Below are 64,379 nucleotides of genomic sequence, written 5' to 3' on the forward strand. Positions count from 1 at the left end.
CATGAAGACTGAGGCCAAAAAGTGATTGAGTACTTCAGCTTTCTCCATATCGTGGGCAAGCAGGTCTCCCATTTCCTTCTGGAGGGGGCCCACAATTTCCCTAATCTCCCTTTTATCACTGATGTACCTCTAGAAGCTTTTCTCACTGCCCCATGATGTAAATATTAATGTTTTCCTTCATTGGTGAAGTGATTGATGGTTTATGAAGAAAAGATAAAAATTCATGTTTATTTAATTAAATACGTAGTAACTATTATTTAATAAATACAGTAACTTAATATATATCATGGCAATGGAATGAAGCCTCCAAATGGATGAAAGCTACGTATACATAGGGTTCTTGGCAATGAGAATATGAGGCAACTCTTCATGTCCTTACAGAAAGTGAAGAAAACAGGAATGATATAGCTCCCATGGGAATGCAAAAACATTAGTTTCATTGTCAGGGCCTTGCATTCCTTTCTCCTCAGGCAAAACATCCGTGACATTCTTCTGACATGTTTTCTTTATGAATGGGCAATTATACTAGATTCTGTCTTAATTTCTCTTGAACATGCTCCAGAGTTGACCATATGATGTAGCTATTCATTTGATAAGGTACACAAATCACTGATGTAATCTTCCAGGCTGTAATTTAGTTTGGGGTAAACAAGGGTTGTACAATGATAAGACAGAAAGCCAAGGCAGTTAAGCTGTTTAGAAGAAAGACTGCGAAGGTTCACTGCTGTCGGAAGTGTTACGGTCCCTGAAGGTGCATGATCTCTACCATGCAATACATATCAGTTGTTCTTAATAGCAAAGAAGAATATTTAGTGTTCAAAGAGCTAAATAAGCATGTAATTGTTTAAACAATTAAGATTATTAAGAAAAATATTTTTATTTCATTCTTATTATTCTAATAATGTTTTCTAAATAGCCATGGGACACTATATTTTAACCTCAGTGAATTTCACTTCTCAATTTGCCATGGGATAGATATAATTCTATTCCCAGTCTATTCAGAGAAATTCCATTCTTCTCAGTTTCTTCCTACGGTATTCATAAGTCTGTGTTTGCAATACTGACTTGCTGTAATGGACTAGGCAGATGTAGGGAATTGCATTTTGAATATAACCGTATTTTGATTTTCAAAAGAAGGAAGTTACGAAATATCAAAGCCTTCATTTGGAGACAATATCTTGCTTAAATAGTATCTGCATGTGTAGTACCTACATGGGAGTATTACAATGTGTAGCTTTCAAAGTGTCTAACACAGGTAATCAGACAATACACCGCTCTAGAAATTTTAGAGGTTTTTTTTATATATATATATTATATTTTATTGTTTGCCTTTTTTTTTTTTTTTCAGTTTGCTAAAACAACAATAGTTAACCCCAAATTTAATGTTTCAACATTATTGCTTGGTAGTTTCTTTGAATCATCTAAACAGAGCTGTCTGGGGAGGGAGAGACAAGTATTAGTGTCCCACTGTGAAACATTTTGAATGAGGTGACTGTGTGGCAGGCTGGACTAGAACAATAGTAGATGCAACTCCAAAGATATGATTTCAGATGCTTTACACTATCTATCTTCTGTAGATGTGCTTTACATTCTCTTTATTTACCTCTTTAAATCCGGGGACATCCCCTTTACAGCTATTTCGTCAAAAATGACCATAGATTTATGCTGCTAGCAAACTGTATTTACTGTTTATAAGGCAAGAGAAAGTGTTCTTAAAGTGCAGTTGTGGCAGGAATACTCCCTAGTAATAACCCTGTCATGCTTTCTCAGAATTGCAACAAAGGGCAGAATTTGCCAGAATGTACATTATCCTCATAATACTCTTGATAATGTGACACCCAATCTGTAATGTGATCTGTACATTTTGGAACCTGACCCACTACTGTAGCACCTGGTCTGAGCCCTATGTTGAGTTTATTTGTGTGTGTCTTGCTTTGTACTTTGTGTGTGTCTAGCCCTAGGCAACAAATAGCAGAAGTTGTTTTGAAGATTCTTTTTGTTATTCTTCCCTCATTCCAAAGATAGCAGATTCACAAGTGTTTTTGAGATGAACCCCAAAGGTGGGGAAGTTCAAATGTCTCATATTTAGTAACTTATAGTCTCATATTTAGTGACTTAGAGGTCACCGTCCTCTGAGCTTCATTTCACAGAATCATAGGATGGGTTGGGTTGGAATGGACCTTAAAGATCATCTAATTCCAAGACCCCTGCCATGGGCAGGGATGCATTTCACTAGACCAGGTTGCTTTAAAGTCCTTTCCAAGCTGTCCCTAAACATTTCCAGGGATGGGACATACGCAGCTTCTCTGGGCAACCTGTCCTGGTGCCTCACCAACCTCATAATAAAGAATTTCTTCCTTATATATAATCTAAATCTACCAGTTTTAGTTTTAAACCATTACTCCTTGTCCTATCACTGCACTCCCTGACAAAGAGTCCCTCCCTATCTTTCCTGTAGGTCCCCTTTTAGTAATGGAAGTCTACTGAGAAGGTCTTCCCGGAACCTTCTCCTCTCCAGGCTGAAAAACCCCAGCTCGCTCAGCCTGTCTTCATAGGAGAGTTGCTCCAGCCCTGTGATCATTTTTGTTGCCCTCCTCTGGGCTCATTCTAATACATCCACGTCTTTCTTGTACTGGGGGCTCCAGAGCTGAATGCGGTACACCAAGTGGCATGTCACTCAGGTGGGATACGCAGAGCCAAGTAGAGGGGGAGAATCACTTCCCTCAACCTGCTGACCGTGTTTCTTTCAATGCAGTCCAGAATACAATTGGCTTTCTGGGCTGTAAGCACACATTCCTGGTTCACATTGGGCTTCTTCTCCATCAACCCCCACAGGTCCTTCTCCTCAGGGCTGCTTTCAATCTATTCTCCACCCAGCCTGTATTTGTCCTTGAGATTGCCCCAACCAAGATGCAGGACCTTGTACGTGGCCTTGTTGAACTTCATGAGGTTCACACAGGCCCACCTCTCAAGCCTGTCCAGGTCCCTCCAAATGTTATCCAGTCCCTCCAACATGTCAACCACACCACACAGCTTGGTGTCACTGTCAAACTTGCTGAGATTGCACTCAGTCTCACTGTCCATGTCACTGAAAAGATGTTAAACAGTGCTGTTCACAGTGTACTCCAGCTTCTCACTGACATAGGGCATGATGTCCCTTCTCATCTCCCCTGCCTGTCCTTCCTAAAGAGCTGGTATCCTTCCATTTCTGCGCTCTAGTCATGGAAGCCATCCCACCACATCTCCATAATGCCAAGGAGGCCACAGCTCTGCAGGCATGTGTACATCTCTAATTTCTCTTGTTTATTCCCCATGTTACATGTGTTAGCATAGAGACATTTAAATTGTGCCCCTGATGGAGCCGGCTTACAGGCTGGAGTGCCTGGAATTCCTTTGTGCTGGTCTTTTCATGTTAAACTACATAGTTAAGAGGTATATTCTTATGGTTCTCTCTCCATGACCTCCTCCTAGTCATGATGTGGAAAGTTTGTTGTTTCTACACAATACAATCAATATGCTATTAATATTAAGATATTTCATATAGTTTTATAGGAAAGACTAAAACTACATAGAGCATAGGCAATAGTAAAGAACTGATGCAAAAAATGAAAGCTGATTTTAAGACGGTAGAAATTATATTTTCTTAATGGTAGTGAGAAATATTCTTAAAACTGCAAAATGATTTATCTTCCCTTAGCCCTACAATAAGGGTTTTTTTAAAGTTATTTGTTCATTTGGGTAAGTTTTCGAAGTATATCTTTCCCCTAACATAGATAGTTGGGGAAAATTGTCTGGACATTTAGATTTTTTTGGATTTAAATTATAATTTATTATTTCTCTGTTTATAATAAGGAAATACTTCTCATGGAGGTAATGCTAAAAAGCAACAGTAGCTGAATAACTGTCCCTGCTTCTTACTTCATACAATCAACACCACAGAATCTTTATGTAATACTCGCTGTTTGGCAGCATGTGAACTAAAATACAGCTAAAAGTTTGTGTTCATTATACCATGGCACAGAAGTCAGTATAGATAGTTGGAGACATAGTTGCAGTAGTTGAAGGAAACTACCACTTCAGATAAATTTAGTGATACAGTTTAAATTTGTACTGTTAGAATCATTGCTTCTGGTTATATATATATATATATATATATATATATATATATATAATATTATATATATATATATATATATATATATATATATATCATAGAATCATAGAATCATAGAATCATAGAATATCCTGAGTTGGAAGGGACCCTTAAGGATCATCAAGTCCAACTCTTGACACCGCACAGGTCTACCCAAAAGTTCAGACCATGTGACTAAGTGCACAGTCCAATCTCTTCTTAAATTCAGTCAGGCTCGGTGCAGTGACCACTTCCCTGGGGAGCCTGTTCCAGTGTGCAACCACTCTCTCTGTGAAGAACCCCCTCCTGATGTCAAGCCTAAACTTCCCCTGCCTCAGCTTAACCCCGTTCCCGCGGGTCCTGTCGCTGGTGTTAATGGAGAAAAGGTCTCCTGCCTCTCGACACCCCCTTACGAGGAAGTTGTAGACTGCGATGAGGTCTCCCCTCAGCCTCCTCTTCTCCAGGCTGAACAGGCCCAGTGGCCTTAGCCGTTCCTCGTACGTCTTCCCCTCCAATATATATATATATATATATATATATATAAAATGAGAAAGTATCAATTCTAAACTTCTGCTTGATCATGATGTACTCCTTCAACACAACTTTAACTGGAAATGGTATGGAGCTAGAAATGTCCATGAAATAGCTGTAGAGCTGCACAGAGCTCATGGATTTGCAAATCAGCAGTTTTGTGAGCTGTGGGAATGATCTGGCAAAGTGATGCCTACAGGTTTTATAAGAATTAGTGTGGTGAGTATATATGCATGCTTCCCACACTCCAAGTTCTGTTTACATTACTTCTGAGAAAGAAGCAGGCATCAGATTTCCATTACATGATGGTGGAAATGAAAATTTTTCAAACTGATATAAAAAAGAAATCTCCAAATGGAAAAGGATTAAAAACACTACATTGCCTAAGGAAGAAAAGAGCAAGAGATGACAGTATACTTTGTACAGACTGGAACCAAAACACTAAACCAATGAGTGGGTCTGTGATAGAAATAATCAGTTTTCAGATTAAGTTTGCATGTGGCATCAGGTGAGAATAGATCGGGAGTCGATATTTATAGTTGTCTTCAGAAGGGATTTAAGAGGCAGAGAAACTTGGATATTTAACATTTTCCCTGGCATTCCTACCTACAGGAGGAACTAAGTGAAATAGGTTTGTTCAGACAGTATTTCTTTTTCAGTAAACTTCATGACTCCAAATGGCAAATTATGGAAAAATGCCTTGGGTGCACAGAGGATGTTCACATGGAAAAATACTTTGTGGTCTTTTCCTCAGGGTTTGGATGAAGGTCAACCAGATACAGTGTTCTTAAAGTGGTTCTAGAGAAGTGACCTCTCATCTCATCACAGGCTTAAAATCAGAAGATGGGCAAAGCTGTGAGTGCTAATACTCATTACTCTGCTGTGGTAATGCAAAATCAGTTATCTAAGAGCTTTAGCTGATCTGATCCGGAATTTGTGAATATCCTCCTCTAATAGGGAGGTTTGACTGGATAGCACCAGAGGTCTCTTCCCAAAACTGTGATAAAGCTACATTTTATTTTCAGGAAAATTATGATCTTGAGCTTCCAGCAACTTGACTCTGAAATCATGAGAAGTAGGGGGTAAGTTGCTTCTTCCTAGTGAAAACTGCAGAGATCTCACACATTTCAAGAGACATCAGATTGAGAAATAGAATGGATCATAGGGAACTCTTGTGTACAGAGGAAGCTAAAAGGGTCTTTTTTGCAGTACGTTTACACTTCAGTCTGTAGTGCTGAGATACATGAACTATCACAAATCTTTTAGCTAATACACAGAGATACTGTGACTACAGTGTTGTTGCACCTTTGGTGTTTATATATTCCAAATAGACCAAGATTAAGATTATTTGGTAGCGGAACTGAGGTTGGATACCTCACTATCCTGTAGAATATATAGTAATATACAAGTAGAACTGTAGTTTTCCAGGTGCTATGGAAGTCAAACTCTTCCTTTTGCAACTCAATACCTTGCCAGCTTATTTTAGCAAAATTCAAACCTCCCAAACTTCATATATTTCTTTGAAGAAAATAATTAAATAAACAAATGCTACAAATTGATATTTTTCTTGTTTCAGAAGGCCATTTTTTAAAAATTATTTTTCAGCAAAAACAGGAGATGCAGCTTTTGTCGTTTGTTACTCATAAATACAATCTGTTGATTTAGATATAACTTCACTCATGACTATATCACAAAATGAGTTAGTATTCAGGTCTTAAATGTTGAAAATACTAGCACAAATAAAGCTGGTTCGCAAACACGAAAAACTGAAGGACAAGAGAGTCACATTTCTTGGATGTTTATTCACTTCCAATAGCTACTTTGATTAATGTTTGAAAAAGATGCTAGGGATGTAATTTTCATGGCTCTACAGCTCTAGCATGCATTAACGTCAGTGAACAGGTAATGGTCAGATGCAGAAATTTCACATATTAATTAGCAAAAGATAATTTTTAAAGAGTAGTCAAACTTTTGGTCCTTAAAAACACTTCAGTAGAATCATAGCCTCTAAAAGGCTGTACTCCTTGTTCAAAACAGCACTAACAGCAAAATTAGATCAGGCTTATTTGCAGTTTGTTTAACTGAGTTTTGAAAATCTCTAAGAATGAAGATTTTACATCCTCTCTTTGGCAATCCATACAAGAACCACCTTCACTGCAGTGTTTAAACATTTTACTTCTTGTCCTTTGTACTTCTGACAAGAGTCCATCTCTGTCCTTTCTATATACTCATTTAAGGTAGTTAGAGATTGTGATTAGACCTGTGTTCCCCTCCCCCAACTCCCTTAGCTAGCTCCATTGTAAATTAACTCAGCTCCTTCAGCTGAGAAGGAGCACACACAGTGTTGTCTGTCTTAGTGGATCTGTGCTTGACATGCTCCAGATGACTATCCTCTCTTCTGTACTGGGAGCCCCAGCACTGGACATATGATGTGGTATGAAACCTAACCCTATTGAAATGGATGGGAATAATAATTCTATTGATAGACTGGCTAAGGTCTTGCTAATGCAGCCTAGTATGTGGTTGACCTTCACTGTTGCAAGGGCACACTGCTGGCTTATGTTCAACTTTCTTCCCACATGAACTCTCAGGTTCTTTTCTGCAGAGATACTCTCCAAACAATCTTTCCTGTAGCCTGTACCAACAAGTAGAGCTTTTTTTTTTTTTTTCCACCAGGTGTTAGTTGAACTCCATGAGTATCCTGTTGGCTTGTAACTTCATCTTACCAAGGACCCTCTGAGTGTCAGCCCTGTTATTCAGCATTTCAACTACTCTCTGTAATTTTGTAATCTGTAAAATTACTGAAGGTACCCTTTGTACTTTGAATGCATTCATAAGAAAACCATTAAATATTTGAGCAAACTTTCATCAATCCAGTAGAGAGAAGTCAGTCTCTGCTTTTAACACATGCGGGACAGAGGAATGTCAAAGCATACATACCACCTCTATGTCAACTCTCATTATGTTGCAAAGATAAGTATTTTAAATACTAGTGCACCCACTACAGGGACTGTTGGGAATACCTAAAGTAAAACATGCACTTATGTTTGTTATTCAGTTGTTGGATATTATGTTGAGCCTTGAGCTTGTGTTTAATGATAGTTGATGTACAGTAAACATAGCTCTGTATTGGGACAGATGGACTGAACAGGGAGAAATGAGGTGCCTACTGAGTCATCTCCTAATGCCATTTTATGGTATCAAATTTGTACTGCTTTGTTAAATTACAATGTTTGTGTCATATCACCTATACTCTTCTCAGAGCAGGAGAGACATTTTTGATGATCATTCAAGAAAAAATGTTATTTTGGATCATCTAAACAAAAAGTAAATCCTTAGTTAAGAGGAGTTTAAGGAAAATGTAACAGAAAATGTTCACAGAAACCTTCAGAAAAACAGAATATTTGCTCCAAAAGTTTTTTTTTTTTTTTTTTTTTTTTTTTTCCCCTAAAATTCTGTCCTATTCAGAGTTATATAAGTGAATGGAACTTCTTTCCTCTTAAGAGCTCAGTTACTGGTCACTACCAAGATATATTTCACAGTGCTTCAGGACAATCTTCATAATAGAAAAATTCAACTGTTCCTGGTGGAAAAACAAACAAATAAACAAAAAAACAAAAAATCCAGAGACAACAGTTCAGCCCAGGCAGTGCCTAGAGTATGTGCATGTACCTGAAGATTTAACTTTTAAGAATAACTTCTGTTCTGTACTCATTTTTTAATCAGTGCAGACCTATTTCAGGGAACAGCTTTCTCATATTCTTCATTTTCTGGGGAGGAGAGCATAATGTTAAATTGTGGTGATTCATCTTGGTCTTAATTATGTGTCTGTAGTGACTATTTTTCTGTTATAGAGTAAAATTTTCAACTACATAGGAAAAGAAAAACAAACAAACAACAAAAACAACAACAAAAACAATGCAAATACAAGACTTTACAATACAATACAATACAAATACAAGTTTTTTTGATGTAACGGTATATCAAGTTCAAAACTTGTTAGCTAATGAAGTCTAATTGGATATCATGAACATGAAGAAAACCTCAATATATTACAAAAAGTGCTAAAGAATGACAATGAAATAAAACCTTCTGATCCAGCACAGTGCTAAAGAAGTTAAAAGATCTCAAGCTTTTCCTTGTGACAAGGCACACAGAGAAACTGCAGCTAAAGACTCTGAAAGTTCTTGCTGTTATCATGCACTTATAGACTGTTTTCTTCATAAGACAAATTCTGCATTATTAAATAGGGTAAAACTGAGAGAATCCATGGAAAAACAAAATTAGAAACAAACAAACAAAAAATCTCAACCAGCAACTTTTTCAGCGGAAGGGGAAAATAACTAGTTGATAGCTAATTTTAAAAATATGTTATCTTAGTTTTAGGAGCTACTTGAATGTATTAAATAGAAAATAACTAGTTCTGTTCTACAGGAGGTCTGTCACTTTTTTTCTCAGTGTTGTCAAAAATTCATTAAAAATTTATCTCATTGCCTTCTTGAATCAATTCTACTTTGTGTACAGCAGCCGTCATTATCTTTTTTATTTTTATTTTTATTTTTTCTACTCTGACTGCTTGGAATCAAGCTCTGATATATTCACTTAATCAAAGGCCTTCCAATGATTAATGCAATAAACCACTGCTCCTTTGTCATTTCTCTACTATGCAAATTCTATATTTGCTTAAATTCTATAAGCAGCCCTTCAGGTACTGTAAGAGGATGCTACAATTTTTCAATTTCTTTTTTACTCTGTTGTTGAAAGCAACAAGTTCACATAGGCAGAAATATTTATTTCTACTATAAGAATCCTTCTGGAATAGTGAGTTGACCAAGTTAATTTTGCAGAACAACCAGTCAGATCTGGCCTCTTCCAGTGGTCTCTTACTACTGCCAAAGTTTTCAGGAGAAGTCAAGACTTCACTGGGACAATGTTCAATACTACAATTTCAATACTAATAAGTGCAGTGGTTTTTTTATAGGACCTCTCAAATTGTGAAGGAAATCTAAGGGAGCAGCAAGGGCTGGTCACACAGTAAGGTGCAGGGAGCTAAGCATTATCACACACCAAGAAGTACAGGGGTCTCATGACTCGGGGTCCAGCCCCACAGTACCTTTGTGAAGTGAGCAGACCTGATGATAGTATCCAGGTTCAAGTCCAGATCATCAAGTAATTTTGTGGTGATGATGCACTTCTTAGATAAAGCTATAAAGTTAGTCCATTGATCAGAATGATGTCTAGTGATGGTAACCAAGGTCCACTTATCATTTGGAAGGCCCATGGTGACAAAGCAAGTTTGAGGTCAAGTTGGAAATCTGACTAATTGGTCCAGATCATTGAAACCCATGGCCAAACATTAACATAACTGTGATGGTGGGAATGATAAACTCCCAACCAACCCTGAATGTGTGCGGGATTTGCTGTGCCACGTGGACCCATACAAGTCCATCGGTCTGGATGGAATTCATCCCAGGGTGCTCAGAGATCTGTCTGACTTCACTGCAGGGCCTCTCTCAATTTTTTTTCAAAGGTCTTGGAAATCTGGAGATTCCAGATGACTGGAAGCTGGAAAATGTTGCACCGATTTTCAAGTAGGGCAAGAAAGAAGACCCTGGCAATTACAAGCCTGTCAGTCTCATGTCAGTGCCAGGTAAAATTATGGAGAAGATTATCCTTGAAGTTATTGAAGCACACCTGGGGGACAATGCAGTCATTGGTCCCAGCCAACATGAGTTCACGAGCGGTAGGTCTTGTTTGACTAACCTGATTTCCTTTTATGATAAGATCACCCATCTAGTCAATCAAGGGAAGCCAGCTGATGTTATCTTTTGGGATTTCAGTAAAGCTTTTGACACCATTTCCCATAGGATCCCCCATAGGATCCTACTGGACAAAATGTCCAGCATACAGCTAAACAAAAACTTAACATGATGGGTGAACAATTGTCTGAGGGGAAGAGCTCAAAGTGTTGTGGTAAATGCGTCAGCATCAGGCTGGTGGCCAGTCACCAGTGGAGTACCCCAAGGCTCCGTTTTAGGGCCAGTTATCTTCAATGTTTTTATAAATGATTTGGATGTAGGGCTAGATGGTGTTTTGAGCAAATTTGCTGATGATATTAAACTTGGAGGAGTTGTTGACTCTGTTGAGGGTGGAAAGGCCTCTCAGAGAGATCTGGGCAGATTGGAGAGCTGGGCAATCACCAACCATATGAAGTTTAACAAGAGGAAGTGCTGGGTCCTGCACATGGGACAGGGCAACCCTGGCTATATGTACAGACAGGGTGAAAAGATGTTGGAGAGCAGCCCTGCAGAGAGATATCTAGGGGCTGTGGTTGATAGCAACCTGAATATGAGCCAGCAGTGTGACCTGGCAACCAGGAGGGCCAACGGTATCCTGGGGTGCATCAAGCACAGCATTGTTAGTCGGTTGAGGGAAGTGATTGTCCCACTCTACTCTGAGCTGGTGCAGCCTCACTTTGAGTACTGTATGCAGTTCTGGGCACCACAGTACAAAAAGGATGTGAAACTGTTGGAGAGTGTCCAGAAATTGGCTACAAAGATGGTGAAGAGGGGAAGACGTATGAGGAGCGGCTGAGGTCACTCGATCTGTTCAGCCTGGAAAAGAGAAGGCTGAGGGGAGACCTCATTGTGGTCTACAGTTTCCTCACTAGGGAGAGTGGAGGAGCAGGCACTGATCTATTCTCTTTAATGACCAGCAATAGGACCTGAGGGAAAGGTGTCAAGCTGCGATAGGGGAGGTTCAGGCTGGATATCAGGAAGAGGTTCTTCACTGAGAAGGTTGTCACACACTGGAACAGGCTCCCCAGGGATGTAGTCACTGCACCAAGCCTGTTGGAGTTTAAGAAGCTTTTGCTCTTAAGCATATAGTCTGAATTTTTTGTGCTCTTAAGTCATATAGTCTGAATTTTTGGGTAGACCTGTATGGTGTCAGGAGTTGGACTTGACGATCCTTATGGGCCCCTTCCAACTCGGGATTTTCTATGATTCTGTGATAACTGTAGATAAACTAAAAGTGTATACTTCTGTAGCATAGCTCAGGCAGAAACTGAAGGCCTGAGACAGAGCTTAAATACAGCTCTTCTGCCCATGGGCAGGGCATGTGTGTTCATCTGTGAAGTACCTGGGTAAGACTGGTTAAAGCCATCAAAGCCTATTAGAGCACTCAGGGACCTGACAACAGCCTTCCATCCTAGCAATGTGTGTACTTGCATCTTATGGGGATCTGAAGTTAGAAAGAAAATTCTGTAGAGTGAAAGTGGAATAAAAATAAGCAAAATATTTTGACTCTGCCCTCAGATTTCACAAATCACAGGATGTTTGTACCATACAGTGTGACCTGTGATGTATAGATGAATGGGTCTACTAAGCCATCAGCAGGCATTGTTTCTTACTGACAAAATTTTAATAGGGCCCAGATTTCCCATGTTAGCTAGGACCAGTGCTGAACCCATGCCATCAAGAGCTACCTTTAAAATTTTCATTTCTCTATCAAAAACTCATACTAGGGAGATTGCTAATGATGCTTCGGACAACAGAGTAACTCAGAGGTGTGTGTGCTCCAAGTATTGTGTCCTCTGCTGTCACCCAAATAAAACACTCACTATCTCAGTTTAATTCTTTGTCTGGTATCCTGACAGAGTAGCAAAACTATTACAGGCTAATACACAAAATGTGCAGGATGTATTAATGTAGTGGGTTTACATGACAAGGTTTTGGTAACGGGAACCATAGGGGTGTCTTCTGAGAGAAAAATACAGAAGCTGCCCCTTGTTAAATAGGGGCCATATCTGCTGGCCAGTGCTGTATCAATAAGTGAAGTTCTTTGTGTCTCTCTGAGAGCATATTTAAGAAAGAAAAAAAAAAATGCTGTGAAAGAGCAGCTGGCAGAGAAAGGAGTGAGAAGCAGCCTTGCAGATGCGAAGACCAGTGAAGAAGGAGGGGGAGGAGGTGCTTCAGGCACTGGAGCCAAAGTTCCCCTGTGGCCTGTGGAGAGGACCATGGTGAAGCGGGTTGTCCCCCTGCAGCCCATAGTGTACCATGGTGGAGCATGTTTCCATGCTGCTGCCCGTGAAGGAGCCCATGTTGGAGCAGGTGGACCTGCACTGATGGAGGTTGCAGTCTGTGGAGGACCCCTGCTGGAGCAGATTCTGGGCTGGAGCTGCAGCCTGTTGAGAGGAGCCCACACATGAGCAGGTGACCTGGCAGGAGCTGCTGCCCGTGGGGAACCCATGTTGGAGCAGTTTGCCCCTGATGGATGGACCCCATGGCATGAACCCAGTTCTTGAAGAGTTGTTTCCTGTGGGAAGCCCATGCAGGATCTGTTCAGGAAGGACTGCATCCTGTGGGAGGGACCCCATGTTGGAGCAGGGGAAGAGAGTGACTGAGAAGGAGCAGTGGAAATAAAGTGCTATTGACTGACCGCAGCCCCCATTACCCATTCCCTTGCACCACTTGGGGGGAGGAGGTGGAAAAGAGTGTAAGGGGGGGAAGGTGTTTTTTGCTTTCTTTCATTTGTTTCTCACTTCTCTAGCTTGCTAGTAATAAGCAATCAATTTTACTGTCTCCCTACTCTGAGTCTATTTTGCCTGTCACCATAATTGTTGAGCAATCTCCCCAGTCTCCCCATCCTTATCTCAATTCTTGAGCTCTTTGTATCATATTTTCTCCCCCTTTCACTTTAAGGAGGGGGAGTGAGAGAGCAGCTGTGGTGGAGCTCAGCTGCCCACCCAAGTAAAACCACCATAATTCATTTATCAGACATCTCTGAGATTTTTCCAAGGCTGATATGAGCAATGAAATAAGGAGTCAGAGTATTTAGGCCATCTTAATTCAACATTGTAGAATTTGAACAGCAAACAGCTGTCACGCTAGCTTCTTAGAATCATAGGAAGCCCAATGTTGAAAGGTGTCTTGAAAAATAGTCTTGTCCAAGCTTTTGTAGAAAAAGGGAGCCTAGTTGAGATAATCACATTCTGTACAACAGCATCTTGAAGACCTCCACTGACAGGGATTCTAACACATCCCTGGGGAGGCTGTTCTAGTGATTCATTGTTCTCACTGTAAAAAAATTTCTTTCTTATAACAAGATGAAGCCTATGCTACTGCAGCTTGTACACCTTGCCCCTTGTCTTCTCATGTTGTGCCTTGTGAGGAGAGAACCTCTTTAAGTACTGGAATATTATAGCCAGGACCCCCGTGAGCCTTCTCCAGGGTGAAAAGACCTTCAGGCTATTCTCATAAAACAAGTTCTCCAGCCATTTTTTTTGTCTTTGAGGCCTTCTCTTGTACCTTTTTGAGTTTCTATGTGTCTTTTTTGAATTGTGGAGACTAGAACTGGAAACAGTACTTCATGTGTGGCCTCACAAGCCCTCAGTAGAGTGGGATGATCACATTTTTATTTCTACTAGTAATGCCACTGTGGATGCAGCCCAGGATCTGATCTGCCTCGTTGCTGCAGTAGTGCACTGCTGACTCACATTCAGCTTGCTGTCCACCAGGACATCCAGGTCTCTTTCAGCAAGGCTGCTCCCCATTCACACAGATCCTAACATGTATTGGGCTGTATGGCTGAATCTTCCTGTGTGCATGACCTTGCACTTGTCTTTGTTAAACGTCTTACAGTTTTTGATTGCTTACTCCTCCAGCCTATATAGGTCTCTCCGTAAGATGGCTCTCCTTTCTGATGTAACCACCTCACTATTTGGTATTACCAGCAGACTTGCTGAGAGTGTCTTCAATCTCATCATCTAGATCATTCATGAAGATGTTAAACATCATAGGGACCGGTATGATCCCTGGGTAAGCACACTTGTGAAAGGTTGCCAGCCTGAGTAAAAACCATAGATCACCACCCTTTGAGTGCAGCCTGTCAGCTAATTTCCCACCCATTTCACAGACCACCTATCTAATCTGTATCTTTTCAATTTTTCCAGGAAAAGGTTGCGGGAAACAGTGTTGAATGTTTTGCTATCTGCTGCTCCCTCTGTGTCAATAGAAAATACTGTATTGTCATAGAAGGTGATCAGGTTAGTCAGGTATGATATGACTTCGGTAGATCTGTGTTGGCTTTTTCTAATCTCCTGCTTCATTTGGCTTTTAATACTTTCTAGGAGGACTTGTTCCATTACTTTCCCACCGACTGAAGACCAATGTGCCTGTAGTTTTCTGGGTCTTTTTTTGGGGGGCCCTTCTTGTAAATGTGTATGACCTTTGCCCTCCTCCAGTCATCAGAGATATCTGGGCCAATAGATTTATGTGTGTTAAGACCTTGCAAAAGGCTTCAGACCAGCCTTCCCTCTGCAACTGGTAGGTCAAAACATGTGTTGTCATTGACACTAGATCATGATCTGGCATCCAGCTACTCTGGTAAAGACAGAGGTAAAGAAGGTAGTGAGACTTCTGCCTTGTCAACATTATTAGTAACAAGTTTCCCTGCCTTGTTCATCAATGGGCCTATATCTTCCCCGTTCTCCTGCTTACTGCTCACATACACGAAGAACCCTTTTGTTCTTGATGTTTTTGATCAATTTCAGTGCTAGCTGAGCTTTAGCCTTCCTGACTACATCTCTGCATGCCCTAAGAAGTTTCTTATTTCTTCCACACTGCAAAAATATTGCTAGCCACAGAGCTGGGGTTAACATTCCTTTGGATACATCCCAGATACATGCTTTGAAGCTCCTGTGTATCTTTAGGAACAACAAGATCTTCTATTAAAAAAACAGGGTCTACCAATTCCAAAGTTTGCACAGAGAACTTCATAGTTACTGAATTAAAGACAAGTATTCCTGTGGTATGCGTGACCACAAGGTAAAACTAATTAGTGAGGTCTTCTTTTAAGATAATGCTTTCTCCCACTCAGTTATGGGCTCCTACTGGCTGCTAATAAATGGTTTAGAGAATCCTAGCAACACCTTTGAGCTGTCTTAAAATCTTTGAGGAAATCCAGGTGAGAATGCTTTCATGGCCTGATTTCCATATCTTATAACTTTAAAATCCTACTGTTTCAATTTTTGTTAATATACAGTCGAGGCCAGATTCCATGTTCTTTCCTACCTTTTCTACATATATATTTTTTTTTAATGTTAGAACCCACTCTCCCAGTTTCCTACTTGTAGGACTAGGTTGTCTGCTTCATATTCACTAATTTCATATTTTCCTAAAGAACATACTTCTGCTTTTATTGAGTGCCTGACTCTCTGAGGCCTTCCCCTCCTACAAGAGCCATGGGGATTTTTCTCTTACCTAAACTGACAGTAAGCTTCCCAACTCTCCAACAAGAAGTTTTTTATCTTGTTCAAAGCACAACAGTTAGAAAAACTTCCTGACCACTTACCAGAGCTTCCCCAGTGAGGTGGAATCCTACTTACCCACTCATTCAAGGTTACTTTTATCTCAGGTAGGAACTGAAGGCCCAAGACAGAAGTTAAATGGGACTCCTATGTCCATGGGCAGTGTGTGTGTGCTTGATTGTGAAGCAAGTTTCTTTGGTGACCCTATTTCAGCAAAAGTTCTCCTATAACTGCCAATATAGCTGCACCAGAGGTGTTCAGTTCTTACTTTTTTCTCTTGTCTTTTTTCTGGAAATCACAGAATCATAGAACAGTTTGGGTTGGAAAGGACCTTTAAAGATTATCTAGTCCAACCCTCAAGTACTATGAAGTGTTCTGTAAATGTTGGTGTGGTCAGTCTTACAGAATCTAGTGCCATTTTTGTGGCTGCACCAGGAGTTTCTATAACAGTAGAGAGAACTATTGATGATACTTTGTCCAACTCACCAAGACTTTTGGAATGCATCCTTCAAAGTAGTTTGTACCTCTGCTGCCATTCTTCACCACAAGTAGTTGGCCTTGCTTCCACTACCCCAAGTCAAGAAGTGCAATTTAAGTCTCTTCTTAACCAGGCTTACTACCCACACATCTACACAAAACACACACGCACTATTCATTAAGATAATTCAGCTTACTGTTGAATTAAAAGCAAGCTTGCCTCCAGGCTTTTTCAGTCTTTCAGGCCAGGAGAAAGATTCCCAGAATTATACATCAAGGCTGGTTGTGTGATATATAGTAGATCCTTAAAGGACACCAATGCCTTGATATGGTTTATAATGCATTGTTAATTATTTCTATTTCTAACTTATCTGCAATTTGATGATGGTAAAGTAATTCATATTTACATAGTAGTTTAGATCTTGTGAAGTTAAGAGTTTCTCAAGAATTGAGATAACAGTACTATTATGTTTCTCCTGCAATATATAGTCATTTTCCTCTGTTGTTTAGCTTTGATTTACATAGATATGGATCACCATTCAGTTGCGTGATATGAAACTGTACATAATACTGTACATTTGCATACACTCCTCTAAAACTTTGTTTTGCTTTGCTACTCAAGTAAGATGCTGTAACTTGAATGACTGGAAATATCACAGTCCATCAGGATTCCCTAACATATCTGTAATACGTTAAGCAGTTGCTGGCTAGTTGTTATTACAGCTTTTTCAGATAGAAGATTATCCATGGTATACATGGAATACCTGCACTACTACTTACTGATGGCCTCATGAGTTGCAGGATCACAGAATCACAGAATTGCAGCGGTTGGAAGTGACCTCGGGAGATCATTGGGTCCAACCCCCCTGCCAAAGCAGGTTCCCCAGAGCAGGTAGGCATCCAGTCGGGTCTTGAGTATCTCGAGAGAAGGAGACTCCATAGCCTCCCTGGACCACCTGTTCCAGTGTTCTCTGCTCCTCACTGCGAAGAAGTTCTTTTGCGTGTTGGTGCAGAACATCCTGTGCTCCATCTTGTGGTCGTTGCCCCTTGTCCTGTCCCCACAAACTACTGAAAAGAGTTTGGCCAAACCCCTCTGTCTCTCACACCTCAGGTATTTATAAACATTGATAAGATCCTCTCTCAGTCTTCTTTTCTCCAGGATGAACAGACCCAGGTCTCTCAGCCTTTCCTCATAGGGGAGATGCTCCAAGCCCTGTATCATCTTCGTGGCCCTCTGCTGGACTCTTTCCAGGAGATCCCTGCCTTTTTTGTACTGGGGAGCCCAAAACTGGACATAGAACTCCAGGTGAGGCCTGACCAGGGCAGAGTAGAGGGGGAGGATCTCATTCCTTGACCTGCTGGCCATGTTCCTTTTAATGCACGCCAGGATCCCATTGTCCTTTTTGGCCAGCAGGGCACACTGCTGGCTCATGGCCAACCTGTCGTCCACCAGGACCCCCAGGTCCTTCTCTGCAGAGCTCCTTTTCAGCAGGTCATCCCCCAGCCTGTACTGATACATGTGGTTTTCCTTCCCAGGTGCAAGACTGTACACTTGCTTTTGTTAAACCTTATCTAGTTTCCTCCTGCCCAGCTCTTCAGCCTGTCCAGGTCTCACTGAATGGCAGCACAGCCTTCTGCCATTTTGGCCACTCCTCCCAGCTTTGTATCATCGGTGTACTTGCTGAGGGCAGACACTATTCCTTCATCAAGGTCGTCGATGAAGTTGTGAACAAGACCAGACCCAACACTGGGAAACACCACTAGTCACAGGTCTCCAGACAGACTCTGTGCTACCAGTCACCACCCAGTGAGCTCAGCCAGTCAGCCAGTTCTCAACCCACCTTGCTGCCCACTCATCTATCCCACACTTTCTCAGCTTTGCTAGTAGGATGTCATGGGAGACAGTATCGAAAGCCTTGCTAAAGTCAAGGTAGATGACATCCACTGCTCTCTCCCATCTACCCAGCTGGTGATTCCATCACAGAAGGCAACGAGATTGGTCAAGCATGGCTTCCCCTTGGTGAATCCATGCTGACTACTCCTCATAACCTTCTTCTCTTCCAATTGCTTAGAGATGGCATCCAGAACAAGCTGTTCCAACACCTTTTCAGGGACAGAGGTGAGACTGACTGGCCTGTAGTTTCCCGGATCCTCCTTCTTGCCCTTCTTGAAGACCGGAGTGACATTGGCTATCCTCCAGTCTTCATGCATCTCTCCTGATCTCCAAGACTTTTCAAGAGGATAGAAAGCGGTTTGGCGATAACCTCTGCTAGCTCCCTCAGCACACGTGGATGCATCCCTTTGGGGCCCATGGATTTGTGTGTGTTGATACCACTCAGAAGCTCCCGAACCACGCCCTCCTCAAACACAGGGGAGGTCTCCATTTCCCAGACTGTTTCTCCTCCCTCCAGGGTCCAGAAGTCCAGTGGGAGGGAGGGGGTAGTCTTTGAAGCAAAGACTGAATCAAAGAAGGAATTCAGTATCTCCACCTTCTCAGCGTCCCCAATTACCAGGACACCCACCTCATTCAGCAGGGGACCCACATTATCCTTAGTCTTCCTTTTTCTGTTTACATACTTAAAAAAACAAACAAACAAACAAACAAACAAACAAAAAAAAAAACCAAAAAACAAAAAACTTTTAATTATACTTTATCTCCTTTGTCAGCTTCATCTCCATGTGGGTTTTAGCCTTGTCACATCCCTGCAGGCCCTGACAATACTCCTATACGCCTCCCAAGGGGACAGGCCCTTTTTTCACATTTCATAGACCTTCCTCTCCCTTTTGATCTTGTTGATGACCTCCTTGCTTACCCACACAGGTCTCCCGCCCCACTTCCCTGATTTCCTACTCTTAGGGATGCACCAATCCTGATTTAGTACACCCCCACAACAGTGTCCCCCATGCCAGCCCACCCTTTAATTCTCACCCACAAGCTTTCCACTCGTCCTTTGCCCTCCCCTAGGTGGAGCTGGTTATGCTGTAATTGCTCTCTCACATAAAGGGCAACTCCTCCCCCTTGCTTCCCCAGTTTGCCTTTCCTAAAGAGGACATAGACTTCCATGGCAGCATTCCAGTCATGCGAGCTGTCCCATCATGTCTCCGTGAGCAATGAGATCGTGGCCCTGTGACTGTACACAGATGTCCAGCTCAATTGTTGGAGTCCAATCCACTTCTTGGCTTTGAGTCCTGGGTTCTGTGCTGTACACAGGAACTGTTATTTTTCATTGCTTTTTTATATATTCATGCTTCTGTCATTCTTTTCCCTTGCAACACACATCTGAGTGCTTTTCTTAGGTGCTACTGTTTCAGACAAAAAATTACAATACAAGCAGAAATGTACAGAGGGATGTTGAAAGACAATATAGCTGTAGGCTGCACTTCCACTCTTGGTCTTAAGAAGGTAGCCTAGATGTTATTATGCAGATACATGCACTTTGTTTTGCCAATGTTGAACAATAAATTTTCTCTTGTGATTTTTGAAGTGGGAATTTTTTTTTAGAACAAACTTTTGTGAGAGGTGAGGTAAGGTAAAAGATGTTTGTGAATTGGAACAAAAAATAGAACATTTTATTTTTAGGTTTATGCATATATATAAGTCAGAAAGAATATATGGAACAAGACAGAAAGAAATGTGCATTGGAAGAATAAGAGCATCTGAAATGGCCTTGCACTTGTGGTTCTGAAGGTGTCCCTAAGACAGCAAACCAGACAAATATTTGTGCTGAAATTTGTCCAAGCAGAAAGTCTGGGACAAAGTTTATCTATAGACAACATGGGTTGGCTAGACCAGTCAAGACAACTTGGCTTCTCAATGTCTGTAATGTGCTCTAATCATGCTACTTAAGTTGTTTATCAGATGCTTAACATGGATTTGGGTGGCAAATATGGAAGGAAATTTCAGGTCATCATAAGCAATATAAAAGCTGATCTTTTCTTTTTTTCTTTTCTTTTCTTTTCTTTTCTTTTCTTTTCTTTTCTTTTCTTTTCTTTTCTTTTCTTTTCTTTTCTTTTCTTTTCTTTTCTTTTCTTTTCTTTTCTTTTCTTTTCCTTTCCTTTCCTTTCCTTTCCTTTCCTTTCCTTTCCTTTCCTTTCCTTTCCTTTCCTTTCCTTTCCTTTCCTTTCCTTTCCTTTCCTTTCCTTTCCTTTCCTTTCCTTTCCTTTCCTTTCCTTTCCTTTCCTTTCCTTTCCTTTCCTTTCCTTTCCTTTCCTTTCCTTTCCTTTCCTTTCCTTTCCTTTCCTTTCCTTTCCTTTCCTTTCCTTTCCTTTCCTTTCCTTTCCTTTCCTTTCCTTTCCTTTCCTTTCCTTTCCCTTCTTTTCTTTTCACTTCTTTTCCTTTCTTTTCCTTTCTTTTCTTTCCTTTTCCTTACCACACAACCCTTATAGTTTTCCCACTCTAAGGAAACTGTAAGTGAGAACCAGAGAAAGAGAAAAAAGAACACACACCTATCCTGATTTATCACCAGACAAACACATTGTATTAAATCCTACATATCTTCAGCGCTCAAAATTTCCAGGAGGTTTAACAGGAGTTTTGTGAGAACATGGAATATAAGGGTCAAGGCCATTCTGAAGGAAAGGAATCCATGCCATGTACTCTGCAAATCATGCCAGTCTCTACATTAGTGCTGAAATTACTTTTATAATAGGCTAGGTAATAGACACTTTGATTTATATCTTAAACAAACAAGGAACTGAAGAGGTGTGCAGAACAGAGGAAAAAAATGGAGACTATGTACAAATTATTCCTGTAGTCTTTTCAGGCATGCTGATAGAAAAGGCTAACTTTAGATCTATGGTCACCAGAAATCAGTTCATTCGTATTTGGCTATTCAGATTTATGCTGTCATTGTTGAAAATATAGTATGATCTAAAAAGAAAAAAAGCATGAAGCAGTGCTTGTGGCAACATGACAATACCCAGTGGTCAAAGCGAGGTTCTTGTTTTCTTGTATTTGTAGCAAGTATGTTAGAAAATGGGAGTTCCCTTGATGTGGTTAAAGTATTTCCATGTATTGGCTTACTTAAACAGTCTATAGCTCTAGAAAAGATAACACATGCTAACCATGCCATATGTAATTCTGACATATCCCCTAGAACCACAGAGTGTCTGAACTGTACAGAACCAGCATTGTTCCATTGTTGCTACTTTGTTCCTAATTTTGTGTTTTTAGACACTGTGGTGTAAGAAACACATTTATTCAGATTGTGTTTGCATTTGTGTGTGTTTGCATTTTTTCATGCTTACTTTGCTACTCATGGCCCATAGAAAAGTAGAGAAAGTGTATATATGAGATTTTCACATCAACTCGCATATTCTTTTGGTAGGGCTAAGCTGAAATCAGGACATTCCAGTAATCAGAAGTATCAAACAGGAACAGTTCAAATCAGAATCAAGAGAAGTCAAGACACTAGGAAAAGGCATGACAGACATCCAGGATAAAGACCCATTTTGCAGTTGGAGCTTGAAGCAAGGAACACCTATAGAACAATATAGAGCTAGAATGATGTCAGGAGCTAAAGGGAGGCCTTGAGAATTAGAGTCACAGTATGACTCAGGAGCAATGGAAAGGAATACCAAGAGCTATAACCAAGCTCTTGGTTTGGGAAACCATGTAGACAAAAACTGTATAGGCTTATACAGACCCATACAGTGGTATGGGAAACCACATACACAGAAAATGTACAGATTTGTAATACACCCCTCAAATACTACACCTTATCAGGTCCCTAGTTTTATTTATTAAAAAAAAAAAAATAAAATAAAATTACAGCTTAGCAGTACTTAAGAGGTATGGCCATGACCTACTAGAAAGTCTTAGGCCCAGTATTCTTCCATATTTCGGCTATCTTCCAGCTCTACATTCTCCTAACTTTGGAAATGACTTGTATCATGAATTATAAAAAGCACTATTTTGCAGTATTAAGATTTTGCATTCATATTGGTGGGTAAAAGAGAACTGTTGAGTCATATTTACAACAGCCTGAAGCATGTGAGCTGTAATGAGCTCTGCCTCTCCCCTATCATGACAACTTAGGGAGTCCACCAGAGACACTGGTTTGCAATTGTTTGAATTGCCTTGACTGCTGCAACTGTTATCTTCATGACTAGTTGAGATCTGTGTTCTCTACTGGCTAGATGAACGTTATTTACATCTTTTATCTTAGAGAAGCTATCTAGGTGACAGCAGTACTGCTGGCCACAAGAGGGAATAATGTGTGACTGCTTGCCTGCCCTGCTCATAGCAGTCTTCCAGGGATTTTACCCTGCAAAGAGAGACAATAGAAAGTGTTCTCTGCTTGGGAGAACAACCCAGGAAAATAGAGATTGTGTTTGTTTTACCACAGCACTCAACTTAGTTATTCAATATCTAAATATCTTGCTCAACTTTGAGTGGAGTTGCTCCCTGCCCACACCCCCCTCCTATAGTTTGCTCCCTCCTCCCCCCCCCCCCCCCCAATGCCAAGAATGCTAGAAGGGATGTATTAGTGATATTGTTTTAAAAACAAAGTAACAAAAAACATTTTGCTTACAACATCTGGCTGGTATTGTGCTTTGACCTCTTGATATAGCAAGGAATTCATTTTTCCCATAATGACAATTTAACCTGACACTTTCTCCTAAAACTGGATAATTCAATGAATCTTACATTTTTGGACGAAATTCCTCAAGTTTGCATTGAAGCATTGTTCTTTTTCATTGTGGTGACTTCTGTTTCTACAAACAAGATATATCATGAGCTTGCAAAAGTTTAGATGTGAAATCTGGCATGGTATAAATAAACCAAGAGTTCTGAAGAGATGACTGTTCTTCCTCAAATAATAGCATGGAGAAACAATGAGAGATTGTAGAAAATCAAAGGAAAATGAAATATGAAACATTTACACATTAATCTATATAAACTCTCCTTCCAACTGGTGAAGTGATGTGATTTTGTTTGACACAGAGAAGGTGGAGTCTGTAATGACTATGTCTTTAATGGGATTTGCAGACAGCTGGGATGGGAGGTGTGTCCTCCTTGTCCTCCTCTATACCGCCTTCCCAGTACACAGTATCTTTTAGGGCAGGTTCCCACATGTTCACTCGGCTAAAAGGTGTTTTGTCTTACATGTTTAGCTGTTTATTTTGAGATTGCTTTCCAGAGGAATTCAGAGGTACATAAGGAGAGTGATTACTTCTGAATTCTTGCCTTTTGAAAAAAAAATAATAGTAGAAACATGGGACTTCAATGCTATACCGATTTCCTCACTGCTGTGTAGGGTCTTTGTGAGGTGTAGGCTGCTGGTGAGCTATTACTAAATCAGACACACCTTTGGGTTGGGCTATTTTGGAAACTAAATACTTGATCAGGCTTGAGGTCTGGTCTGCTAGGGAGAAGTGATTTTATTTTGTGTTGTTACATGTACTTTGATGAGCCGATGCAGTTGAAGGACAGTGTCCTCTGTGTAACAGATCAAAGGCAGACAAGTGGTGCCCTGTAGGAAGCCTCACCTGACTGTTTTCATAGTGAGGATTGCTGGCTTTCAGACAACTAGGCAAGAAAGAAAAAGTGACATCCAATGGGGGTACCTTTATTTGGTGATAGCAAGCCCTTCTATTACCGGATCTGGAATGGACTAAGTCAGAAGCTGCAAGGCAAAAAATCCTGGGATAAACATCTGGATGAAATCTACTTACTCCAGCAGAAAAGGTACAGTGTATTGTAGCATTCTCACCTTCCCTTTCTTCTGCTGCTCTCTCCCTGTAGCTCATTCTTACTCTCTTCCCTTAGGCATTTCTGCCAGTAAATAAGCTTTAAAAAACCTTGAAGCACTGTTCTTTATCAAACTTCTTCTTTCAAAGTGGAATGTTTCTGGAGTTCCAATCTTATCTGCTTTCACAAGTGGATTTACTAGATCTCCATTGAATTACCCTGAGTGCAGGGCTTCACCCACAAATTAATAACATGTGTTTTTTACTTTCCTTCTTCACTGGTAAAGCTCACATGCAGTGTTTTTTATTTTGTTTTGCTTTAACTGAGAGCGTGTGTGGCATTTATACTTCAGTTAGCTTTGTTTGAAATTATGGCTTTTTGCAGGGATTCTGCTTTCTGTCTCTCTGAAGGTTGCCCTTGCTGTTTGATAGAATGGGTGCAATATTGTTCCACAATCTGATGGTCATTCAGTTCCTCAGTTTGACTGCTATTTCTCATTCCTCCAACCAGGTGCCATTACCTACATCTCACAGAGAGAATTCCCTTAGACCATACGGTTATCAAGAAGATTGCTTGTGTTTTCACATGTAAATACTGGATCAAGGCTGTTTGTTACTGTTGTGCAAGGTTGCTCCCTCCACAGGCAGGGATGCAGGAGCATTCACAGAAATCCAGCTGAATCTGTTTTTTGTTGTTCCTTGTTATTTCTGCATGCACAAAGTCTGCAGTAGTCAAACAACAAAAATTGCTTCCAGTCTTTTGTTTTTCTTTCCCCTGAAACTTAGAAAAATGAGCTCAAGAGACAGAGTTCTATCTGTGTGTATGCATGTATGCACATATGTATACACACACACATGTATAGAAATAAGTAGGCTAATTTTATTACAGCAATAGCTGTACCTATCTGTCTTTAGGGGAAGAAATTCCACATCATCATTTAACTTCTGACAAAATAACAAAGGCCTGTGATATTTTATTTCAAAGCAGTGAGACATAAATACACTTAAAATGGAAGGAAGGGTGGGAACAAATTTTCTCCATAGAACTCTGAAGTGTTTAACTTTGTATACATTTATGAATAACATCATAAGTAACTGAAAAATACATTCTCAGACTCTGTAATCTCCAAGTGAACAGATACAAGATAAAAGTCTAAAGACATTAATATTTTTATATTTATAACATTATCTTCACAATTTTATATCACAGAGATGTAGAAGAGACCTCTGGAGGTTTCTAATCTAACTACCTACTCAAAGCTGGTTTATTGCCAACACTAAATCGCACCACTTTGGCTATGTGTGTGTCTTGAAAGCCTTCCAGGACAAAGATTCTTTAGGAATCTGTTAAAGTGTTGTAGTATTCTGTCTGCTAAAGGGTTTCTTTGTTTGTTTCTTTGTTTTGGTGTTGTTTTTTGTTTGTTTGTTTTTTTCTTCCTAGTGTTCAGTCTGAACTTCTGAAATCATCATTTGATGTTGTAGCCAAACCAAATGGTTTACCAATTAGCTATTACCAAGAAGGGTTTGGCCCCTTCCTCTTTGTCACTCCTATTCACGTAGGCTGATATTGGATTGCCATTCAGCCTTCTCTTTGCCTAATGAGCCCAGCTCCCTCAACCTTTTCTCATAAGTTGTATGCTGCAGGCCCATGAATATCTTGTGCATTGCTTCTGACAGTGAAAAACAGAAAAATCATAAATTTCTTATCAATTATTATAGTGAAACCCCATTGGTCCCCAAAACAACATTTATGTGTTTCTTTCTAAAAATCTATGTAAAAACACATGTACTTCATATGATTTCACTGTCCATGAAATGAGGCTTGCATGGAAACACATTTTTTCCCTCCAATTTTAGGTGTATGTGTTTCCCAAAAGTAACATGGTGCCAATATATCTATATCTATATCTATATCTATATCTATATCTATATCTATATCTATATCTATATCTATATCTATATCTATATCTATATTTTTTTTTTTCCTGAGGAGGGACAGGACCATTTCTTCCCCTTGTCTTACTCTTTCCTTTCTATATTTCTGTTTCATCCTAGGCAGCCATGTTTTTGTCCCCAGAGATACTCAGATTTTGAGAAAGCAAAAAGGAGCATTTTGCAAAGGACTAGAATCACTTTTATTGCTTTTGTATTCTTAATTATGTACAGGTAGAAAGACACAAAAAGAAAACTTCCTGTAGTGATTTATGTATGGATCTACTCATAGAAAACTTCTGTTTATATGGAAACACTGCTGTAAACAAAGACTGTTTTTACTTCATCTTGTCATTTTCTTCCGGGGAACTGCAGTGTTGTGACATTGGCTTGAATTCATCTAAATGTTAATGGCACTAACACAAGGGATACACACAGGAATAAGCAGCAATTACATTCCACTGTTATCCTATTGAAAGCCAGTGGCAAATATGGTACTACTTTTCTACTGTGTTCTGAATTCATAATTCTGCGTGTCATGATTCTGCACTAGAAGAAGAATGCATTTTACTGTCTCACAATTAATACTGATAAAACCTACTGTTTTGGTAGTTCTCACCTTCACTGGTGTTGCTGTCTATTGTCCTTCATCATGTGTATTAGTTCATTGAATCTTACTGGAATTTGGTCTCAGCATTATCCACAGTGAGGTATTTTTTTTTGCTTAATCCTGCACTGTATAACATTTCCCAAAGTGACATCCAAGTTCAGGAAATGTGATACAAACTCCTTCTAATAGAGAGGACTTTAGAGGTTATTATGCCTTACTCTACTGGTCTTTTCCAATTCAAGAATCTCCTTAACAAGCTTGTAGCTCAGTGCGGCGTCCTGAAGATGGAGGTCACAGCTCATATGTGTATTATAGAATTTGGAATTAATCTATTGGATTTGAATAGCCTGGAGCATATGAACATTATGAATATTAAAACAACAGTAACAATGAAGAACCAACATGGTTCATAATCATGGATTGAATAAAGAGAGAAATATTTATGAAAATGCAGGCCTGATAAAGGTGAAGAGGAGTCACGTGCCTGTCACAGCTTAACACATCTCCCAGAAACTATAAGAGTCTTTGGTTGGATGGCTTTTGTTTTGTTTGTTTTTATCTGGCTTTCAGTGTAAAATGTTCTAAGTAAATATGAACAGAATCTTCCTAGCATGTAATTTTTTAAACTCCACACTGTAAGAATTACACTGTTTATCAAAAATAATCAAGCAATAAATTAAAGCAATTGAATACATGGACCCATACTATTAAGTTTTATTTTTTTCTGCTATTGCCTGCCTCTGTAATTTGGATTGATATATCATCTATTTTATGTGTGTTTCCCAGCTGTTTCTCAGGAATTACTGGTATCACCTGACTTTCCTGGGATGCTGTGAGACTTAATTATTCTAATAACAATAAAACATTTAATTTGTGTGATACATTTCAACAGAATTATCGAAGCCCTTTTACACATCAATTAATTATAGAAATCTGTGCTATGAGAAACAATGTATTAGAGGAGCTTGGACCAATTCACATAACTTGCAAGGAGCTAGCTTTGCATAACTGGCAGAAGTCACTCCAACTATGCTGAAATGAAAGCTTTATAATCCCTTTAGTTGCCAAATCTTTTTGTGGTTGTTCAGTCTCACAGGTGCTTTAGTAAAGTGCTTTGACTCCTGTGAAAACAAACATGGCACAAATAAAAGTTAGGTCAGTTTAATGCTGTTGAATTGGTTTGCTTAAGAGTTGTATGGGGACACAGAAAGCCTTCATCTTCTAGACAAATCTTTGCCAGGTGGGTTGTGCATAAGAGATGTTTTTTCTTTTCTTTTTTTCTTCAGTCTAAACAACATTACTGAGTTTTCAATGCACAAATTAACATATAACTCTCCTGTCTTAAAATCCACAATGCTTGTCAATATTAATTGGTTCCTTTGCTTCAAAAGATGTCTTCACAGTGAAAAGAAGATTCCAGTTCTACCTGTAATACTGTTCAGTAACAGTTCTGAGTAGTCAAGATGCAAAGAGCAGTCTGTTGAAAAAATTTTGCTGCTACATGTAAAATTAAGTCAAAGGCATGAATTTTTTTTTTTTCTTATACTATTACACCTTCATCCTGATGGAATTTTTCAGTCTAATAATGGAAAACAAAATACTTCAATTGTGTTGGTGTAAAGGTCCTCCAGAACTCTCAATATACAAACAAGTGCGCATTTGGCATGAGTGCCTACGATATGGCTTAGACTCATTGATTTTTGGAAGTTATTTACCTATAAAAAGAACAAATTAAAAAATAGATAGAGAAAAGCAGTTAGACACAGGGTGAGGAACACAACTGAAATAAAAGAAAAACATTTGTGAAGAAGGTTGGAAGTTCTGATGCAGGGAGAGGTTGCGTTTCAGATAACCTTTTTTTTTGTTTTGTTTTGTTTTGCTTTTAAAATAAATAATTTAGTGATAATAAAAAGTAACCTCTGATGAACTATTAATCCAATTCTAGCAAGAGAGTATTTTTGGGGTGCTCACAGACACAGATTTAAAAAAAAGAAAAAAAGAAAAAAAGAAAAAAGAAAGGTAGGAGATAGCCTTGCTGGAACTGACTGAACAAGATTGCTACTCAGTGAAGAAGACAGCTTAAATATCTGTGTTTTTTTTTTTTTTGTCTAGTAACTTTATTAGTTAGTAACCCATTTCATATATTTCTAGAGTTCTCTTTTTACTGACAGCTGAAAGGGCTTCAACATAGATGCACAAGAGTTTAGAATTTCCTGCCCCTGCTTCTGTATTGCTTATCCAAGCCCCTATCATCTGTCTCTTGTTCACTTTGTACTGTTACTTTATATCTCAGTCTTTAGCATCCAGTTAGATTGATCCTCTTTCTGGCTGATTAGTTCCTCTATAGGCAATCCACTGCTCTTGTAATGATGTGCATATATTCACAAAAGCATGCAGCAGAAGGGAGTGTGAAGATGAATTTTCTTTGGCCATGCCATAATGAAGTGTTTAGCGTGGACAATCTGAACGTGACAGGGGAAGTTGAAATAATATCCTGCAGATGAATTTATAGCCAATTTACAAAGAACTGCTTTAGACTCTCTGTAGCTGACATAGGTGTAGGGATAATGCATAAAACTAGCAGATGCCAATCTTAAACTGTAGCATACAATAGGAAATCTCCATAATGGGAATGACTTAAGCAGTAGAATCTGAGAAGGGAAGAGAGGAGAAACAAATGCTTCATTACACCTCAAGTGAGCCCAGTTTTGAAAAAAGCAGTTTCAGATTGTGGGTTTTCCAAACAGTTCACATATTTAGCATAATTCTTTAATTTTTCAAACGATAACCCTATGAATCTAAATTCCTATTTTTACAGTAGAGATAAGATTTATGGAGTTCTTGTATTCCTCTGAAATGCAATGAGCAGGATGCACTCTAAAAGAAGTACTTAGGAAGCCATTAATCCAGAAGGATACATGTTGCCATCAGAAAGTGTTTGTGAAATCTTTAATCTCATTTAAAACTATTTTACATGACTCTCTCAGTCAGCAGATGACCTACATTCTATCTTCCCTTTGTTTCACAATGGATTTTTGGGTGTTCCTGATTTTGGCCTTACCTATATTGAAAAACAACTCACAGCTTCCTGAGCATCTCACTATCTATTAAGAAAATTGACTTATAGTAATCATAGAATACTTAGGGTTGGAAAAGACTTTTAAAGATCATTTAGCTCCATCCCACCTTCCATGAGCAGAGACATCTTCTACTAGATTAGGTTGCTCAAACCCCTATCCAACCAGACCTTGACCACTTCCAGGGATCAGGCATCCACTGCTTTTCTGGACAACCCGTTCCACTGTCTCAACACCAACACTCACCAAGTATCTCAAGACAGCTACAGCTTGGCTCAGTAAGAAGAACCCGTGTGTGCTTCCAGGCAGGTACTATTGTAGTGTATAAGGCAACATCAGCACTACTTGGTGTTACATATCTAAAGTAAATGGATAAAGTAAGAGCTTAGTGTCCCTTGATTCCATAGTTGATTAAAGGAATGATTTAGAACAGCAGATTCACTTAGATGTGCTGAATTATCTTCTCTCTAAATATGTGTCTAAATATGCCTCTGAATCATCTTTGAAATCTGTCTGGTGGCATAATGGTACTTTACAGAAACTAAGCATGTACTGTCAGAAGCTCTGTTAAGAGACCAAGTTTTTATTTATTTATTTATTTGTTTATTTATTTATTTATTTATTTATTTTCCTGCTGCTTTAACACAGAAACTAGAGTTGTAATATGTAAAATTCATGCTGTTCATAATGGATCAGGAATAAAATTGGCCAAATATGCAGAACTGCAGAACTGTTTTTTTAAGCAGTTCAATATATTCAAATGTTTGAAAGTTCTAGGTTCATTTTTTTTTTTAAATCGGTGTCATCTATTTGTCAACATTTATATGCTCAGCACATTGCTGTAATTCATTAAACTTATTAAAAAGGAGTTGACAGTTATGATAGTATGTTTTAAATGAGAGTAAAATACTTCTCCAATTAGAGGTCTGAAAACTAAATGATAGTAGAAGCATATGGTATAAACATATGTCATGGACTTTTGAGGCATCACAGGCAGTGTGCTATGACATTTACCAACAATCCTGGGTTCATCACCAGCTTGCTATTTGGCCTGTGATCTCCAATTCTCTGACCCCAGTTGGAGATCCCTACAAGTAGGGAGTTTTGACAATTTTCCCCTAGATTTCTGAAAGCTGAGTACATTGTTTATTAGGTGTCAACCTCTTAGCAGGCTTCTAATTTAACTAGTTGTTTACATGGGCTTTGGAGAGTTTTTTGGGAAAGGTGTTGTGTTTGTGTCCTCCCACATTGTCTCTTGCCCAATCTTTCCTCCTCTCTGAGGTCATTTGAGGGATAAATGCCTACCCAGTAAAGCATCAACAAATTAATTGTAGCGTTGTTTATACTATGGAAAACCCCACCTTCTTCCCACTTCCTGCCTCTGAAAGTTAAGTTCTCCAGGAAAACAGTCTTCCTCAACCAAAATACTGGCAGAGGTGGCGAGTTTGCTTTAGTGACATTGAAATTTATAACATTTGCTCAAAGTGCTACTTTATTTTATCCCTATTTGCCTGATCCTGGATGTCATGTTCTCGTCATATAATTAGCAGCTAACGCAACTAACACATGAGTAAGCTAAAAAAGTAATACTTCTCAGAGCAGCAAGGCCAAGAATTCGAAGGACACAAAAAAAATATGTCAGAATGACTCCATGGTTTGTTCAGTTTGGTTCTTTATATTCTGAATTTCTTAACTTCTATTCTTTAGAAGTTAAGAATTCTTCTATTCTATTTCTTCTTAACTTCTACTATTTTTCTAGCCTAGTTTCTACTGATTTAGAAAATAGGATGCTGTTGGTAATAGGAAATGTTACTTTTATTGTACTTTATTGAATTTGTGCTGACTTTACCTATAGCCTGTACCCATTAGTTCACAGTTACTCGTATGATTCCTATTTATCTGTGGATTTCTGATACTTCTTTTTGTTTTGCTTTTGTCTCGGTGTTTCAGTCTCCTTCTGTTGTAAAGCTATGCAGAATTCACATATTTCAGGTGGATTAAATTCAGAAAAAACTGCATATTAAAGAATTATTTCTGCTTCAAGAGTCTATAGTATTGCATTTAAAAGAATAATCTAAAGCAAGAAATATATATATCCATAAGCCACAGAATTTATGTTGCTTGTTTTGCTATGACTTTGTTATTAAATTATCCTAATAAGCACAAGTTCTGATAAAACATCTTATGCCATAGGCATCTCTCTCTCTCTCTCTCTGATGTGGGCTATCTTGTGGCTTACAATAGAGTTATATTCATAATGTATTCTAAAGTCAGCGTAATCAACTAAAGCAAAACGCATTTTGTATTTGCCCTGTATACTACATGCCCAAAACCTACAGCTAACTAATATCAGAATGCAAGGAAGAAATTGGTGGCATCACAAGGAGAAAGCATTGAATATTTCTTCAAGTTTATGGGTTTATGGTTTGACCAATGTAGTTGTCCCACATGTTTTTTTTTATATTATTATTTTTTTTTTTCCACGTGTGTGTCCTAATATGTAGTCCACTGTAGGTTGTTATTATACTGTGGTAAAATAACATAATCTGGCTGGTAGGAAAAAGAGGGCTGAAGTTAGACTTATTCCACTTCACACATTACATCACCTGAGCCATGCTACATGATTAAGAATAAATTAAAAATCTGTACTTTGAGATAGCAGAGACAAGATCACAGAATCACAGAATTGTAGGGGTTGGAAGGGATGTCAAGAGATCATTGGGTCCAACCCCTCTGCCAAAGCAGGTTCTTTAGAGCAGGCTGGCCAGGTAGGTGTCCAGACAGGCCTTGAATATCTCCAGAGGAGACTCCACAACCTCCCTGGGCAGCCTGTTCCAGTGATCCATCACCCTTACCATGAAGAAGTTCTTTTGCATGTTGGTGCAGAACATCCTATGCTCCATTTCATGGCCATTGCCCCTTGTCCTGTCCCCACAGACCACTGAAAAGAGGTTGGCCAAATCCCTCTGTCTCCCACACCTCAGGTATTTATAAACATTGATAAGATCCTCTCTCAGTCTTCTTTTCTCCAGGATGAACAGACCCAGGTCTCTCAGCCTTTCCTCACAGGGGAGATGCTCCAGGCATCCAGGCATCCAGGTATCATCTTTGTGGCCCTCTGCTGGACTCTTTCCAGGAGATTCCTGCCTTTTTTGTACTGGGGAGCCCAAAACTGGACATAGTACTCCAGGTGAGGCCTGACCAGGGCAGAGTAGAGGGGGAGGATCACCTCCCTTGACCTGCTGCCCATGCTCCTTTTAATGCACGCCAGGATCCCATTAACCCTCTTGGCTATGAGGGCACACTGCTGACTCGTGGTCAACCTGTTGTCCACCAGGACTCCCAGGTCCTTCTCTGCAGAGCTCCTCTCCAGTAGGTTGTCCCCCAGCCTGTACTGATACTTCGGGTTGTTCCTTCCCAGGTGCAGGATTCTACACTTGCTCTTATTAAACCTCATTTGGTTTCTTCCTGCTCAAATATACCACATGTTCAGTGAACAAAGAAAAGTGCGATTCAACTACTGTACTGGGTCTGGCTGGAATGTTAACTTTCCCTGCAGCAGCCCATACACTGCTGTGCTCTGCACTTATAGCTAGAACTGCAGTGTTATCACACCAGTGTTGTGTCTGTTGCTAAGCAGTGCTGGCACAATATCAGCACTCTCTCTAACCCTCTTAGGGGGTGCGCAAAAAAGTGAGAAAGGAAACATCACCAGGGCAAGATAAAAGCACAAAACTTATATCTGAACACAGATCTAAAGCTGGATTTAACCCATTTGGAGAAAGCATTCTCGTGCTATTTCGTAATTAAAACTCATGAGGCATAGCCTGTTTATTTTGGATTTGGGGGTCTTTCATTCCCTTAAATCTTTAACTCTTGAACTTCAGCTACTTAATTTTTTTTTTTAATTTAAAAGAAACAAAAAGAAAAATATCAAATGAATCTGTCCTGGACAGCTCTTATGAATGAAAAGATTAATCTGAATATATTGTAGGATAGCAGACATAATAACCCCAAATTATTAGTTCATTTGTTCTTGTGTGTTTGTGTGTGTGTGTGTGTGTGTAATTTTTAGTTGCAACTCATCATTTTGAAAACAGTCAAAGCTTATTTGGTCAATGACTAAGCACACATTGCAAGTAACTTATACAGCAACAATTTAATTAAAAAGAAATTTTCCATTCTTCTCGGAAGGCACTAAATAAGAAAACTGTAAATAAGTTTTTATTTATGAGATATTTTGTATGATAGTTTGCCTAACTTATAGGAAGAGACGGGACCCGTTGGTCAAGTTTTCCATACCATTTTAATTTTTCCCTCTGCAAATACCTCTCTTATTTATTTTCTAGAAAACATTTGGTCTCTTTTGGTTCAGGGTTTTCCTAACTCCTCTGGGAAACTGCTTCTTTTTTTCCTGAAACTGAGGCAGGTCTGTGACCCAGCTCTGTCACAATGTTAACTCCTCCATCCTCCCCAGAAGAAACCAAAACCAAGACATCAACAATAAAAGTTGTACTCAAGTACACTCAATACTGTGCCAGGGGTCTTTCTTCAAGCATCTCAAGGTTAGACTTTCCTGCTTTTTGTCCTTATACTTTGGGATAACAGGGCACATTAAAATCCTAAGTGGCAGCTTTGAAGGGTGTTCCTCATCACCTATAGAACCGGTTTATTCTTTGTAATTTAAAAGCATAAGTATGGTCTGTGTTAATGAGTGCAATAACACCATTCAGGATCTGTGAGGTCTGGGGATGAAATATTGCAAGGGCTACACTAAATTAAAAGAGTTGATTGTCTACCGCTGTGATTTCTAGAATATTACAGAATGGTTGAGGTTGGAAAGGACCTCTGGAGGTCACCTAGTTCTAATCCCCTTGCTCAGGCAGGATCACTTATAGCAGGTTGACCAGGACCATATCCAGATAGCTTTTGATTACCCCCCAAAATGGAGATTCTACAGCCTGTCTCGGCCATCTGAGCCACCTGTGCCTGTACTCAATTGCCCTCACAGTAAAGAACTGTTTTCCTGAAGTTCAGACAGAACCTCCTGTGTTTCAGTTTGTGCCTATGGCTTCTTGTCCTGTCACCAGGACACTGGTGCACTGAAAAGAGCCTGGCTCCCATCCTCTTTATATCCTAGCTTCAGATATTCATGCACTTTGAGATTTCTCCTGAGCCTTCTCTTCTAGTCTAAACAGTCCTAGCTCTCTCAGCCTTTCCTCATATGAGAGATACTTCATTCCCTTAATCATGTTCATTGTCCTTTGCTGAACTCTCTCTAGGAGCTGCATATGTCTTTCATACTGAGGAGTGCAAAACTTGACACAGTACTCTAGGTGTTGCCTCACCGATACTGAATAGAGGAGGAGGAGAAGCACCTCCCTCAATCTGCTGTTTGCATCAACGGACCTAGTTGAAGTTTGGTGACTGTACTTGTAAATTCTTAATCAACACCAAAGGAACTACTAAAATAATCCAGTCTGGTGGAAGTGCCAAAGGCATTCTTCAACTATAAATGAATCATTTGGTCTTGAACATGTCTGATTACATGCTCTTTTCTAGCACTGGCATACATTTTAGTTTCTGTTAATTTCCTTGATTTTCTCAACATCAGAGAAAAAATAGTATAACTAAGCTTTTCAATTTTCCTCATAACTTTGTTTGATGAGTAACTATTTCAGATCTTCTTCCATGAATTATCCCATAGGAAACCTTGTTAAGACACACAGGGAATGCTTATTGGTACTTCTTCTTTTCTATTAATTATGGGAGAAATTCAGATGCAGATTTTTTTTTAAACCATTTAAAACATTATTATTTTCAAAACTTTTATTTATTTATTTACCTACTTGTTTTTCTTCTGGGTCTTGATATAACTAGCTTACTGGCAGGAAGAGTATCATATGACCTGTCATTCCGTATCTTCTGGGCCTCAAAATGTGGGCTATATAAACCAGAAACATTTTGGACTTATGCATTTCTCCTAGCTTTCCCTCTGCTGCCACCGTATGGTTGAGCATCAGTAAGATAGGAGATAATGAACTAACTACCTGCCTGCTTGCTTGCTTGTTTTACCACTGCATTTGTTTGCTTTTGTTGGTTCCTTTTTTTTTTTTTTTTTTTTTTTTTTTTTCATTCAAAAATATCTCAAATGGTGCATTACTTGTTTTTTAGGGAAATTTTTGAAAGTTCATACTCTCTCAAGAAATGTTCTGTAGACAGGCACCATGTGTTTCTCTGTGTTCCTTAGCAGCCACTTTTACTTGACTGCAGGATCTGTGAGTCTCCGCTCCTCCAGGCTGCCAAGGAGAACAACATCCCAGCCATTAGGAAACTTCTCATTGATGGAACATGTGATATCTACCAGAGAGGTAATGCAATTATTTGCTCTAAATTGTTTTCTGGGGAAAGCAAGAGACTGCTACGATGAGCATAGTAGTAAGTTAGTTTGTTACAATATTTGCATTGGCAGAATCAATTGGCTTTAAATGTATGTCAGCAGCCTTGCAATAAAGTCAGTTCTCTAACTCCTGTCGTCAAATCCTAAATGGTTGGTGAAGTTCAGAGTTTTACAGCCTGAAGAGGCTTTTTTTTACATTTTACTTGATGTGCGAGTCTGCTGCTGCTTGCACTTATGTGGCCATTACCATGTGTGATGAGGTGGCACCTGGCAGTACTCAAAGGAGAACTTAGCATTCCCATAATTCTCCACCCCAATATTTCCATATCTTATTTTGTCCCATCTAGCTTATGTCTAAATGTCTAGATGACTCATGTGCTTCCCTTACTGTTTCTAGGTGCAACAGGGGAGACTGCCCTTCATGTAGCTGCCTTGTATAATAGCGTGGAGGCTGCAGTGGCTCTAATGGAAGCAGCTCCAGAGCTTGTCAATGAGAAGATGACATCAGAGCTCTATGAAGGTAGCATTTCAAGGAATGAGGATGGGAAAAGGTTCCCTGCACGGGGAGGGAGGAAGTATTAGCTGTTTCCATTTCGGAAACTGGCTTATACCATGCTTGGTTCAATATATTACTGAAGTGTCACATTGCAAAACCAATATACAAATGATTCCTGACCCTTTGTGGAAGGTGGGACTATATTAAAACTAGCATGTAGCAAACATGCAAATGCACAACTCACAAACCATTAAATACAGGTGGGCCTGTTGGCTACAATGGGATGGCAAAAATATATAGAGTTTTGCTTTCTGCTATAGACACATCTAGTCATGTTGGAAATTTCAGGTTGGAAATTAAGAGAAATTTCTTCTCAGAAAGAGTGGTTAGGCATTGGAACAGGTTGCCCAAGGAGCTGGTAGAGTCACCATCCCTGGGGGTGTTTAAGGAAAGGTTGAGGCCATTTCCCATTGTCTTAACACTTAGTGTTTAGGAGAAGAGCCTGATCCCCACCTCACTGCAGCCTGCCTTAAGCTACAATAAGGTCTCCCCCGAGCCTTCTTTCCTCCAAGCTAAACAGTCCCAGCTCCCTCACCCACTACTCATAAGACTTTTTCTCTCAAGAGCTTCATTGCCCATCCTCGGACATACTCCAGCAACTCAATGTCCTTCATATGGTGAGAAAAGATCTCTGAAATGACAAAAAACAGTTATTTCACTGACAAATAATGGGGATTAAAACCAAATGTGGTTGCTGTTACTGACTGCATCCTGCAGATTTTTGTCAGTTTGTAAAATCATTTTTCATTAATTCATAAAAAAGATTTAAGTAGAACAAGACTACTGGATGTCTCCAGTCTGCTGCACACAACAGGGCTAACTTCAAAGCAAAATCATATTCCTCTTATGGATGCAATCCCAATAAACTTGGATTTACTATGTGTTAAATGCTGCTTTCTTAGAAGGCAAGGTTTTATTTCTGTGTTTTACAGGGCAGACAGCTCTTCACATTGCAGCAGTGAACCAGAACATCGCTTTGGTGAAAGCTTTACTCAAGAGAGGGGCCAATATCTGCACAGCCCAGGCCACTGGGCACTTCTTCAGACGCAGCTCCCAGAACCTTCTCTATTTTGGTACATCCTTATCTTCTTCCCTTGTTGCTATGGGAGGCAACCAACAGAGTGATGAGGGAATATGAGAGAGACTTGCCTTGCTCCCCGTCTAAACTGCATAAGTGGAGGCTTCTGTCTTCAGGGGTCATCATTCATGCACTTTTTAGCTGATAGTAAAGCTCCATCTAAGTATGTAAATACTACATAAATACAAGTACCTAAATCATATACATTTTACATATTTGCATGTATACAAAAATTATATATCACTTAAAAATATAATGTAATTTCTTTGTAGCAGCATATACTGTAACACACTTGTCATCCTTTTTATGGACATACTCTTCTGAAAAGAATACTCTCCCCTTTCAATGTTGTGTGAGACAGGTGCTTTCTGAGTAGGATGAGGAGTGATGCAGGAACTACAGATTGCTTTTATACCCTCTGGCTTTGTGACATGAATAGATTTTCTTCAGAATGCTCCGACCTCACTTGCCTGCTAGGGTCTTAATATTGATCCTCCCTATTCCTTTCTTTGCAGGAGAACATGTTTTGTCTTTTGCTGCCTGTGTGGGAAATGAGGAGATTGTGCAGTTGCTCATTGAAAATGGAGCTGACATTAGAGCTCAGGATTACCTGGGTATGTGACTAGTGAATTACATACAGTGGATCTGGACACTTTAAATCAGATCCTATCATCTATGTACACACACATTTTTCTCTCATTACAAACAGATTTGGGATGAGGGTTGTGAGGAAAATGAAAGCCATTGTTAATAGTATCAGTGTATTGCCAGTCTTTTCACAGGTTTGGGCTATTTAATGTATTTTATCTGTTCTGTTTCCTTCACAGGTAACACTGTTCTTCACATCTTGGTTCTCCAGCCTAATAAAACATTTGCCTGCCACATGTACAGCCTGATACTTTCCTATGACAGAAACAAGGAAGGACCAGGATCACTTGAATTGATTCCTAACAATGAGGGGCTTACTCCATTCAAACTGGCTGGAGTTGAGGGCAACACTGTGGTGAGTTTGTATGACTCAGTTGCTTCTAAAGATTTTATTCAGAAACAGAGAACTTAAAATAATATTACACAGAGCACAGGAGTTTCTGCATACTGTTAGTGGGTAGAAGATACAAAACAAGTCATTTTATTTATTTATTTATTTATTTATTTATTTTTCCCCCTGGAAATCTTATATAAGACCAGAGAACCCGTATAAGAAATTTCTTCATCCTAATGAAATAAACTAATGGTTATATAATAGATCTTTTGGTCTAAGTTTTGAAGCATTTCAGTTAAATAGCTGTTAACAGAAATATCCACCTCCAGCCATATTTGAAAAGTCTGACTGAAGTTGTTTTTGTTGTCTATATTTTGTTACCCTAAATGTAATGCAAAGAGAAGTTCTCCAGATATCTACAGACACTTATTTGGAGATAAGATCTCAATATTAAATATAAACTCTAATCTTTCCCTTTAACAAAAAGACAAAGATGGTCAGTGTTGCTTCTGTAGATCCACAAAAGACAGTATCCCTTTCCAAACCTCTTTCCTGACAACCTGTAGAAAAGTATAAAAGGAATTTTTTTTTTTTTTCCTAATCAACACATGAAATCTGTACTTTGGAGACATTAATGTGTCAAATAACTTCAGCAGTTTGACTAGAGTTAAGAACTTGTGCTTTACTTCAAACATGAGCTGATAATCAAATGGGAGACTGAAGTTCTTCCCTTTCTTAACCTGCTGGAAGGTATAATTGTCTCAGAGAGATGTGAGAACCACAGTAACAAAGTTCAAGGAAAATATTTGGTAATACATAGCTTTTACACACTTCAGTGTATACGCAATAAGAACAAATACTTACTGGAAAGCTTCTGATATCTTCACCCCACTTCTTATCTCCCCAGATGTTTCAATACCTCATGCAAAAGCGGAAGCACAATCTATGGTCCTTTGGACCCTTGACCACTGTGTTATATGATCTCACAGAGATTGACTCCTGGGCTGAAGATCAGTCCTTTCTTGAGCTCATTGTCTCAACCAAGAAGAGAGAGGTACTGTGGGCACAAAATGCTTTCTATGTGCATACCATGGTGATTATAAAAGGAGAAGAATGATGAGTTTGAAGACTCATACTCTTCCATATTCTCCCAAGCACCAAGTGACGACACAAGGGGAAATGGCCTCAAATATCTCCAGGGGAGGTGTAGGTTGAAAATTAGAAGAAATTTCGTTACTGAAAGGGTTGTGTGGCATTGGAACAGGCTGCCCAGGGGAGTGGTTTAGTCACCATACCTGGAGGTCTTCAAGAAACATGTAGACGTAGAACTTAGTAGCATGGTTTATTAGTGGACTTGTCAGTAGTATGTCAAAGGTTAGACTAGATGATTTAAAGAGGTCTTTTCCAACTTGAATGATTCTATGATTCTTTGATCCACAGGGCAAGGACTTTGTACTATATATTTCAGGCAATATATGAAATATAGCAGCTTTTTAATTATGTGCTTATATTTCAAGTTTTAACATTTTTTTTTTCTGAGATGTGGAGCTTGCAGATGATTGAAAGAATTTCATATTAGCAAGCTACAGGAAATGTGATTCAGTGAAGGTTCTCTCTCCTTTCCCAGCCTTAAAGATATAAGTAACAAGTAGCTCAAGAGTAGCTCTAGCAAGTAGTTTCTGTAGCAGTGATACTGATTAACTCTCACAACATTCCTGTGAGGTAAACTATGTTCAGAAATCCTAAATTGGAACACATTTTAAAAACTCTCATTATTGTTTTCTTCATTTAATGGCATTGCTTATCCAGGTTATGACACAAAACAAAGTGCGCAGTTTATCTCTGCTGAATCAGAGATGAATCAGAAGACACTTGAGCTATTAAATAAATGTTTTAGTACAATGCTCTCAATCATATATTATCTCACTTTATAAAAAATTAAGTTAAACTTCTGTAACAAAAGTTTCAGCTACTGGAAAGCTTAGTACTATGAGGAGGAAGTTCATGAAATTCTCATTTGTTTATGTTTAAAAATCCTCTGAGCTACTATGTATGGTGATACATATGGAAATTCAGAGGAAAGCAGTCCATGTCATAAAACAAAACAACTTTAGAAGTCATCCAGAAGGCTAAACCATAACCCTAAAAGAAAGAATATCGTGCATCTTTTTTTTTTTTTTTCCGGAACACATAGTAAATGCAGATCCAACATTCTCAGTTTCAGAGGGTAAGGTGTCCCCAGAAACCATCAGACTTCTTTGTTTTCCAGAATGCTCTTAAACATGAGTAGCTTCAATTTTTGCATGTATAGCTTGGAATTCTTTTCTGTATGTTGTATACCTTTAGCCCAAAATATTTCCCATCTTCTCTGGACTTCTTGACTTATATCTCCTTCTTGCTCATTGCAGCAGTCCACTAAATGGTACAAGAAGAAGTAGGTCTAGAAGAATTTAATTGTGTGGATCAATTTCATTAGCATAAGTCCTACTTATGCTCTAAGTGTCAATCTTTTATCAGAAATTGAAGATTTGATATAAATGATTCAATTAAGTACCACCCAGTTCATAATTCAGAAACCTAAAATGTTATATTTTTATATAAGCTATGAAGCTTTAGATAAGTACTAATCACATTTGAAAAAGAAGTTCTTATTTTTTTATCCTAAATAATCTGAGAAAAAAAATACCCTTATTACTGTACTAATGGTAATAGTCTGCTTTCCTTAGTTCTTTGTTTGCATACATATCAAAAACATTTTTTTAAGTTTATCAGAAACTTTAGTTGTTAGTCTTCTGTTTTATCTTCACGGATCTGTCAGAAACGGGATATTTTTCAGTGAATTATATATATGGCTTTGTCTCCTTTCTACAGAAAAGTCCTTGTTGTCTTTTTTGTTCTCAGCTAGCAAACTCAACAAGGATTACTGGAAAAGTAGCTTACTGTTCTTGCAAACCCTACATTCCCTACATACGTCCTATAAGAATAACCAGTCAAATTCTTCCCTTTTCATAGGCAGACAAACTGCAAATGAAATAACGCTGGTTGTCTTGAAGTAGACTGAGCCCCTTGACTTACAAAGCAAAGTTTCATCCTTCATAATGTTCTGATTTTGACTGGGATAAAGTGAATTTTCTTCACTGTAGCTGGTATGGTACGGTGTTTTGAATTTACGGTGAAAATAATGTTAACACACCAATGTTTTAGTTGTTGCTGAGCAATGCTTGCACTAAGTCAAGGACTCTTTGACTTATACTGCCTTGCTGGTGAGGAGGCTGGCGGTGTACAAGAAACTGGAAGGGAAAGCAACCAGAACAGCTGACCCAAATTGACCAAAGGGATATTTCATACCACATGATGTCACACTAAACAATAAAACTGGGAGAGGGGGTTACTCTTGCTCAGGCACTGGCTGGGCATCAGTCAGCTGTTGGTGAGTGAGTGCATTGTTTTACATCACTTGTTTTCTGTATGCTTTACTTTTCTTTTACTTCTTTTTCCCCTTTTCTGTTAAACTGTCTTTATCCCAAACCATGAATTTATTTATTTATTTATTTATTTATTTATTTATTTATTTATTTATTTATTTATTTATTTATTCTAAATCTGCCCCCCATCAGTCTCTGGGGAACAAACAGCTGTGTGGCATTTAGCTGTCTGCCAGACTAAATTGCAACACAAACATACCAGCTGTAGTCCTGTTTCTAGTTCTTGAATATTTCCACCAGTGTTGAGATCAACAGAAAATACACTTACACAATGGGAAGACGGATGAAGGACTGCAGGTTAGCACTTCAGTTGTAGGAAACCAGTATAAAGACAACTTCAGCTCAGATATACTAATATCTTCCAGATTGGGAAGGTACCCTAAGCAGCTGTAATGAGGTGACAGAAGAATACATTTTCTGGGGTCGCAGGCTCCAATAGGCAAAATGCCTTTCTTTAACTTGAAAATAATACAGCTTAAAATTTAATGAAAAATAATAATTTCTTTTGAAAATATTTAAGGTAACTTATTTTATTATATAAAGTAGAGATCTGGCTCTTCAACTACTGCAGATTTTGGAGGCCATAAAAATGATAACCTGAACCGTCATCATCCATCCACTGCAAATAACATTTACCACTTCTCTTATACTTATTTCCTTTCAGTGGGACTCTATGTAGTTTATGACTACTAAAGAATCATAGAGCTTTTTTTTGCTTTTTTTTTTAAATGACCCTAATACTATCTTTTCCATTTTATTCATGTCAGTATAGTGCTCTTGTCAGTACAATGTAGAATGTGTTCCAGTAGTGTATTGCATACAAAAATTTAACTTTTTTTCCCACTTGGTTCATTCATTCTTCACAGAGTAGTTTTCTAAACAGAACATCTAGTTTTGAATGAGCTTTTAAGTGATTACTTTTTTTTTTTTTTTTTTTTTTTTTTTGCACACAGTATTATGTGTTCACACTGGAAAAATCAAGGTAAAGAAACACAGTTAGCCTAGATTCATCCCATCTTGAATATATGCGTTTATATATATAAATATATATACATGTATATATGCTCAGGTGACATATTTTTCCCATGTAAAATTATTGAGTCTTAAGTCTTTTTTTAACCTAGAGCATTTAAAGAAAGATTGACACACTGTTCCTGGGAAGAATGGTATTTCCTTAACAATGAGGCCACAATTTCATCTTGTCTTAGGGAAACAGTTACAATGAGTGGAGTAACTTTGATCTTTCCATGTTTAATAATTGCTAGTGTGGCAAATCAATGGATTCATCCAGAGGTGTAAGTTAGCAATGCTTAACAGAGAAAAATTGTGATTTTTTTTTTAAATAACATCTCCCTGTATTTTCTTTGCCCTTTATATGTATGTGTGTAAACACACCAGATCAACCATGAGGGCACTTCAGAAAATTTCTGGATTCTTCCTGTTAGTTTTGTAAATTGTATAGTAGGAGATTTTTCACTCCAGTGTTTATAACTCCACTCCTCTAACTTTTTGTAGAAGCTTTTATTTTTCTAAATTTTCTCAGCTGCACAGTATGTATGAAAATATGCAGATCTTTGACAGAAGCACAACTGTAAACTATGTAATAGTGCCATTTTTCCTATCGTGTAAGCTGCTCTCTGAAGCTTCTATTTACTCCTGGAAGTACACAGTCTTCTAAATATACCGGAGCTGCACCACTGATACTTTAAAAATAAAGGCCAAAACTTTGAATATGATATAAACAGTCTAAAGGAAGTAAGCTGAAAGAGACTGTAGGGTTTGTGTGTTTGTTTTGTTGTGTGTTTTTTAACAGTAGTCCCACTGGGGATATACTTCAGTTTTTATCATCGTACTTGAATGATGAAAACTTGAAAATCCAGCCCATTAGTAGTCTGTATTCAGACAAAAATAAATGAACCTTCAAAATCTTTCTGAAGTCTCCTTAGTTGCCTAGGTAATGTCAGAGATTTTTAAAATGTCAGAGTTTTTAAAAGAGCATTAATGATCTATAGGACCTTTTGATGTTTCCTAGAGATACAGAATTTCCACAATTTCAAGTTGATAGATTTAGCTGTTGGAACATAAAAAAAAAATAAAAAAATCCAATTCAGAGAAAAACATCTAAGTGAATTCCACAAGATGCTTAGAAGCTTCTTTTCCATAGCTGGAAACAGAGTTTAAAATATTCTATTTTCAATTCTGTGTTGTAATAATGTTGTATATTTTAAACAGAGGAGAGCATTTGCCTGCTGTGAAGTGCATTGTGCTGTCTCGCTTAACACAAAATATTTTTCAAAAAGTATTCCAGTTACAGTGAAAGATAATGCATTGAAATATACATGTATATTCAAATACATGTTCACAGGTTTTGTAAACATTCTGACACAGTAAAGTTAGCCCAACCATTCTGTATTCATATCTTATTCTCTATGGATATCCTTGTAAAAGGTAATGGGATCTTTCATAAAGGTCGCTATCAAATTCTATTTTAAATAATACCTTTTAGTTTCTATAACACAGATTCATATATCCACATTCATGGACCTAGATCATAGGTCTGTCTCAAGTGTTTATGTGGAACCAGGTCTACAGATATAGAAAATGTATTCAAGTCTAACATACTTTTCTTGTTATTTCCATTGGTGCTCAAAATCTGTTCTCTGAAAGACATACTTTTTTACATTTCCAAAATTCTACTGGTAAACTGAAGAAATACAAACTCACTTCAGCGTTCCCATTTTGGGGGAAATAAAAAAAAAAAAATAAATGTAAATGGCTTCCTAAATCTGAATAGCATAAGTAAGAACAACTTGTAAACATACACCCTGGAAACTGTGAATGTTACTCATAAACAAATACCCTCACAGTGAATAATTCTTTCTTTGTATCTTTCTCAGGCACGCCAGATCTTAGACCTAACACCTGTGAAGGAGCTGGTGAGCCTGAAGTGGAATATGTATGGACGGCCCTATTTCTGTTTCCTGGCTTTATTCTATGTACTCTACATGGTCTGCTTCACTATGTGCTGTGTCTACCGGCCACTGAAAGCCCGAACAGGCAACAAAACAAGCAGTAGAGACAATACAATCTATGTCCAGAAAATGCTGCAGGTACTGTGTCAGTAGTAGTCAGGGCCCCACAGGCAGCATTGGGCAATTCCAATAATCACCTACTTAACTGGAAAGTCCAAGTATTCCCCAGTCCCCAGCTTTTGCAGCTGTCTTCCTTTTCTCTTGCCATCAGCTGACCTTCATCAATGAGGAACTCTGGGTATGGTCTGTTCTCTGTTGTTTGGCCTGGGATGGTTCCTGTGGTCTTGTCAGGCTTAGTCACATTTCTTACACTAACATTAGGTCTTCTTTTCCTGCCATCTATTTTAATTTCTTCTCACTCCTTTTTTCCTTTCAGGAATCATATATAACATATGAGGATGAGTTGAGGTTGGTGGGGGAGCTGATCACAGTGATTGGAGCTGTAGTAATTTTGATCCTTGAGGTAAGAGAAACAGTGAGCTCTGCAGTTTTGAACTTAATCTAGGCAGATTTTACCTACTGGACAAACAGGAGTTTGTCCTCAAAACTTGGTAAGGATTATTCAATAAGTCTAAATGCTTCGATATACATCTATGGCAGTTGACACTGTCAACAAAATCTATTAGGTGAAACAGATGGTGAGAGATTACTAGTAAAACTCCAGGTACAGAAGGAGTAATTAGATGGACTGGTTGCTATCAGATACTATCTGCAGGGTAATGCCAGAGATCCCATTAGCATCATCTGCAGTTCCAGCTGAATCCCAGCTGTTACATGAGATTCTTAGAGACTTTTTGTACTTATGTATTTGGGGATGCTGGGTAAAGTGATTCCTGTGGTTACATAGGAAAGTCTGTATTTAACTGGAGATCAGTGACTACATGAGCTTATAAAAGGAGCCTTACTCAACCAGAGTTCTGCAGAGGCCATGTCTAGGTAATCTTACCATGATTTTCAGAATTGTGATTTTAAAATTAAAAAAGAGATGAACTTTTTAAAATGAAGCATATGACAAATACACGATTTTATTAGAATATGAAACTGTTATATAGAGAAAGCTCAAATGAAGATCTCAGGGAGAACTGAAATAAAATGGAGTTTACAAACCCCATTAAAAAAGGAAAAAAGAACGATTTCTCTCTGCTCATATATGTTTCAGAAGGACAGGTACTTATTTCCATGCTTGGACAGGACTCTATGACTCCCCTACAAGTAACACAGTGAGTCTGAAAAATACCAAGCTCCTCTGAGTTTACAAGTTTTTTTGTTGTTGTTGTTTTTGTTTTGTATTTTTTTTTTTTTTTTGTCTTTTCTGAGGCTCAGCAGATCTGGTCTCTTCTCAGTAGTCCACAAGAACTTCAGGATCACAGCATGGTGATCTTCATAGCAAAGTCTCTCAATCTGCCCAAGCATTCTCAGGTTTTCCAAGAAAAGAGCAGTATCTGCCTTATTCAGAAGGGCATCTGATTAATTCATTCTGTTTTTAAAGTAAATTTTCAGTCAAACTGTGAAGCAGTAAACAAAGCAGATACCGCTGGCTCCAAGACCCTTTTAAAATTGATGGTTACCATTATGTTTAATAGTATAACGCAATCTAAGTCCTAAAGTCAATAGGATGTCATTCTTAGATCCCAGATATCCTTAGAGTTGGAGCAGCGAAATACTTTGGACAAACCATCCTAGGAGGGCCTTTCCACATAATTGTGTAAGTACACCACCTTTTAAGTTCAATAAACTTACTGTTTCTCATTCCCTCCTGCACCTCCTACCTCCACTCCTCCAGTCTTCTGCCAGAAGAGTAACCTTCTCCATTCTCTTAAAGTATTGTTTCTCTTGATTTCTTTCTCTGACTGTGTATAAGAAGCCAGGTGAGTGTACAGGTAGAGCTGAGCATGCTGACTGGTTTCTGCTTATGAATTGATAGCTGTATGTGCCTGTCCTGGAATTTTTGGCAAGAAAAGATAAGCAAGGGTAAAAATTATTTACCGAACTATTTTCACTCTCTTCTTCCTTTGCAGTATCACATATGCTTGTATGATTCTGGTAACCATGGTAATGCGTCTCACCAGCACTACTGGTGAGGTGGTGCCCATGTCCTTTGCCCTGGTACTAGGATGGTGCAATGTCATGTACTTCGCACGAGGCTTCCAGATGCTTGGACCCTTTACCATCATGATCCAGAAGGTATAAGAAACAAATATGGGCTCATTGTGTACATCTTAGCACCTCTCTGCAGACAGGGAGATCTGAAAGAATATTTTTTCTCCCTCTGGACTTGCATTAATGCCAATTGTAAAGTCTGCATGAAGCATTTGGGAGTTTTGCATTCTCTCTGTAGCGGAGAAGCTTCCTTTAATACACTTATGGTCTTTGGAAATGGTTTACACGGGATTGCATGGTAACTTGGTGAAACAGCTGAGCCTTATGGCGGCTCTATCTTTGCTCTACAGATGATATTTGGAGATCTTATGCGCTTTTGTTGGCTCATGGCTGTGGTGATACTAGGCTTTGCATCAGGTGAGTCTACAAAAGGAAAACAGTGTTGTGTTACCCTCACAAATTGATAAGAATTAAGTGCAGTGGATTTTGGTTTATTCTCTGGTCACCCCCTTAGTTATCTGGCAAAGGTGGTGATGATGTATAGTTCCTGTTTCTTTGAGTACGGTCTCTTTCCCAACACTGATTTCTGTTTGGTTTTCAACTCTTACTCTTTCCAGGATAGTATAAATTAGGACAACCCAGATAAATCCACATATATGTAAGTCAAAGTTTAAAAACACATTGCATTTGTGGTATTTATGTTTGGAAAATGGGATTAACATACATAGCTTTGTTCTATCCATGAAGAAGAAAAGATTGATATTTTTAAGGCATTTTGAGAGCAGATAAATAAGAGTAATTCAGAGTAATTTTTAAATGGTGACCAGTGATTCTAGTCAGGGATTTGCCATTGTTATGCTGCATAGTGCACTTACATAGAAATATATGTAGCTCTTTCCCAGAACACCTAGTGTTGTCAGTTTTTGTTATAGGACCCTGTTGTTGCTCTTAGAATGTTATTCACATTTTAAAACTATATCCCTTTTTTTTTTTTTTTTTTTTTTTTTTTTTTCTCCTTGGTCTACTTTAGCTTTTTACATCATCTTCCAGACAGAGAACCCTGAAAACCTTGGGCAATTCTATAACTATCCCATGTCCTTGTTCACCACCTTTGAGCTGTTTCTCACTATAATTGATGGCCCTGCAAACTATGATGTGGACCTGCCTTTTATGTACAGTGTCGTATATTTTTCCTTTGCCGTCATTGCCACCCTCCTTATGCTCAACTTGCTAATTGCCATGATGGGTGACACCCACTGGAGAGTGGCCCATGAGCGGGATGAACTCTGGAGAGCCCAGGTAATCTAGGTGGGGGGGTTTCTCTGAATAAAAGTGGGGAAAATTTGTCCAGGAAAAATGTGCTAGACAGTGCAATTACTTACTTTACCATCCCTGCAAAGAGAGAGGTAATTTAAAACCTTTCCCAGGTCTTCACTTTGTTTGCGGACTTCTCATGTCTCAAAAAGCCATGTCCCTTTAATTCTACCTAACAGCTTCTGTACATCAGCCCCCAAATATCTTCCATCCCTTTTATCAGTATGAACTTTCTGAGTGCAAGACCACTCGTCTGCAGATCTTCCTATGTGAAGCTACCTTCCAGTATATTTCTGTTATAGTAATATTTGTACCTTATTTTACATAACAGATAAAAAAACTCATCCAGCCTTTCTTGTCCATCTTGTGTCTCCCTATCTGTTTCTTCACTAAGCATGGAATCAATCTCTTCTTAAATTGAATTGATGTTGCCTCTTTCTTACAAATCACATTCCCATGTAACTGAGAGTTAAATAATATAGAGATTGACTGGGAGAGAAATATAATGAAGGCTAATGGTTACAGGTAGGTAGGTTATGTCTTTAGATCCATTAAGAGAAGTTGGTCTGACTTGCTGAAGAGGCTAAGGATAATGCTGCCTTTTGATGAATTAAACCAGATCAATTATATAGCTGCTCAAGAGGAAAACCATTTCCTACTATTTTTCTGAAAGAAAACACAAGTCAAACAATAACTGTAGTTGAGTGTCAAGGGTACTAGGTTCTGAAAATGGTTAAGGCTGATATAAACATTTTACTCTCATCTAGGTTGCAAATTAATTATCCTACATGTTGCCACAAAGTGTAAAAGCAAACAAGTTTAACAATGTTTGAAAAGCACCATTGTTTCCTCAAGTCATGGCACAGTTAGATCTAAAATTGTGAATTGTCCTCTAATAAAGAGTACTGTTTCTCTGTTTTTCCTTCATCTGCTCAGTACTCATAAAGCTGATAATTTAAAAAGAGAGAGTGATTTTTTTTTTTTCCTTTTTAAGTCATCTTAGTTATTGCTTTGTTTTGTTTGTTTTGTTATTTTTAAAGGTTGTTGCTACTACTGTCATGCTGGAACGGAAATTGCCACGGTGTCTCTGGCCTCGCTCCGGGATCTGTGGCCGGGAATATGGGCTAGGGGACCGATGGTATCTCAGGTGAGTTTTCTTCTAATGCACATAAGGAACCCAGAAGAAGCATTCAATGCATGGATACTAAAAAAGAGCCATTCCAAGTGCCTGGAGAGGAGTGTTTATAGTTCTTTTCTTCTAGAATACAGATTCCAGTCCATTTTATGTCTATTGGAGACAAGCAGTGTTCCCCTCAGAAAGTTCTGTTGTGCAATTCCTTGCATAAATTAATGCTATCCAATAATCCCAGGAGACATACCTCAGAAACTGCATGTCATCAGGCCTGATTTTTTTTTTCAAACTCTTTATAATGATTACAACAAAACAGTACTGCTATACTTTGGTCATTATGCATTGAATGCATGAAACAGCAGAGGCAGAAGCAATCAATTTGGTGCTCAACAGAAATGAACTGCAATTCAGATGACTGAAAAATAGGACAAGAATAATTAAAGATAAGCTTTCTTTCTGGTATGAACCTGATAACTATAATATACTTAGTAAGGACTGCATCTGGTGACAAAGTCTCGGGTCCAGGATTTCCATTTAAGTCCTGAAATAACAGGCAAACTGTCTATAATCTAAATAACAAAAGATTCCTCACCATTTCTGATTTTACTCAACATTCCTACGAGCTTGAGAAAAGAATAAACATTGTTTCCCAGGGCTTCATCTTTTGCTGATAAAGCCAGAAGGGGGAGTGGTGGCTGTATGAAACAGGACTTTCTTCAGGCGTCAGCAGAGTACTGAGCCTTGTGCATTTTCAGGTTTGCTGGGAAGAACAGACAAATCTGGTGTTAACAATAAAGGCTTTAATTGCAAGGTGCAGAATATCACTTTGCAAGAGCAATATACCAGCAGCAACTCTTCATGGGATGCAAAAAGAAAGGAGTGTTAGTGTGATCTACATGTAGTTCTGTCAAATGACATGTATGGTCTTTGTATATGGTATATATATTACATGTACATATATTGTATTCACGTGTCCCCATGTATATAGGGACAATATGTCCAAGTTATAAATAAAGCAGAGAAGGGTTGGTGGAAGTAGAACAGATAAATCAAAGTTCAGTAAAGTATAAATGACATCCTGAGCTTAACAAGTATCAAAGAAGGAAAGACAACGACAAAGGAAATAGATTAATATATTTGTATATAAAAAGGGTCTGGAGATGGAGTCAAGTGGTCAGTTGCTTACAGCTGTCAAAGTGGAAAAGGCAAATCATGACTAGGTAACAAAGTAAAGGACAGAAAATAAAAATGGAAAAGAGTACTGAATTCAGTGTCAGGAATGAAAGCCTAGAAAGGAGATTATTGTGCTGGTAATAACTGAGATGGTGAGGATAATTTTATGAGAGCATATGTTAAAGAGAGAAGAAAACTAAAAGAGCCATGCCTATTAATCATTTTCCTGTTTCTGTGTAGATGTTTTGGGGGTGGCTGGGTCTGTAAGCATATATCTGGAAGAGGCCTGCCTCATCATTTTGTTGGCACAATTGTAAATTCTGTTTATGTTTTTTATCCTCTCACAGAGTAGAAGACAGGGTTGATCCCAACAAACACAAGATGATGCGGTACACAGAAGCGTTTAAGGCTCATGATAGGGATAACTGTGACAAAGGTCCGGAAAAACTGGAAATTGACAGTAACATCTTGTACAAGAAGGAACTGCCTGCTCTGTCATTGTCACGGAGCACATCAAGGATGAATTCTCACAGTGGCTGGGAAATCCTGAGGCGCAACACCTTCCACTCAATTCATGGAGAGGTCAATCATGCCATGGAGGAAGAGGTATATGATGTCTAAACCTCTCTTTTTTTTGTTCCTTTTTTTAAATTGTTTTTATTTTTTCACTCCACAACGTAAATCTCATTTGCCACAGCAGTTGTCTCCTCCAGCTGTTCATACACACTCAAGCATGCTACAAATTCAACAGCCATGAAGAACTCTGCTTGTGCATTATGAATAGTTCATGGTGACTATGCTATGATATACAAATTCAGTCTTTTCTCTTCTACCTTTTAGGTGTCCCTGTTGTTGCACTAATATTTGCACCAAGTTGGTGGGCTTGTTGATCTAGGGCCTGTGGTTGTTTGCAATTCTTTGTAGTAACCTAGAGAAATGAGCAATAGAAGCCAGCACTGGGATTTCAACTATTTACAAAGAGACAAACAGTAAGACCTCTCCCAGAGTATAACATTTAGTATAATCTCTCCCTCCAGTCTTACAATATCCCTCACAATATCCTAGAGCTCTCATTGCAAATACACCTGGCTGAAGTACTGTTTTATGATTTAGTACAGAAATGAAAAACAAAACAACAAAAAAACATCTGTAACTAATCTCAAGAATGAAGGTAGTTGCTGACACTGTGATGATTACAAGGCCTGTAACTATTCAATCAGCATTCAGGCCTGCACAGATTTTGCCTTCTGAAGAATGACAAACTCTTCAGAGAGCTGCATTCTAGCTGCATTTTCAACGTTGCTATCGTAGTAGGACTCCTCTGGTTTATGATTTTCATTTTTTATTTTATTATTTTATTATTTTTTCAACATAGGAATGCACTTTAAGCTGTGTGTTTGTTTGTTTGTTTGTTTTTTTTTTAATAAAGAAGTGATTTCTGTTCTTGGAAGGATCCTGAAAGATCTGAAGTGGGATTTTTTTTCCTATTGAGCAGATGATCTCTGAAGGTCCCTACCAACTGAACTATTCTATTCTATCCTGTTCTAGACCTGGTTAGGTGCCTTTCAGCAGTGTGTTATCAAGCACCAAAGTGAGCTGAAGCTTGCTTTTCCTTTCCTTGGAAGAGTAGGGTTCTGGACCATAGTGCTTTGACTTACTACTGAGCCACTGAATTCAGTCGTAGTAGTAAACTACAATATATCGGTGAATGAAATGAAGAAGAAATTTTGGATAGACAGATAAGAGCTATTGTAAAAGTTCAGAAACTGGTGTTCTCACACACACATGAGAAGCCTCAAACTATCTAATACATGTCTAGGTCATCCATACAAACATGATGGTCACAGAATCACAGAATTTCTAGGTTGGAAGAGACCTCAAGATCATCGAGTCCAACCTCTAACCTAACACTAATAGTCCCCACTAAACCATATCCCTAAGCTCTACAATGATGTTTCAGTCTGTCAGTACGTCATCTGCCTAGGGCCACTTTAAGAAAAATAGAGAAATGCTCGGAGAAGTGGACTATCATTCCTGGGGTTTTAGCATTTTTAGGAGTGTAGAGTTTCATTCCAATAGCAGAAGTGAGTGAAAATCAGCAGATGGTCTTAACATTTCCTTTCTGACTGTACCAATGACAGAACGTTTGTTTTTTAAGAAACCATGGATTGTAATCTAGCACTAGGCTTTGAGTCAAACCACCTTGTGATAAGCAAAGCAGACAACAAAAAAGCTGAATCCAGTGGATTTCTGATTGTTCTGCAATATCACTGCAAACACCTCCCACATCTCCTCTATTGCAGGTGTTGTAATAAGTGTCATGATCTTTGCAATTATGTGTATTTATTTAAATGTTGTCTTTCTATTTCTTGAATGTGTAGTTATATGAGACTGTCTCTCTGTACTTCAGCTGCATACCTTCTGAGCTGATACATTTTGTTGAATTTAAAGTTTTTTTTACTTAAGTGTTGTCAGCCCTTCCCTAAATATTTGGGGTTTGCACTGATGGTCTGTGGATATGGAAACAATGTGGAGCATTAAGCAAAAATATGAATTGTTGCTCTAATTTTAGATAAATTTTCTTTCCAGTGAATGGGAAATAACAGGAAGGAAAGAACTGATGGCTTCCCTCTACTCTCACAGTCTTTTCACTAGCTTGAAAAACTACAGAAATACATTTAAGATGGAGCTGACTGGCCATTTCTGCACAAGGACTCCTCTTTGTCATTATTTAACAATAATAATAATATAATAATAATAATAATAATAAAAACTAGTTTGACATATACACTGTGTAAATCCTGGCTCTGAGAATGCATTTGTGTTCTTCTTCATCACTTTAAACAGTAATGAAAATTTTGACCGTAGAACTCATAACAATATATTGACTTTGCAGGAGGCAAAACAGAACTCAGTTAACAGTGCTAGGCTTTTATAGACTTCTGTATTTGCCTTCCATAAGGAGAAAAAAAATCCCATATTTTTAAGGTAGTGTCTTTTTAAAAATTGCAGTCTGTAAGCATTAGATTTCAACATTTTTGCATAGAAACCATGCACAAAACAGCATTAAATCCGTGTAATTTATTTACCATATTTGGACTCGCTTTATGTCAATAAGTGTAGAGAAAATATGGTAATTCTTGTGGTGTTTTAGAGATCAATTTAGACCAATTCTATTCAAGCTCAGAGCTGAAAAACAGCTATTGGAAAAAAATTTCAGGTGGTAAAGGTCAGCAGAAATAATGAAGACAAATATATTAAATTTAATTTGTAATTCTAGAATATCTACCCTTTTCTATTAGGGCATATACACACTTGCTGGGCCTATATGAATGTCAGGAGGCACCAGAAAAACATTGCATTGCTGACTCAATGCAATCTATCTCAGACAGGGAAACAACAATGACTGTAGTAACACAAAAGGTAAAGCACTTTTGCTTTAATATTCTGCATGAATATGCTCCTTCAGGATTTGATCCAGTGTTTTGCATTTTGTGATGTAGATATAAACTAAAACTCCAAAGCAGTATTGCTCCTTTTTGGTGTTGAAAGGTATCTCCCTTATGCCTCTTGACAACATTGCAATGATTTCAAAACCAACATTCCTACCCTCCTTGAAACTGTTAATCTCAATCTATCTTCCAAACTACTGAAGTAACTTCTGAGTTTATGGTAATGTATCAAGAATGAATGTTCTGATCCAGCTGCATGTATTAAAATGACAAATATTTTGCTGAAAATAAAAAATTTAAATACATGGACTGTCTTGTCTACTACTTTGTGTCTAAAATAAATATCATGGGATATATATATATTTTTTAATAGCAGTCATGGACATCAACTGACATAATATTTGGATCATCATGTTTGGGTCCAAGTTAAATTTTTGGATTAAATCCCTTTTTCCACAACAATCTGCTTTGGAAATTCCATTATACAAAATCTGTGCAAAAGTTTTCACTGCAGCAAAAACTGCAGTACAAGCTCTCTTTGAAGAAGCCATATCTTTACATTGGTGTAATGATGTATATCGAGGGTGAGGCAATAATGAGGTATAGTGAGGGGGAGGCATAGTCCTTGCTATAGCTGCTTACAGTAAAATGCATATAGAATTGTTAACAAATTGAAACATATTAGATATGAGTAGAATTGTTAACAAATTGAAACCGTAGTTTAATCAGGTTTGTATTTGCACTTTTTTTTTTCTCATTTGCAATACCTAGCTTTACTTGCAGTAATATGTACTATGTTTCAGATTTTAATAATAAATACAATAACAAAACCATCTTTATCCATGTCTTAATAAACAAGAAAATAAGAAATAAACAAGTTAAAACAAGAAAACAAGAAATAAACAAGTTAAAACTACATGTTATATTTTTTTTGGAAACTTTTCCAAATGAGAATAAACTTAGTAAATACCTGGTTCATATAAGATTGTGGTAATACTTACAGCCATTTACTATTGATTTTAAAAATTAGGTTATTTTTATTTCTGTAATGCTAGCATTTTAATCAAAGTCTCCTTTGTGCACAAAGAACTCTTTGGCAAGAGTTTTGAGCCTGCCTTGAGAAAGCTTGCAATGAAATTTGAGAGAAGAAACCTATGATGATGTAAGCAAGAATTTCTGAGATGGGCGTTATGATCAGCCTCTGGTCTTGCTACTCTTTTATAATGGGTTGAAAATTGCAAACTGTGTAAGTTCTGCTGCTATTTTTCCCCTGCTGCAATAGAAGCATCTGTCTGCATACATGAAAAACTTGTTCTTAAGACTCATTAACAAAATACAATCTCAGTTAATTCTTTGCAAAGAAGAGGGACTTTAACCAACTAACATATCTCAGAAAGACGTGGAACTGGGAAATGAAATATTACCGTGTTTCTTAAACTCAACTTGTCTATAATATCAGAATGAATGATTTAAAAAAGAAAAACAAAAACATTCTGAGATCTCTAAGCTGATCTATGAGTTTTCATATAATATACTAATAAATTAAAGCTACCAGGTGGACAATATTTGCAACATGTCCTAATTAACTATATTACTGATAAAATAAAGCTGGAGTGACAGCCACCTGGCAAAATCATTCTGTGCATTAATTGTAGCCCCACTTCTATCTGGGAGAAGGAAGGAAAGTTGAAAAAAGTGTAGTAGCTTCCTAGACTTTCCAAGGGGCAGCTGGGAAAATAAAGCATCAACCAGATGAAAAAAGCTACACATTCATTGTCGGAAACATTGATTTCTGTAGCATCTTGAAAAAGAAATTATCAAACTGCCCAGTTACTTAAATGCAGAATATCTAAAGCTTTGCTTGAGTTGAATGAAGAATCTGCTGTAGATGTGGATTAAGGCTTTCTATAAACACATCCAGTTATAAAGGTATTAGTTACTCTCTCCTCACTGTTTCTGGCTATGTTCATTTAGAAAAATATAAATTTTTATATAATAGGAAAATATGAGATACGATTCTGCATCAAAAACAATTTCATGGCAAAGGCTATGGATTAGAATAAACAATTGTGCCTTTCAGGAAATAATAGTAAATTACAGAGAGTTTTTTCCTAGTGTAATTCTCGTTTCTGTTGTAAATTCTTCTCTGGCTTTTCCTACTATGTCTAATACATAATAGAAAATTCAACAACTTGCCATGAAAACCACTGAAAACCAGTTAGAGAGTAAACTGTTTTTTTAAATTGGTAAATTATCTCATTTCTGACCTTCAGAAATGATCATGACTACGAATGACAAGCCTATTATAAGATAAGGAGTGGCATGTTTGCTTTGTTTTTCCCTACTGCTGTGGAAAATAATCAGTTGTGTCTTCTCACAAATGCAGTCTTTTTAGAATTATGCACAGTGAGGACTACAACAGATGTAGTTTAGTTTGTGTCTCTTTCTCTCTCTCTCTCTCTTTTTTTTTTTTTTTTTTTTTGAGTTAGATTCCCTTGCTTATTATTTTAAGCCTATATGTACTATTTTGTATAGCTTTTGTGTAGGGATCGGTGCATAAGTGGAGGTAACCCATAGACAAATACAGTTCTAGACTTCTGAGAACTATATGTTATTTCAGGAGAAGCCTGTGACTATAGATTAAATTGATGAGTGTAAAGATATGTAGAAGAAGAATATCTGCTCCTTTATGGGTAGCTGGTTAAGGGCCTTTTCCAAGGCAGCAAGGGATAGTAAGAGAGGCAGGAAATTATGAGAACCAAGACTGGTCTATCACGCTAATTTACAAGAGCAGGTGAGAATGTAGGAATGTTTATACTAACAGGGTTACCTGACTGAGGACTTCCAAGGTGGGAGACAGTCACAAGAAACAAGCCTTCCAGTCACACTAATTGATGGTCTAACAAGCTACAGGTGCCACTCCCAGGAAGGATGGAACTTGCAAATGTTGAGATTGCTCACAAAGGTGCCCTGGATTTGAAGGGTGCTGAAACTATAGAACTCTGAAAAGCCCTTAGAGGGAAAAGGGTGGAAGGACATGGTGGTGGTTCCAGAGGTAAGAGGTAGCAAGAGGAACAAAGAGGGGGTACAGGTAGAAAAGGGTATAAGAGAGATGGTGTCTGTAAAAAAAGACTGATCAGTATCCTTCTCTGCCTGAGCCCTGTGCCTTATCACCAGTCTGTCCTACCTTCTTATGTCTCTCATTAAATTGTTTTCCTAACTATCTCTCTGCATATTTGTACTCTTTCCCATGTGTACATGAGCTGAAAGGATTAAGTGCCAGCTACTGGTAAGACCTGGATGTGAATGACTGAACCTCAGTGCCAGCTACTGGGACCAGGTCAGGGAACAAACACCCTGCTGGCCTGTGGTGCCAGCTACTGGAGTGAGTGTGGGGGGTCTCAGCACCAGTCGCTGTGGAACCTGTGTGTATGTGAGTGGAATTGCTGCCAGCTACTGGAGTCAGACTAAGGGTGTAGGCACCCATGGACTGTGGTGCTAGCTACTGGAGCAAATGAAGATCGTAACATCAGTCTTTAGAAGGACCCTGGTTGTCTGGATCTGAAAGGGGTCCTACAGACTTTGAGTCTGGAGTGCCAGCTACTGTGGGGATTGGTGTGACTGAAGTGGATGCCAGCTACAGAAGTCAGACTAGCAGAGTAATTGCCACTGGCATATGGTGTCACTGGAGCGAGTAGCACGGTCTCAGTGCCAGCTACTGGAATGATCCTATTTCAGCCACTGGGATGGGAGCAGCATGTGTTCCCAGACCAGCTCCTGAGGGGAAATGTCATAAGTAAGGTGAGTGAGGGGCTCTACACTGGTGGCTGGACCAAGGCATGGGTCACAGACTGGATGCCTAGTGATAATTCCTGGCAGGGAGATGAGTGTCTGTATCTTCCACAGCCCTGGTGTATATGGTTTGTGTGTGTGTGTATATATATGTGTGTGTGTGTGTGCTAGCAATTTTCAAGCTGGACTAGCTGGTGAGTAGCAAAGGCCTGGGGTCTGGGCCAGAGTATCAGCAGGGCCAGTGGTTCTCCTTGCTTGTATGCCCAGGGCGACTTGCAAAAGTGGTGTGCATGAGTGCTAAGTGCATGCTTGTTTGCAGCATACTTTATCTTACTTAACATTGAGATCAAGAGGCAGATATAAGATTACGAGAAGACCCAAGAGTATGTATATGAGAAATAGCTCAGAAAAATTTAGACTCTTTTTTGATTGTTTTTTTTTTTGTTTTGTTTTGTTTTTAGTTCCAGGATAATTCTTTTCTATGAAAGCTCTTTTTCTAACAGTCTACACATATTGGTTTTATTATCAAGTTCTATGTGATGAAAAAAGCAGCTTGTAAGTCATACAATAAAACTAGCAAACATCAGGATAACATATTTTCCTGTCAGGAAGTGCCCTCAGTGCTAATAAATTGACAAAAGGTAATTTTGGATAAAAATGCAGAGTTTTAAAAGACAAGCGTGCAGATTATTCAATACTTAAAAAATTATCTGGAAGTACATAGGGAAGGAACTGCTGGAGTATTAAACAAAAAGATTAAAATATTGAAATGAAAAAAAAAAATACTTCACTCCCAATGAATAAAATGAAGATATAAAGAGGTTAAAATATTAAGACATTCACATGTAGAATATTTTTTTTCTGAATAGATCAGCAAAAGGGCTATCAGAACTACTAATCACTGACAACACTGATGTGTGTTGTGAATTAAAGCTAATTAGCTATTATCAATATTGTCTGACCAGGCAATAGGAAAGCTAGTCTCACATAAGTAGATACATACATGCTAATAATAACAATAACTTCAGAGTTTAACTAATTCCATGTATGTGGGTCTTTAAATCTTCGTAAAAAAACTAATTTTTTAAATTTTTTTTTAAAGAAAAGATCTTCTCTTTAGTTATGTAGAAAATCACTTTTCATTATTTATATCTATCCAAGTTTAAATCGGTCACTTGTTTTGCATTGCAAGGAGGTAGTTCTGACACAATATCATTTGGTTTGTACAGATTTTTCTGTTAATAGGAGAAGCCCCATTGTGACTGCATTTGTATTTTTCTTAGGGAGTGCTCCTCAAGCTCTTCTAGCACCCACTTCACTGACCACAGACATTGGAAAGTCCTTGAAATGCTCTTCAAAACACTCTGAAAAGTACATCTAATGATGTTTGCTTTACCTAAGCAGTTTTCAAGACCACAGATCAGATATTCATGTAGAAAAAATGTTGAACAAAGCCATAATTGCAACTCATGTTTGGAATGGCAAAGTGTTTGTAAAAATGTCTGTAAAAAACATTTATAAATATCTAGTCTTTGCCCTTCACAGAGAAAGGGAAGAAAACATCCAAGCTTGCTGTGAAAAGGTGGTGGCTAAAGATCTTAGCACATCCTAATAACCTGGACTGACCACATGCCTTCTTTGAGTTTGGATTCCACCAGATCATACAGCATAAGTTTCACCAGATGCAAGTGCATATGGGTTCGCCATATGCAAGCTGGTGAGCCACTCCTTCCATCAGCCCCTCCCTAGTGAGATTAATGTTTGTTAAAGGTCACCTGCTTTTGAAATGTGATTGACATCCAGGTGTGTGTGCAGCCTGCCCAGAGCCAGTGCTGGTTGTTAGCACAATGCCATGAAGGTGACCTTTTGCACATTGACATTTATGATCCATTCCTGATCATTTCATATGTGGACTATCATGTGGTCTTGCCAATGGGAGTTGGTGAGGCACATCCCAAATCTTGGGACAGAGGAGGAATAAGCATGCCAGTGTCCTCAGATATCTCAGCTACACCCCCATTGTATTACATTAGAGCAAGTCTCTACCACTTCCACAGTCAAAGGAACTGTCCCCAGAAGACAAAGCGAGGTAACATTACCAAGATATAGTCTTAATAAATAACCCATATCTGAAACAATTAGGTTGTGTTTCTTATCTGGTATAACAAGACGTGTTGAAGCAGCATGCAGCTTGTTTATCTCTGCAGAAGTTGCATAGATTGAGCTCTGGGGAAATTATGAACAGCTGTGATCTCTTTTCATTGAAAAAACAATGGAGACTTAGAATTGTAGTTCAAACCCCTTCTTGCATCTTCATAACATCTACTCAAAATTATTCTTGTAATTTTATTATCTTCCAGTTCAAGTGCAAGACAAATAATTATATTCCACTTTTTACCTTTGAAATTTTTGATTTTGTCACATTTATTTCAAATTCTGGCATTTGCTATGTAAGTCATCATTGTCTACAGCTAGAACTTTACAGTATGATTCCTCAAAAATCTAGTCAGAACTCACAGTTTATAAGCAATTTAAACAAATGTTTGGAAAACTTTCAGCCTATGATGCAAATTTCCCATGGATTTAGTGTTAAAATTGCTTCAGGAATTGGGTAGCTGTGATACCTTTTTTCCTTTTCTGACTGTAGCAGTATTATCAAAGTCCTTCTCTAATAAGAGAGTAAAAAGTCTTTAAGGAGGTTCAAACCTCCATTTCTTATAGAAGCAAAGTGACCCTATGCACCCAGTACCCCTTGCTCCTGAGCCCTGGCAATAAGGTTACTATAACCAATGATAAGACAAATTCTCATAATATGTAACTAGGATGTTAATGTATATCCATGCCCCCTTCTCTCTCCCTGCTTCTGGTCCCAGGGTGTGGGGACACCTGTTGTCAGGGTGATGAGGGTATTGACATTATCAAGACCCAAGTGCTGGGTTGCCAGGATATGGACACCAGTCCTGGAACAGGGAAGCACAACAGCACAGGGAGTATGGTCTATAAAATCAAACAGATACAAGTCCCGAGTGTGACTTAGACCAGAACTACTGCTGAATGGCAAAACCTGTGATCCCATGGTGCCCAGGAATGCTTTTGTTAAGTGAGGCAAAAAAGAATGACAAGAGCGAGTGCAGCTGCCTCCTCCAGCCGCTCCAGCCAGGACTGCTCCTGTATGGTTGCTAGGGCCCAGCCTAGTGAAAGGAAACCAGGGTCTCTACCCAGGCTGTGGGACGTGGCTCCCCTGGTGCAACTTTAGCCCATTCCCCCTCGTCCTGTCACCAGGCACGTGGGAGAACAGACCAACCCCCACCTCGCTACAGCCTCCTTTAAGGTACCTGTAGAGAGCAATAAGGTCGCCCCTGAGCCTCCTTTTCTCCAGGCTGAACAAACCCAGCTCCCTCACCTGCTCCTCGTAGGACTTGTTCTCCAGGCCCCTCACCAGCTTCATCACCCTTCTCTGGACCCGCTCAAGCACCTCGATGTCCTTCTTGTAGCGAGGGGCCCAAAACTGAACACAGTACTCGAGGTGCGGCCTCACCAGAGACGAGTACAGGGGGACAATCGCTTCCCTAGCCCTGCTGGCTACACTGCTTCTTATACAAGCCAGGATGCTGTTGGCCTTCTTGGCCACCTGAGCACACTGCTGGCTCATATTCAGCCAACTATCAACCAATACTCCCAGGTCCTTCTCTGCCTGGCAGCTCTCCAACCACTCATCTCCCAGCCTGTAGCTCTGCTTGGGGTTATTGCGCCCCAGGTGCAGGACCCGGCACTTGGCCTTGTTGAACTTCATGCAGTTGACCTCAGCCCATCGGTGCAGCCTATCCAGATCCTTCTGCAGAGCTTTCCTACCCTCAAGCAGATCGACACACGCACCTAACTTGGTGTCATCTGCAAACTTACTGAGGTGCACTCAATGCCCTCGTCCGGATCATTGATGAAGATATTAAAGAGGACCGGCCCCAGCACCGAGCCCTGGGGGATGCCACTAGTGACTGGCTTCCAACTGGACTTGACTCCATTTACCATGACTCTTTGGGCCCGGCTATCCAGCCAGTTTCTAACCCAATGAAGCGGGCGCCAGTCCAAGCCAAGAGCAGCCAGTTTCTTGAGGAGAATGCTGTGGGAGACAGTGTCAAAAGCCTTGCTGAAGTCAAGGTAGACCACATCCACAGCCTTTCCCTCATCCACCCAGCACGTCACTTTGTCATAGAAGGAGATCAGGTTTGTCAAGCAGGACCTGCCTTTCCTATTTGAAGGTTCAGCTGGTAGCAAAGCTGAACACATATCGTAGAATCATAGAATGGCTTGCATTAGAAGGGACTTTAAAGATCATCTAACTCCAACCCCCCTGCCATAGAGAGGGATGAATCCTGGAGACACACAGAGAGAGACAGGACACTGACCTGATTGGCCACAAAAGTTGCCCCAGCCGAGGGTTGCCTTTTAACAGCAGCAGGACTCAAGCAAAACAGACTGAGACAGCTGAGACACCTTCTTTCTCTCTAGCTGGTAGGGGTACAAGTTCACTACTGAAGGCACACGTACATCACTCTGTATGTTCAGAAGCATGCACACATTTTCAGATATTCGAGTAGCTGGCACAGACCTTCTGTCTGCCCTGTACCCCCCTGGATCCTATGAGCACTACCATGGCCCCTCTATACACCCTGCACACCCGCTCAGATCCTGGGCCCTCTTACTCACTTAATTGTTTCCCTACTCGCCAGCTAGTCCAGCTTGAATTTCAATGTAAACACACATTTGCATGCTCATTCCTCATTCACAAGTCATCCTGGCTATAAGAGAATGAACACACCACCTGCCTGATACACCAGCCCAGACCCGAGGCCTCTGCTACCCACCAGCTCACTTACTACATATATCTTGATAATAAAAACAATATGCATAGGATATTAGAAAATGAGCTTTCATAGGAAAGCGAATATACCTGTAGAACCCATGCACAACAGGACTGTGGATATCACAGAATCACAGAACTGTAGGGGTTGGAAGGGACCTTGAAAGATCATCAGGTCCAATGCCCCTGCCAAAGCAGGTTCCTCAGAGCAGGCTGGCCAGGTAGGCATCGAGACAGGCCTTGAATATCTCCAAAGAAGGAGACTCCACAACCTCCCTGGGCAGCCTGTTCCAATGCTCCATCACCCTCACCATGAAGAAGTGTTTTTGTATGTCAGTGCAGAACTTCCTGTGTTCTAACTTGCAGCCATTGCCCCTTGTCCTACCCCACAAACCACTGAGAACAGGCTGGCTACATCCTTCTGTCCCCCACCCCTCAGATTTTTATATACATTGAGGAGGTCCCCTCTCAGTCTTCTCTTCTCCAGGCTGAACAGACCCAGGTCTCTCAGCCTTTCTTCAGAGGGAAGATGCTCCAGGCCCCGTATCATCTTTGTGGCCCTCTGCTGGACTCTTTCCAGGAGATCCCTGTCTTTCTTGTACAGGGGAGCCCAGAACTGGACACAGTACTCCAGGTGAGGCCTGACCAGGGCAGAGTAGAGGGGGAGGATCACCTCCCTTGACCTGCTGGCCACGCTCCTTTTAATGCACACCAGGATCCCATTAGCCCTCTTGGCTATGAGGGCACACTGCTGACTCGTGGTCAACCTGTCGTCCACCAGGACTCCCAGGTCCTTCTCTGCAGAGCTCTTCTCCAGTAGGTTGTCCCCCAGCCTGTACTGATACTTCGGGTTGTTCCTTCCCAGGTGCAGGACTTTACACTTGCTCTTACTAAATCTCATTTGGTTTCCTCCTGCCCACCTCTCCAGCCTGTCCAGGTCTTGCTGAATGGCAGCACAGCCTTCTGGCATGCCAGCCACTCATCCCAGCTTTGTGCCATTGATGTACTTGCAGAGGGCAGATACTATTCTCTCATCAAGGTCATCAATGAAGATGTTGAAAAAGACCAGACCCAGCACCGACCCCTGGGGAACACCACTAGTCACAGGTCTCCAGACAGGCTCTACTCTGCCGATCACAACCCTCTGAGCTCGGCCAGTCAGCCAGTTCTCAACCCACCTTGCGTTCCACTCATCTATCCCACAATTTCTCAGCTTTGTTAGTAGGATGTCATGGGAGACAGTATCGAAAGCCTTGCTAAAGT

The 64,379-nt window shown here is 39.1% G+C and overlaps 1 protein-coding gene across 5 annotated transcripts; it reads left to right on the forward strand.

The window, feature by feature from the left end:
• Positions 1–23,481: 23,481 nt before the first annotated feature.
• LOC137865274 (transient receptor potential cation channel subfamily V member 6-like) lies at positions 23,482–54,768 on the forward strand. 5 transcript variants are annotated; one of them, XM_068700205.1, is made up of 16 exons: positions 23,483–24,138; positions 36,033–36,130; positions 36,557–36,679; positions 37,648–37,788; positions 38,309–38,407; positions 38,621–38,796; positions 39,683–39,829; positions 45,158–45,370; positions 45,669–45,755; positions 46,921–46,997; positions 47,311–47,476; positions 47,743–47,809; positions 48,423–48,691; positions 49,747–49,853; positions 51,359–51,617; positions 53,601–54,768. In XM_068700205.1, exons 1-16 carry the CDS (start codon positions 24,008–24,010, stop codon positions 53,601–53,603), a joined length of 2,163 nt encoding a protein of 720 aa, XP_068556306.1. In that variant the 5' UTR covers positions 23,483–24,007; the 3' UTR covers positions 53,604–54,768. The 5 variants fall into 5 exon arrangements, with proteins under 5 accessions (XP_068556312.1, XP_068556306.1, XP_068556305.1 ...); XM_068700204.1 differs by having other exon boundaries at positions 51,359–54,768; XM_068700221.1 differs by having other exon boundaries at positions 45,158–45,196; positions 51,359–54,768.
• The last annotated feature ends 9,611 nt before the right edge of the window (positions 54,769–64,379 follow it).

The sequence above is a fragment of the Anas acuta genome, chromosome 1 (assembly GCF_963932015.1).
Source record: "Anas acuta chromosome 1, bAnaAcu1.1, whole genome shotgun sequence".
Lineage (NCBI taxonomy): Eukaryota > Metazoa > Chordata > Aves > Anseriformes > Anatidae > Anas > Anas acuta.

Coding starts and splice junctions, on each gene's coding strand:
- LOC137865274 (XM_068700204.1), top strand. CDS start 24,008: ATGGGGGTACCTTTATTTGGTGATAGCAAGCCCTTCTATTACCGGATC. Junction 45,756..46,920: donor TAGTAATTTTGATCCTTGAG/GTAAGAGAAACA, acceptor TGTCATTCTTAG/ATCCCAGATATCCTTAGAGT. Junction 48,692..49,746: donor ATGAACTCTGGAGAGCCCAG/GTAATCTAGGTG, acceptor TTATTTTTAAAG/GTTGTTGCTACTACTGTCAT.